This window comes from Ranitomeya variabilis, chromosome 2 (genome assembly GCF_051348905.1).
Source record: "Ranitomeya variabilis isolate aRanVar5 chromosome 2, aRanVar5.hap1, whole genome shotgun sequence".
In the NCBI taxonomy this organism is placed as follows: Eukaryota; Metazoa; Chordata; class Amphibia; order Anura; family Dendrobatidae; genus Ranitomeya; species Ranitomeya variabilis.
In genome coordinates, this window is record NC_135233.1 from 370140942 (window position 1) to 370213030 (window position 72089).

A 72089-nucleotide genomic window follows, 5' to 3' on the forward strand; every position below is an offset into this window, starting at 1 on the left:
GTTATGTTGCGTTTGCAGACCCCTAATGTACCTAAACAGTAGAAACCCCCAACAAGTGACCCCATTTTGGAAAACAGACCCCCCAAGGAACTTATCTAGATATGTGGTGAGAACTTTGAATGCCCAAGTGCTTCACAGAAGTTTATAATGCAGAGTAGTGAAAATAAAAAATATATTTTTTTCCCACAAAAAAGATTTTTTAGCCCCCTAATTTTTATTTTCACAAGGGTAACAAGAGAAATTGGATGCCAATATTTGTTCTTCAATTTGTCCTGAGTATGCTCGTACCCCATATGTGGGGGTAAACCACTGTTTGGGCGCACGGCAGAGCTCGGAAGGGAAGGAGCGCCATTTTGGAATGCAGGCTTTGATAGAATGGTCTGCGGGCGTTATGTTGCGTTTGCAGAGCCACTGATGTACCTAAACAGTAGAAACCCCCCACAAGTGACCCCATTTTGGAAACTAGACCCCCCAAGGAACTTATCTAGATATGTGGTGAGAACTTTAAATGCTCAAGTGCTTCACAGAAGTTTATAATGCAGAGTAGTGAAAATAAAAAAATATTTTTTTTCCCACAAAAAAGATTTTTAGCCCCCAAGTTTTTATTTTCACAAGGGTAACAGGAGAAATTGGACCCCAAAAGTTGTTGTCCAATTTATCCCGAGTATGCTGATGCCCCATATGTGGGGGTAAACCACTGTTTGGGCGCACGGCAGAGCTCAGAAGGGAGGGAGCACCATTTGACTTTTTTAGCGCAAAATTGGCTGTCGTGTTTGGAGACCCACTGATGTACCTAAACAGTGGAAACCCCCCAATTCTGACTCCAACCCTAACTCCAACGCACCCCTAACCCTAATCTCAACCCGATGCATAATCCTAATCACAACCCTAACGATAATCACAACCCTAACACCAAAACAGCCCTAATCTCAACCCTAACCATAACCCTAATCAAAACCCTAAATCCAACACACCCCTAACCCTAATCTCAACCCTAACCTCAAACCTAACACTAATCCCAATACACCCCTAACCCTAATCCCAACCCTAACCTTAACCCTAATCCCAACCCTAACCCTAATCCCAACCCTAATCCCAAACGTAACCCTAATCCCAACCCTAATCCCAAACATAACCCTAATACCAACCCTAATTCAAACCCTAACCCTAATCCCAACTCTAACCCTAACTTTAGCCCCGACCCTAACCCTAACCCTAATTTTAGCCCCAACCCTAGCCCTAACCCTAACTTTAGCCCCAATCCTAACCCTAAATTTAACCCTAACCCTAGCCCTAACTTTAGCCCCAACCCTAACCCTAAGGCTACTTTCACACTTGCGTCGTGTGGCATCCGTCACAATCCGTCATTTTGGACAAAAAACGGATCCTGCAAATGTGCCCACAGGATGCCTTTTTTGCCCATAGACTTGTATTACCGACGGATGGCCACACGTCGCGTCCATCGTGCACTGGATCCGTTGTGTTTTGGCGGACCGTCGTCACAAAAAAAGTTCAATGTAACCTTTTTTTTGTACGTCGCGTCCGCCATTTCCGCGCATGCGTGGCCGTAACTCTGCCCCCTCCTCCCCAGGACATAGACTGGGCAGCGGATGCGTTGAAAAACTGCATCCACTGCCCACGTTGTGCACAATTTTCACAACGTACGTCGGTACGTCGGGCTGACGCATTGCGACTGCCCCGTACCGACGCAAGTGTGAAAGAAGCCTAAGGCTACTTTCACACTAGCGTCGTACTCGGCCCATCGCAGTGTGTCGGGCCGACGTACCGACGGTAGCGTTGTAAGCGCCGCACAACGGGTGCAGCGGATGCTGTTTTTTCAACGCATCCGCTGCCCCATTGTGAGGTGCGGGGAGGCGGGGGCGGAGTTCCGGCCGCCCATGCGCGGTCGGAAATAGTGGACACGTCGCACAAAAAAAGTTACATGTAGCGTTTTCTTGTGTCGACGGTCTGCCAAAGCATGACGCATCCGTCGCACGACAGATGCGACGTGTGGCAATCCGTCGCAATGTGTCGCTAATGCAAGTCAATGGAGAAAAAACGCATCCTGCAAGCACTTTTGCAGGATGTGTTTTTTCTCCAACGACGCCTTGCGACGGAAGCCAAAAAACGCTAGTGTGAAAGTAGCCTAACCCTAACCCTAACCCTAAATTTAGCCCCAACCCTAGCCCTAACCCTAGCCCTAACCCTAACCCTAGCCCTAACCCTAGCCCTAACCCTAACCCTAATTTTAGCCCCAACTCGTCTCTCCTGCCGGCCGGCAGATGGCAGCAGATGGCGGGCGCACTGCGCATGCGCCCGCCATTTTCTTTCCCGAGGAAGAGGCAAGAGGAGACGCAGGAGGACCCAGGGACACCGGGTGAGTATGATAGGGTCCCCGAATCCCCTAAACCCTTCATCCAATTTTAATGTGGATACCCTCAAATGAAAGCTGAAAGTCTGAACTTCAACTGCATCTGAATTGTTTTGTTTAAAATTCATTGTGGTAATGTCTATAACCAAAATTAGAAAAATGTTGTCTCTGTCCAAATATATATGGACCTAACTGTATATATATATATATAGAGAGAGAGAGAGAGAGAGAGAGAGAGAGAGAGAGAGAGATTCAAAAAAGAGGCAGCACTCCATAGTAAGGTGAAAACATGTGGTTGGTTTAATCGACCCACATAGCCGGGCGACGTTTCAGCTCCATCTGAGCCTTTCTCAAGCCTATATATATATATATATACACACACACACACACAGTGGGTATGGAAACTAGAACTAGTCAGACCCCTTTGCATTTTTCACTCTTTATTTCATTGCAGCCATTTGGTAAATTCAAAAAAGTTCATTTTTTTCACATTAATGTACACTCTGAACCCCATCTTGACAGAGAAAAACAGAAATGTAGACATTTTTGCAAATTTATTAAAAAAAGAATATATATAAATATGTGATGTACTCAGGGGCGGCATTAGGAGCAGGCAGACCAGGTAGCTGCCTAGGGCCTCCACTCCTCCAGGGGCCCCCAGCCAGTGGAGTGCCGCTAATAGCGGCACACCACATGGCAGTTATGGGGCCCGTAAGAGGGACCCTGCGCCACCCCCCATTGCGCATTCAACTTATCGGCATCATAGATGCTGATACAGATGAAAGCACTGATGGAGGAGAGTGTGTCAGCTGACCCTTCCTCTCACATCGCTCTTGCTCTGCTTATGACTATGGCTTATGATGTCACATCATCTTGCACCATGCTATGCCAGGAGCGGAGCTGCTGAGACAGGAACTGAGCCTGCAGCAGCGCGGGGAACAAGGAAAGGGGGGAATTGTGTGTGTGTCTCTTTATGTGTGTACTGTGTGTGCTTCACTACACTGTGTGTGTCTCTGCATTATACTATGTGTGTGTGTGGGCTGCATCATACAGTGAGTGGGGGGGGCTGCATTATACTGTGTGTGTGTAGGGGGGGCTGCTGCACTATTCTGTGTGCGGGGGTTGCTCTACACTGCGTGTATGTGTGCGGGGGAGCTGCACTATACTGTGTGTGTGTGTGTGTGCGTGGTGCAGCTGCACTATACTGTATATCTGGGGGGCTGCATTATACTCCGTGTGTGGGAAGGGCTGCATTATACTCTATGAGGAGGCTACATTATACTCTGTGTGTGTGTCTGCAGTATACTGTGAAGGAGGGCTGCATTATACTTTTAGGGGCTGCATTATACTCTGAGGGGGGCTGCATTATACTCCGAGGGTGGGCTATGTTATAGTCTGAAGGGGCTGTATTATACTCTGAGGGAAGACTGCATTATACTCTGAGGGCAGCTGCATTATACTCTGATAGGGCTGCATTATACTTTGAGGGGGCTGTATTATACTGTGTGTGTGGGGTTGCATTATACTCTGAGGAGGGCTGCATTGTACTCTATCAAGAACCATGGGGAGTGCATTATACTATAGGTACTATGTGGGACCTGCATTATACTGTATTGAGGACTATCTGTCCCCATCATTCTTCCTCAGCCGGTGAAAAGAAATTCGGGAACAAGCATCAAATGAATTCAATATTTTCAATCCCACTTGTTTAGCGGCCTGAACTCAGAGCATGTCAATACAACTGAAACTTTTTTGTGTGATGGCTTAATATGTGAGCATTTGGGGCCCCACTTTGTCTAAAACCGGCCCTGGATGTACTCATGTGTGCATGTCTATGTATGTATACTCCTGTTTGTGCTGTAAGTATGAATGTGTCTGCCTAGTTATATGTATATATATTCGAACATACGTGTGTATATGTATATATATATATATATATATATATATATCTATAATATAACGCTGGGAGCGTCACTCTGTCCGAAGCCTCTATAGACTGCGCAAGCGCACGCGCCGGCGCAGTCTAGGCCCCACAGAGCGACGCTCCCAGGAGATCGCGGTATGCGTAAACACTGAACGCTCACCGCGATCTCCAACGGAGAAGCAGGGACCGCCAGGAGGGTAAGTATGATATATTTACCTGTCCCGTTCCTCCGTTGCGCGCTGCCCCTCCGTCCTCCGGTCCACATCCTCTGCCTGTGACGTTCACAGTTCAGAGGGCGCGATGACGCGCTTAATGCGCGCCGCCCTCTGACTGAACAGTCACAGGCAGAGGACCCGGAAGACAGACCGGCGCGCAGCGCTGGATCAGGGCCAGGTAACTATAGCAAGTGCCGGGGGCCTGAGCTAGCGGCGACTCCGGCACCTGACCCCCACAGCGCGCCGGTGTCCCCGCCTGCTCAGGCCCCCAGCACCGCCGCGCACAGCCTGAGCCACCGCACCCAGCACGGCCTGAGCCACCGCACCCAGCACGGCCTGAGCCACCGCACCCAGCACGGCCTGAGCCACCGCAGCCAGCACCGCCTGAGCCACCGCAGCCAGCACCGCCTGAGCCACCGCAGCCAGCACCGCCTGAGCCACCGCACCCAGCACGGCCTGAGCCACCGCACCCAGCACGGCCTGAGCCACCGCACCCAGCACGGCCTGAGCCACCGCAGCCAGCACCGCCTGAGCCACCGCACCCAGCACCGCCTGAGCCACCGCACCCAGCACCGCCTGAGCCACCGCAGCCAGCACCGCCTGAGCCACCGCAGCCAGCACCGCCTGAGCCACCGCAGCCAGCACCGCCTGAGCCACCGCAGCCAGCACGGCCTGAGCCACCGCACCCAGCACGGCCTGAGCCACCGCACCCAGCACGGCCTGAGCCACCGCACCCAGCACGGCCTGAGCCACCGCAGCCAGCACGGCCTGAGCCACCGCAGCCAGCACCGCCTGAGCCACCGCAGCCAGCACCGCCTGAGCCACCGCACCCAGCACGGCCTGAGCCACCGCACCCAGCACGGCCTGAGCCACCGCACCCAGCACAGCCACGCACAGCCGCCTGCACTCAGCACCGCCACGCACAGCTGCCCGCGCTCAGCTCCGCCACGCAAAGCCACCCACGCACAGCACAGCCACATACAGCCGCCCGCACTCAGCACAGCCGCCTGCACTTAGCACAGCCGCCCGCACTGATGGGGGCGCAGGATGGAGCAGCACATGATAGGGTGGAGCAGCACATGACAGGATGGGGGCGCAGGATGGAGCAGCACAGCCACCGCACCCAGCACAGCCACCGCACCCAGCACAGCCGCCCGCACCCAGCACAGCCTGAGCCACCGCACCCAGCACAGCCACGCACAGCTGCCGCACCCAGCACAGCCACCGCACCCAGCACAGCCACGCCCACCCAGCACGGCCACGCACAGCCGCCTGCACTCAGCACAGCCACGCACAGCCGCCTGCACTCAGCATAGCCACGCACAGCCGCCTGCACTCAGCACCGCCACGCACAGCCGCCCGCACTCAGCACCGCCACGCACAGCCGCCCGCACTCAGCACCGCCACGCACAGCCGCCCGCACTCAGCACCGCCACGCACAGCCGCCCGCACTCAGCACCGCCACGCACAGCCGCCCACGCACAGCATAGCCACGCACAGCCGCCGCACCCAGCATAGCCACGCACAGCCGCCGCACCCAGCACCGCCACGCACAGCCGCCGCACCCAGCACCGCCACAAACAGCCGCCGCACCCAGCACAGCCACGCACAGCCGCCCACACCCAGCACAGCCACGCACAGCCGGCCACACCCAGCACAGCCGCCCGCACCCAGCACAGCCTGAGCCGCCGCACCCAGCACAGCCGCCGCACACAGCACAGCCGCCGCACCCAGCACAGCCACGCCCACCCAGCACAGCCACGCACAGCCGCCCGCACCCAGCACAGCCGCCCGCACTCAGCACCGCCACGCACAGCCGCCCGCACTCAGCACCGCCACGCACAGCCGCCCATGCACAGCACAGCCACATACAGCCGCCGCACCCAGCATAGCCACGCACAGCCGCCCGCACCCAGCACCGCCACGCACAGCCGCCGCACCCAGCACAGCCACGCACAGCCGCCCGCACCCAGCACAGCTGCCCGCACCCAGCACAGCCGCCTGCACTCAGCACAGCCACGCACAGCCGCCCACAGCCACGCACAGCCGCCTGCACTCAGCACCGCCACTCACAGCTGCCCGCACTCAGCACCGCCACGCACAGCCGCCCACGCATAGCACAGCCACATACAGCCGCCCGCACTTAGCACAGCCGCCCGCACTGATGGGGTGCAGGATGGAGCAGCACATGATAGGGTGGAGCAGCACATGACAGGATGGGGGCGCAGGATGGAGCAGCACAGCCACCGCACCCAGCACAGCCACCGCACCCAGCACAGCCACCGCACCCAGCACAGCCACCGCACCCAGCACAGCCACCGCACCCAGCACAGCCACCGCACCCAGCACAGCCACGCACAGCCGCCCGCACCCAGCACAGCCACGCACAGCCGCCCGCACTCAGTACCGCCACGCACAGCCGCCCGCACCCAGCACAGCCACCTGCACCCAGCACAGCCACGCCCAGCCGCCCGCACCCAGCACAGCCACGCCCAGCCGCCAACGCACAGCACAGCCACATACAGCCGCCCGCACTCAGCACAGCTGCCCGCACTCAGCACAGCCGCCCGCACTGATGGGGGCGCAGGATGGGAGCACATGACAGGATGGGGATGCAGGATGGAGTAGCACATACCAGGATGGAGACCATATACCAATATAAATGCTCGCCACCCGGGCGTAGAACGGGTTCAATAGCTAGTATATATATATACACCGATGCACTACAATATATATATATATATATATATATACATATATATATATATATATATATATATATATATATATTGTAGTGCAGCGGTGTTCACACCGTGCAGTAATGAGGCAGTGACCCAGTAAAATTCAAAGAAGATGTAAAGGCAAAACAGTACCCTCCAGATCACAGCTGGGGCTTCAAGACAGTCCATGTCGAGACCAATTGCTGTGGATGACTGCACCACAGTGTCACGCTGAGGGGTGGTGTTCGCTTCCCTTGGCTCTGTGTTAGCTGCACATATAAGCTGGATGTTGCAGAGCCACCTGCTCTGCAGCTTGCAAACCCACACTAACAAACAAAAACCTTTGCTGCAGGGTTTTAAATGGGAATCTGTGACCATGGGCCACTTGTAAGACCCGGCTGGAGGGAGTGAACTGCATAACTACCATCCTGTAGTTCACTACAAAAATAAAGACACTTAATGGGCTTTCCTAAAAATTGCCTTGGCCAAATATCTTGACCAGATCCACACTTACTTTTATTCTGCACTGCAACCATAGCTATGCCTGTGACTGCACTGCACTCCAGCAGCCTCAATACGTTTCTATGCGCATCCTGGAGGACAAATACCGACCCTTGCATATAATTCATGCATATAATTCAACTCACTGCCTCACATATCCTCCCCCTCTGTTCAACCTTGTGGGGTTGAACATTTGCCACCATACAGGGTGCCCGTGACAGGGCATCTGGATTTCCCTACTACTTCCCCGCTTGTCTCCTGAAGAACCAAAGAGTTGAGTGATAAAACAGCCTGATCCTTATTTTCCCCAACATCATCTGTCAGGAGTTTTGGATGACCTTAGTCTAGTGTGTATGGAGTCATGAAAGGGGTAATCTGAGCCTTTTTTTCACATATGGGAATGAGCATTTGTCAGCAGGTGGCTACTAGCTATTTATTCATTTTTTATGTTAATTTTTAAAAGTTTATCAAACAATGTGATTATTGTAGATGTTCTTCATTATTTTTTAGTAATTTTCTATGAAAAAAAAATGATTTGCCTTTTATTTTACCCCTAATATATGGGTATACATATACAGAACTACATTCCTATATAGCAGTATGTCTGTGAATAAAAAGAATACCGTTTAGGTCTTTACCCATATTTTAGCAGTAGTCTGTGGCTCACCGCTAAAGTTCAATATGACTGTGCCCCAGTGCAGCTGCACATGCGGTAAGTCTATACCCTGGGATTCAATGCTCTGGAAGGGTTAATCCTTGCTTCCCTGGTGGCTTACCATAATGGAAGGCTTAATGTCCATTTCCCAGGTGTCAAGGTGTAAATACCAGCATTCAGAGACAGCTGAAGGGCTGAAAACAGTGGCCTATGGGCCGCACTATGCCCTCCACCGCATCCTCAGATAGCGGTGATCACATTGGTAGAGGACGGAGCCACTGGCTCTATCTTCCACCAATCAACATATGTGATTGAGACAGCAGTTACTACATCGTTACTACATCGTGTCTGTTGTGCCGAGAATCAGTGCACCGGAGCAGAGCGTCTGGGAAAACTGGATCGAGGTGAGTGTGTGTCAGAGGTGGATTTTGGTTTTCCAGCTCGCAGGGCAAGAATTCAGTTTGGTGCACCTCCCCACTCAAGTAGTCTGAGTAGCCGTAATATAACCATTTATATGCAGTTTGCTTACTTACGGTCACGTTTTGACTAATTGCTCTTCCCCATTCTCTTAATGTTCAGTGAAAAACTACAGTTCTTTCTTCATTGAGAGAAGCAGGTAGAGAAGCTAGTTGTCACATGACTGTAAGTATGAAAATCACATATGAGTGGTCATGTGATCACTGTTGGCACCAGCAAGCAGAACCGAATCCTGACAGTGAGTATATTGCATGCTGTTAGGATTTGGCATACTACAGTTTTTTATGTATAAAAATAACAAACTTGTGGTTTCATGACGTCCCTCTTTCACCACCAGCACCAGAGTATCGCTGTGAGAATTCAGAAGTTTCATCACAAACTTGAACAACACCTTTAATGCTCCTAACATAAATAACAACGCAGCAACCCTTAACTTGTCAGACAGCACAGCACTTCTTTAACATAGCCATGTATCACGTAATCAAGTTCTACATGCGTACAGGATCAAAACCAATAATAGCACAAGAATACATCACCAGAATCACCAGTAGCACAGAAACACCGCATCACAACCCATCAACAGTGCAGAAATACATCACCAGAACACCAGCAGCACAGAAATACATCGCTAGAGTCATCAGCAGTACAGGAATACTTCACTAGAAACCCCATTAGTACAAAAACATTTCATTACACCCCTTATCAGTACAGAACTACATCAACAGAACCACCAGCAGTACAGAAATACATTACCAAAGCCACCATCAGTACAGAAATACAGAACTAGAATCTCTATCAGTACAGATATACATCACTAGAATCTCTATCAGTACAGAAATACATCACTAGAATCTCCATCAGTACATCAATACATCAGCAGAACCTCCATCAGTACATGGCTACATCAACAGTACCACCATTTGCACATAAATTCAGCACCAGAACCATCATCAGTGCATGGCACATCAATTGCAATGTCAGGTCAGTCCCATATACATTTGTCTCACATGAACATACAACTGCTGATATGTTCTTAACAATGGTAAGGAGATGTTGTTATCAGTCATCATCAGACTGTGGACCATACAGGAGCCACAGCACTGATGAGAACTAATCACTATCACAAATAAACTTTTTAATCCAGATTCCTTAAAGATGTTATCTTCTCTGACTTGAGACATCTCTTTCATTTCTTCTTCATCTTGTCCAGATGCAATGATGAATTTTCACAGCCACATCTCGTCTCTGCAGACTTCCATCTTCTAGGCTCTTCTTCAGTACATGCCGACATGTCCTTAAAAATAGGAATGTAATTATAATGCTTCTGAATAAAAATATCCACTGTACTCTGTGCCCTTGAAGAGATAATCGCTGTGCTCCCTGCACAAAATATGACCTACACGCTGTCAATATATGGCACAAGCCCTCCATAATGTCCTCTCCTTTCCATACTGGGCCCCTCATCACACTGTTCACTCACACTGTCTCCCCCTATGCTCCCAAATCTCTATGCTGTGCCCCATCACACTCCCTCAGCATACTGTCCTCTCCTTGCTGTTCCCTCATCATACAGTCTCCTCACACTTCCCCCCTCCATACTGTTCCAACACAAATTACTCCCCCAGCTCCTCATACCATTTACTCACACATTCCATACTCCCTCCCCATACTATCTCCTCACACATTCCCCCTGCTCATCATACTGTCCCCTCAGACCTATGTGAAAGGTCACTGGTTCGCTTCAAGGAGCAGCCATTAAGAAGATTTCCCAAGAAAGGCGAAATAGCATCATCCAGATCATTGATAGCTGTCTCTTGGCAAAGAAAATTGTGAAATTGCATCATGTGAGCACCATGACAGTTGTAAGAATATGAAATGAAGTCCGTCCATCCATTCAAAAACCAAGAGGTGGACGTCCAGGCAAAATATTGGAGTCAACAAGTCGGCTCATCACAAGGTCTATCAGTTCTGGCGTGACAAACACAGCAGTGAAGGTGGCTCATATGCTTCGTACTAGTGAGATCACAGAGGTCCATGTAAGCAAGGTGAAGAAGATTCAACTTCAATATCATCATAAGAAACATCAGCTCGAGTTTGCAAAAAAGTACAAAAAGTGGACAGTAGAATATTGGAAATAGGCGATTTGGATCGATGAGACAAAGGTATACTAGGCATTGGTGGGTGCAAATGAGTCTGGAAGAAACAAGTGAAAAGGGGCTAATGGTTCAAGAAATTGAAGAAACTGTTAAGTTTGGGGAAGGAACCCTGATGTTATGCTTTTTTTTTCACTGCCACAGCGTTGGATACTTGACCAGCATTGATGGTGTTCTCATTGCTGAAATATGCGAAAATCCTACTTGACAAGTTACTTCGTACACTCAAGTACTATGGGTAGGAAAAGAAAGATATAGTGTTCCAGCAGGACAATGACCTGAAGCAGACGTCAAGATTGGCGAAGAAATGGTTCAATGACAATGAAGTAGAGGTACTGGATTGGCCCCCACAGTCCACAGACCTCAACCCAATCCAACACTTGTGGGTAGAGCTGGAGAAAAAACTGTATACTGTACATACCCAAGTGAGTTGACCAGTATGTACCAACATTGTGAACGTGTAGAAGAGACATGGGATCATATTTCGGTCTAGACGTTCTTGAATCTGATCGAGAGCTGCCCAAAAGGATTCAGGCAGTAGTGAAAGCCAAAGGTGGATTTACAAAATACTAACAAAATAATAAAAATGTTAATTTAGATTTTTAGGAACAAAACAGTAACCATGCAGTGACATGCCAAGAATCTGCATAACTAATCATATGCTAAACAGCTGCAAGTCAAATTTATGTATGAGATAACCAAGATGATTGTCTATAAATGATGGTAGTTTCACGTTAAAAGCAGAAGTGGACGGTGAGATATGGAGCCTGAAAGTCAAAATGTCAAAACGTTGTTACCCTTTTGTCAGAGTATATGGTGGCTATGTTGGAGCTCATATGGTATATAGTGGGATGTCAGCATACTTAATTGTGCTCAATATTAAGTTATACAATTAATATAAAATAATAATTATAATAATTCATATGTTAATATTAATTTTGAGCAACAATAATTTCAGCTTATTGGTTCGGACTCCACAACAGTCACCATCTCTCATGTGGCACCTCGGGAAAATGAATTGCCCGCCCCTGGTCTAGGACACTAGTAGTAGAGTTAAGGTCATCATCCTCGATGATCTAAAGTAGTGAAGGGGTTAATGGCTGAATTAAAGTTTGATTGAAGAAGGGTTATGGTTCTTAAAGCAGAAGGGTTAATCTCTGGTGATCTGGTGCAGAGAAAGTGTTGAAGGGTGAGTGCACATTTCCCTGGTGTTAATAATTTGTGAGACATCTCCCTGGCTCCAGCTGTGTTGGGAGCTTTTCAGCTTTCTATACTTGTCCTGTACTTATCATGGAGATCTACGCCAGGCATTTTATGCCAGTTTAGTCTGTGTACTTTTTTTTCTTTTGTTTTGAATGCTGTAAGTCAAACCACATTGGTTGAATAAATTGAATACTAAAGTGATATCATTTTATATAGCAAATGCTTAAAAAATGCCAAAGAAAAGAAGATATGCTAAAATGATATGGTTGTCCTGCATGTGGACATCTTGTTTCGGAATCTGCAAAGTTTGTTGTGGAGGTGAATCTGGATGGTGCAGTTTCACAGCAGCTGGAAAACCCTATGTTTATGTCGTTCTCACTCTCGTTATCTCTGTACCGAAAACTGCTAAACAGGTGTGGCCGCTAGTCATCCAGTAACGTGATCCAACTCCTCCTTCTAACAGGACGAGGTATAAAGGGGTTTTATGTATCCGAAAGCTCTTCAGAGTCAAGGGGACGACAGGAGAAGACAGTCACAGTGACGAGTTGGTAATTCCACCGAGCTTTATTTATTTCATTACCGTTCTTTTTGGATATAGTTGTAACCTTCTTTAAAATAATTATTCTCCTCCGTTACACTGCATCAATTTCCTAAACTTTGGGACTGAAGCTGTTTCGCTTGGAGCATTTACCTTGTAATCATCAGTTTCCTGCATCTACTTCCCAGCTCTGCCTCTCTCACTATTTCTTCTCATTTTCTCACCATCCTCTTCTGCTCTCTAAACTCTTGGAGCTGCTGAAAACTTCCCATCCTTCCAGGATCTAAAAGTAATCTGCAGTCTGTTTTCTTCTCCTCGTAGAACATTTTCTGAACGTGAGGACCATGAAGACACTCTTCTGTATCAGTTTTGCTCTTGGGCTGATTGCTATCGGTAAGTGTCATGATTTTTATTATAGGGTCTTTTTGCATTTAAGAAATTGTTCAAAAACTAACAAAATAACGACCCAAAATTTGGCTATAATCAAATGGGCTGAGGGTATGTAATACTCCATAACCTGTATTTTTTCTTTTGGGTGGACTTACCTAGCAGACAGAGATGACATGTGTCAGATAGTTCTTCTCAGAATTTTGTCTACTTTACAGAACTTTTGACTAGAAGCATATAATGAACATTCTTGATTATTATGTATCCCCATCTGTACCTTATGAGTTAAATCTCTAACTAAAATACATGAAGAAGGGTGTGCCGATACGCATTACATAGAAGGGGCTTTTAGTCAAACTCAAGTTCACAGCCCATACTAGGTTTACCTGTTGGCGTCCAAGTCCAGGTGTGTTTGACTTCAGTTTTTGCTAAAAAAAAATTCAGGCATTTACATGTTTCTCGCAGGCATTGAGAAATTTGAAGTTCTAATGCCCCACCTTGTCCTCAGGCCACTTAGAGATGAGAACTAGAAATACATGAGACACAGGGCGTAGACCTCTACATTTCGACTGGTTTTCTGAACATTGAAACTGTCCAGATTCTTTTTTTTTCAGTGACACCAAAAAACTCAGTGCTAGCTCCGTGAAGCAAATTTTTCCACAAGTGGAAATGTCCGTACATGATTGGAATGTCATACAGGGCTGTAGTTATTGTAACAGGGAAACTGGGACACAACTTCACAGGGCAGTCAGTGAGTGCAATAAGCAGAAAGAATTGTTTCCACAAAATAATTTTGTGTTATTTTGTACTGTTTTGGGGTAATAAATTATATGTTGGTGATAATATTTTAAATAAAGTTGAGATTGTTCTGTAGTTCCACCCGGGAAACACATCATGGACTTCTTTAGTCCAAAATGGACTATATGCCATTCTTTTTAGACTAAAAGGATGGTTTTGAGACATTTTTAGAATAATTACTATGTAGAAGGTAAAGCTAAAACTTTCTTTAAATACCTTTGAATGATCCCTTCTTTCCATATGTTGAAGATCTTATTGATATTCTAACATATGGAGAGAGAATATTCCTGTATAATGTGGAGAGGCCTCGCCTTTTAATGTTTTAAATATGTTTGAATAAAGAATCCATTTTACCCCTGGATGGTTGAGCCGGAATCTTTCCCCATTTTTCGTCATACTTTAACATCAGCATTATTCAATGCTCTAGGGTGGGGTGAGGTCGATGACTGAAGTTCTAGCCTTAAATATTAACTGCGACTTCCTGCATGACAGCCTGTTACGGTAATGGATGATTGAACCTACAGCCAAAACAATATATCAGACTGTGAAAGACAAGTTCATAATGGACTCTTAAGAAGTATAGGACAACATCTCCATGCCCATTTTCGTTGACATGAATAAGCAGCTGAAGGTCAAATTTGTTGGAAATGGCCTTAAAAATAGTTGGCCAACATTGTCAAGACATGTGTTGGTTTATGTTGGTCATCTCAAGCAGTCACAATAGTTTGACCTTTTGGAATTTATGGTCAATATTCAATGGAGATTTGTACGATGAGTTAGAGGATTGGCGAGAAGAACATTTACTGGCTGAGAAAAAGCTATGAGATATGATATGATATGATAAGAATGTCTTCCTATAATTAGTATTGTGATTTTTTTTGTAAATTGTTCTGTAAATTGGTCTTGGTTTTGGTTATTACATTACTATGAAATTTATAAAATGCCATTTCAGAAGGTAGTCATATAATGACTTCTTATATAGGCTTTTCAGATGTTAGAGGTCTTCTTATTTCATCCCTTTCACCTTGTCGAAAAAGTGAAATAATTTTTTAGCGTCTACTTCTACCTTGACCTTATTAGATAAATATTTGATATGTCAACATATCAAATCTTGTTTTAAGATAATGTTAATGGTTGCACAAACGAAATGTCAAAAGGGAGGGATAACATTGAACAAAAGAAATTATGATCTGGGGAGGACTCGTAGTAAAATGTTCAGAGGCTGCCAAACAGGTGGGGCAGGGTCTGAGAAAGGGGAACAAATTACACATTGTTATCGAACAAAGTGATGCGTAGTGAAACCAGGGAATCATCCTTCCCTCTATGGTAACACGATTTCATCAACTCTTGCCTATAGATGGCAGTAGCCAACGTTAATGCCAGAATACATAGAATGCAAGGTTACACCCTAGTGTTAAACAACAGAGATCTGACAGATAGGACACAGTAACTAATTCTCATGAAAGTCAACCATGACCTTAAAATGAGCACAAACACTTGTGGTTGGATTCAGTCAAGTTTCATTCTTTTAGGCTTCACATCTGATTTGTCCACCCTTTTAAGGTTTACGTAGAGGTTATTGTATACTGCAAGAGTTGGTTCACCAAAACTCCGATATTGCTACCTACTAGAATGCCAAAATATGATAGTAAATCCAATATTTTGACTTTACATGTAATGTATATCCTAACAAACAACAAGAAGGTGGATGGTTTAAGCTACAGGAAATTAGGTCATAAACGGATGGATCTTACCAAGAAAAAGAAGCTTATTTCCACTAAAATACATATACTCCTTGAAAAATGTATCCCCGGGGCAACATACTTCAAAAATTGTTCTGTTTGAGATCAATAATGAGACCACACCCGAGGTTTAAACGTGGATCACAATATAATTCTACGGCGATCATCTAAGCTAGGTTCAGTAGGACCATGGGAGATGCATCTCTGGAGGCTATCTATAATAAGGGTGTTTTAGCCCTGATCATGGTCTACTTTTGAGCAGGCACATATTGTGGTCATACTTCTTTGATAGCACTCTAATGGTCTGGTGTATCAGTTTAGCAATTTGGTGTTATAAACCATGCTTCTTAAATTATCGTGCCTCCCAATATAGATATATAGTTATAAAAGGCGTAGAGGTATTTGTCGCTGTTGAGTCCTGAAGGCTCCGGCCACACAAGAATATGCCATTATTATTAATGACAAATGAGGATAGGTGCCCTCTTACAAACCTTGCATTGGGGCCATGGGGCTTGACGTGAACTCCCAGGACACAGGCTGCAGAAGTTACTTAATGCCGAGATTACTGTCTGTTTATGTTAAGGCCTCCAGAAGAGGAAAAATAAAGAATAATTCAATCCTTTGCCTATTCATGACAAGGAAATCCACCTTGTTTGCTTAAGGCTGAATGCAAATTTAGATTCTGTGTCCTAGTCTGTACACTGTAACTTTTCTATGTTTACCTGTTCTTTACCTGCAGCCTCGGCCTTAACGTGTAAGAGCTGCAAATTCCAGGCACTGTCTTTCTGCATCACCCAATCTTCACAAGTAGACTGCAGTGGGAACTGTTCCCTTACTAAAGTGTACCTAGGTAAGTATTAATAAAATGTAAAGTGCCAGCCATAAAGTCTTTTTTTTTCTTTTTGTTTTAGCTCCTTAAAAACCGGAGTCTTTCAGTCCTAAGTGACCGGACACTTTTAGTGATTAGCTTAATTACCCTCTTTTTTTTCTTGTGAAACCAAGATGGCGTTTGCACTGTTCTTTCCGTGACACATAGTTTTTTGTTTTTTTTCTAAATACCGGTTTATTAAAATTAAAATGCCGTTTCACAAAAAGGCTAAGCTCGCTTTTTTATTTAATTTATAGTTTACTTTTCTCTAAATTTGCAAATTTACTTCAATAAAGAGTTTTACAATGGGTTCTATTTGTGGGGGGTCTTGTTGATTAATGATATGTGTTGTCTCCGGACTGGGTTTTGGCCATTGTTTGTTATAGTGTTCTGTTTTTATGGGCTTTTTTAAACTTTTTTCTGTTTCTAGCTTTAGGATAGACAATGACATTATAGATGTTGGGACAATGTATCTATCGGGTACCACATCTTGGGCTCTAGCTCGGAGTATACAAAATTATGAGTTGTTGGGATATTGACTATTGGTTCTATATTAAAGAGGTCATCTGGGACTTTGCTTTTTTATCACTATGTGGCTAAGAACTTACTGGTAAGTAGTCCCTAACTACCTACATATTCTGCCTAGCATGAATCTCTCCCAGCTCAAAGTGGTCACGCATCAAGCCTACCAGTAATTTGCCGGCTTCTTGCAAAGTCACGTTGACAAGGAAACTGCTTCTCTTCTGCTCTGCTCTGTCGAAAGGGCATCACTGCTGATATCCTGCTGTTTTATAGCCGGTACCCCATCTGCCTAACTGCAGGGAGCCAAATGTCAACCAGCATAAAGCCAGCAGTGATGCCCTGTCTACAGAGCAGAGCAGAAGAGGAAGAACTGTTTTGTTGACGTGAGGTGAAAGAATGCCACAGAATCGACATTGAGCCAGAAGAGATCATTGCTGGTCAGAGCAAGCATGTAGTTAGCATAGTCCCAGATAACCCCTTGAAAGTACACTTTGATGTTGGGGCACTGTATCTAAGCTATAGTATATTGTGACATTATGAGATGTTGGGGCACTGACACCTGGGTACATGATCATAGTACTTTGTATGGACACTTAATCCTGATGTATAGGTCAGAGTACACTTTGACATTATGAGATGTTGGGGCACTGAATTTAATCTATAGTATATCGTGACATTATGAGATGTTGAGGCACTGACTTCTGGGAACATGAACATTATACTTTGTAGGGACACTTAGCCTTGGTGTCTAGGTCAGAGAATACACTTTGACAACATGTGATGTTGGGGCACTGAATCTAGGTTATAGGATATCGTGACATTATAAGATGTTGGGTCACTTATTTCTATGTTCATGATCATTGTACTTTGTAGGGACACTTAATCTTGGTGTATAGGTCAGAGTACACTTTGACATTATGAGATGTTGAAGCACTGTCTCTTGGGTTCTATCACTTGGAAATATGAGACGGTAAGAAATTGAATGTTGGGATCTAGGTCAGATATAGTTTAAGTTAATGAATGTTGGTTGACTGTGTCCCACGTTCTATCCCACAATGCACTTTGAAGTTATGGCCCTGTGTTTTGGGTTGTACGTCACCATGCACCACTATGACATTGATGGGGAACCAGAGCTTGACATTTCTATGACCTACTAAGTGTTTTTTTTTTCTAGGTTCTCTCAACTTGTTCGATAAACAGGCTTGTACAGCCAATTGCCAAAGTGGAAAAAACCAGTCTGACTCTACCTTTGGATTTCAGTATGACAATACATGTTGTAATACAAGCCTGTGTAACAGTGGAACCTCTGCAAAGATGTCAGTCTTCCTCGGGCTGGGCATGGGGCTTATGTGGCTTCTGAATGCAGTATGAGGCTCTTCTACCATGGGCACTGCAGACATAACACTATGGACTGCCTCGAAGCAAGGCTCAATGAGCAGATGCAGATGCCACCATATATAACAACAAAGCTGGACCGGTGGGCTCTGTTACTTGGTATATGAGTCACAACCTATGACTTGGCTTATTCCTACAAAATTAGCTAGCCCTTTTTGGCTTTCATACTTTCTTCCCCCATTTTTTACCATTTATGGATCAGAGCTCAGAGTAACTCTACAATTGTAATCTGTGAATATGAAGTCTTCCAATCGGACTGACTCACGTCTATGGGTTTACCTCTGCTGCTCTTACTTAATCAGGTTTCCTTGCTTAATGAAATGTCATTTTGATTTGTAAACTCAGTACTAAAATGTATTGTATAGGTAACTAAATATAAAATATTAAATCTTATTTGTGATAAATTTGTGTTACTGGTGTTTCTTGATGATCACATGACTATACGTATGGAATTTAAGTTGAAGAGTATCTGTCTCTAATGCACATATCATTCTAATATGTCCAAAGACTATCCCAATTCTTATGTTGTGCAGCTTACCATCCATTTTCTGTGAGTGTTTGATTACGCTTCATCAGCATTCTACCAGCACCACAGGATCTGTACCTTGCTTCTCCCATTATCCAATTTCTTGCCAGCCTTGAACTGAAATCCCATATCTCAAGTATACTTGAATGCCTTTTGATAGATAAGAGAGCAGCAGCCAAGAAAAAAGACCAACCTCCACTTCCCATAGAGCGACAAAAACCCAAACATACATTTTGTAGACCAACAGAGACCCATCTCCACTTCAATGCTCCGCCCATGCAGAACCTGCACTACACATAATAGAGGTCTGCTTTTTCAAGAATGTTCCTTTAAGTAAAATAAAGTCAATAACCAATATACCTGCAATAGGGTATTGGTCACCTTCAACTTTTGTACTTTAGTGTATTTTAGGATAGGTGTCAGTGAGCGTTTAGAATTGGGAAGATCTCTAGTGTTAAGAACTCACCTGGTGAAGTGGATTCTGAAGGCATAGGTCAGTATGAGCAGCAGAGACTAGAGGCAGTGGTGATGTGGAGCAGGCCTTACCAGATGGCACATGGATCAGCAAATATTGGGACAACGGATTTTACAGAATGGAAACCAGAAAAGCAGAGAAGTAAGAGCCAGAAGAAGCAGAGCCAGGGGTATGAATACAAAAATGAACAGTAGATATATAGGAGATCTGGTAACTTGCTTGCAGAGATGTGGTTACACAAGGAGCATTAACTGTATAGGCTATCCAGTAACTTGTGACAGAGATGTGGTTACACACTGGAACACTAGATGTGTGGACAATCTGGAACTTGCAGCAGGCAAATGGTTAATAGCAGAGATATATGCAATTAGGAACTTATAGTAGGGATTTGTTTAATCATATGATGAGTTATTGCTAAACTAGTAACTTGCTTGCATATACACTGGGGGGAACAGCACCAGTATTAGCAGAGAGGAGTCTGATATCAGGTACCTATAGTAGCAGAATTGAAAGTGCAGTAACAGCAGGATTCACAGGACTAAGCTAGGAGATAGTTGCAGATGTTTGGATAGCAGGCAGGAGTTTGCTACCGACATGATATACACCTGGCTTAGGCTGAGTGAAGTGGATAATGTGGTAAACACATGTAAAACATGTGGTAGCTAAAAGCCACTCTTGTTGAATACTCAGACAGTCCATAGCTCACAAGCTAACCTTAAAAGACCTTTGGGTTGATGTCTGAGGTGTTTACTCGATTATCACGGTTACTAGAATGGAAGGAGCTTGCCATAGGAGAAAGAAGCAAGGTCCTGAGCCGGGACACGTAATTAACATCTACAATTGTTGCCAATCAACAAAGGAACGTTATCACTCCAGAGAGTTCAGCCAGAGGCCTACTGTAATTAATAAAAGGACGAATAGCCACTCATCTGTGATTAGTAACATAGTAACATAGTTATTAAGGTTGAAGGAAGACTTTAAGTCCATCTAGTTCAACCCATAGCCTAACCTAACATGCCCTAACATGTTGATCCAGAGGAAGGCAAAAAAAAACCATGTGGCAAAGAGTAAGCTCCACACTGGGGAAAAAAATTCCTTCCCGACTCCACATACGACAATCAGACTAGTTCCCTGGATCAACACCCTAACAAGGAATCTAGTGTATATCCCCTGTAACATTATACTTTTCCAGAAAGGTATCCAGTCCCCTCTTAAATTTAATGAATCACTCATTACAACATCATACGGCAGAGAGTTCCATAGTCTCACTGCTCTTACAGTAAAGAATCCGCTTCTGGTATTATGCTTAAACCTTCTTTCCTCCACACGTAGAGGATGCCCCCTTGTCCCTGTCTCAGGTCTATGATTAAAAAGATCATCAGAAAGGTCTTTGTACTGTCCCCTAATATATTTATACATTAAAATAAGATCACCCCTTGGTCTTCGTTTTTCTAAACTAGATAGCCCCAAGTGTAATAACCTATCTTGGTATTGCAGACCCCCAGTCCTCTAATAACCTTGGTTGCTCTTCTCTGCACCCGCTCCAGTTCAGCTATGTCTTTCTTATTCACCGGAGACCAGAACTGTACACAGTATTCTAAGTGTGGTCGAACTAGTGACTTGTATAGAGGTAAAATTATGTTCTCCTCATGAGCATCTATGCTTCTTTTAATGCATCCCATTATTTTATTTGCCTTTGTAGCAGCTGCCTGACACTGACCACTAAATGTGAGTTTGTCATCCACCCATACACCCACGTCTTTTTCATTGACGGTTTTGCCCAGAGTTTTTTAATTAAGCACATAGTTATACATCTTACTACTTCTACCCAAGTGCATGACCTTACATTTATCCCCATTAAAGCTCATTTGCCATTTATCAGCCCAAGCTTCTAGTTTACATAAATCATCCTGTAATATAAAATTGTCCTCCTCTGTATTGATTACCCTGCAGAGTTTAATATCATCTGCAAATATTGAAATTCTGCTCTGAATGCCCCCTACAAGGTCATTAATATGTTAAAAAGAAGAGGGCCCAATACTGACCCCTGTGGTACCCCACTGCTAACCGCTACCCAGTCTGAGTGTGTTCCATTAATAACCACCCTTTGTTTCCTATCCCTAAGCCAGCTCTCAATCCACTTACACATATTTTCCCCTATCCCCATTATTCTCATTTTATGTATCAACCTTTTGTGTGGCACCGTATCAAAAGCTTTTGAAAAGTCCATATACACTACATCTACTGGGTTCCCTTGGTCCAGTCTGGAACTTACCTCTTCATAGAAGCTGATCAAATTAGTCTGACATGAACGGTCCCTAGTAAACCCATGTTAGTATTGGGTCATGAGGTTATTCCTCTTCAGATACCCCCTGACGAAGGAAGAGATTCTGAAACGCGTGTCGGGGTGTGCGGTGACGGGACTTAGTGACCCCTGGAAGGTATATCGCAGATACTATTGTCTTTCGTATATGGTGTTAGTATATCGCTATTTTTTCATTGTGCATACTGCACTTTATCAGCACTGTTTTCACAGGTCTTAAATGGTATATCGCAGACATTATCGGCACCTATTGAAGATGTTTATTATTCTGTTATATTGCACTTTGCACTTTATATGTGTTATCACTGCGGTTGCCTGTGTTGATTTTTTACTTCTGTTTCACATGCACATTGATTATCTTTTGCACATTTTTTATAGTTGCATCTTGTTGTGGCCTTTTTTTAATGAGTATATCTGCTTTTACACTATATAATGTTATATATATATATATATATATATATATATATATATATATATATATAATAATAAAAAATGAAGGCAGCACTCCAGAGTTTTCAGGTGAAAAAAAGGTGAAGTTCTAATCGACCCACATCACTGCGCGACGTTTCGGCTCCCTGAGCCTTTTTCAAGCAGTGGGTGTTACCAACAGTTGTGCTTTTATAAGGACAATTTGAATTAGTTTGCATATTACAATTGCCATTAATAAATAAATAAACAAATAATTGTACATTATATCAAAAACATGCATATTGTATATTTAGTGCAATCTCTGTGTTTTTTTAAAGTGCTATGTGCTCTATTGCTTATAAAATATAATAATCTCCCACTTTCTCCTCTATTCCATAGATAATCCTAATAAAGTATATTACATTTATGTTAATCTTATATTGTAACCCTCACCTTGCCGCAATTCGGTAACACCACATGGAGGACTCTGCTTTCGCCGTTACCGGCGTTCATCTAGGTCTATTGCGCATGTCTGGGAATCTAGTTACTGTGTCACAGAGTGTCAGCCAATGGGAGTTCCAATTCACTTTCATTTTGGTGACGCATGCGCACTATCGCTGTGTCAGTGCCGCAGCGCCATCTTTAGTGTGGCAAAGCATTATATTCTACAGCTACTACACCGATAGTATAACAGCGCACACAAAGACATCCTTTTCATTTGTGCATAACAGACACTCGTAAGTACATTTAAGCTGTATATCCACAGGGTGGGAATATATATATTCCTTAGTTAGATACTAAATGGCTAAACCGATATGGGTTTCACTCTGACACAACGGATGAAAGCCTTACTCAGGCTATCTCCATTTATCTATGTTTCTCCAAGTTGATGCACAGCCTCTCCAGGCCATGACATCACCCTTTAGAAAGAACAATAAGTGAGCATATTAAGTTACCATGTACCTAAATATGAGGCTGACAGCTGTTACTGCTTTTTTATGCAGAGATTTTTTATTATAGACAAGGAACCATTACCATTGGTCGACATTTGTGACAGATAATTTAGATCAAAAAACCAAATAGAACTTTTTCAAAGAAAAATAAAAAAGTAATATAAATGAAAACAAAAATATTTTTTCATTCCTCCATATGGGTACTCCATCAAGCGGCTGGTAAGGGAATACACAAGACCCACTGGTCAAAGGATATCTATAAAACAACAAAAAAGACAAAAACAAAACATTAAAATCAGCGCACTCTGCAAAGTGCCTATGCATAGTGCTACAAATCTTAAAAGCAAGGAGCCTGTATACATCTAATTCAAGGGTCTATCATTGGGGGTTTTCTTCACATACCCGACTGGATTTTAAATTCTGCATTGAGTCCTTTAGGTTTTAAAGTATTCAACTCATAAATCCATCTAAGTTCTTTAGAAGGCATATTCTATCCCCTCCTCTTCTCTGTATGGGGACCCTATCTATTATTCTAAATTTGAGATCTTTTTCCGTATATTTGAATTCTGTAAAATGTTTGGAGACCGGGAGATCTAGTCGCTTCTTTCTAATCGAATGCCGGTGATTATTTATGCGTGTTTTCAGCTCACAGGTCGTTTCTCCTACATACCACAATTTGCAGGGGCATTCAAGTAAGTAAATTACATGGTCAGAGTTACATGTCAAAAATTGTTTAATAGTATACACCTTATTGGTGTCTGGATGTTTGAATGTGGGACCTTTTAATATGTATGAGCAATTTACGCAAGACAGGCATTGGAAAGCAACCTTTTTGGATCTTACCTGTGATTGTGGTCTGACTAGGATTTTTTAGGGGACCAATATCTGCTTTAACAACATAATCTTTGATATTCTTACTCCTACGATATGAAAACAGTGGGGGCTCCCTTAGTTCTTTGATCCCTGGTAAACAGTTACCTAACATCCCCCAATGCTTCCTGATAATATTCGCTATGGTTCCACTTTCCTCAGAATATGTCATCACACAGGGTACCCTGGTTAATATTTTTTTACCTTGGTCATTTTTTCCCAAAAGGTCTTTTCGATCTTTTTTAATGACCTTACACTTTGCAATATTAATCACTTCCTGTGGATATTTTCTGTCTAGAAATTTTTTAACCAGGGTATCCATAACTCCCTCCATCTCTTTATCCTCTTTGACAATCCTACGCACTCTCAAGAGTTGGCTAAGGGGTATGTTGTGAACTATACTTTTTGGCTCCCTCTTGTGGTCACTAGCGGTATGGCACTTGGATATTCTTTCCCCAGGTTTGTAGTCACCTGGTTCGTTAGACCCTGGGTGTTCCTATTTAAACTTCCTGGATTCTTAGTCCAGTGCCTGGCATCAATGTAATCAGTCCTTGTCTGGTTGCTCCTGTCTACTGGTCCTGGTTTTTGCAAGATAAGCTAAGTCCTGCTTTCTTATTTTTGTTTATTTGTATTGTTCTGTTTTTTGTCCAGCTTGTTCATAATGTGATTCCTGATTTTGCTGGAAGCTCTAAAGGGGCTGATATTCTCCCCCCACACCGTTAGTCGGTGCGGGGGTTCTTGGATATTCAGCGTGGATATTTTTGTAGGGTTTTTTGTTGACCGCATAAGTCCGCTTTCTATATTTCTGCTATTATATAGTGGGCCTCTCTTTGCTCAATCTAGTTCATGCTTACGTTTGTCCTTTCTTCTTACCTCACCGTTATTATTTGTTGGGGGCCTGTCTTTACTTTGGGGTACCTTTCTCTTGAGGCAAGTGAGGTCTGATTTTCTCTGAAAGGGTTAGTTAGTTCTCCGGCTGGCGCGAGACGTCTAGAACCAACGTAGGTACGTTCCCCGGCTGCTATTAGTTGTGGGCTAGGATCAGGTATGCGGTCAGCTCAGTTACCACCTCCCTATGAGCTGTTTTTTTATGTTTGCAGACTTCTGCTGAAAACCCTGAGATCCTCTACCATTGGGATCATAACAGAATGCCAGGCCGAGTGAATAGTTAATGCATTGCAGAAGTGGGATTAAAAGAAAAGAAGTTCTGAGTTTTGTTTTGTTTTTTTGTTTTTTTCTTCTTCCCCTTTATCTCTGAGTGGCTTGAAGCTCTGCTGCAGACATGAATGTTCAGACTCTGATTACTAGTGTGGATCAGCTTGCTGCTCGTGTGCAGGACATTCAGGATTTTGTTATTAGCAGTCCTATGTCAGAGCCTAAGATACCTATTCCTGAGCTGTTCTCAGGAGATCGATTTAAATTTAGGAATTTTAGGAATAATTGTAAATTGTTTCTATCTTTGAGACCTCGTTCGTCTGGAGACTCAGCTCAGCAAGTTAAAATTGTTATCTCCTTCTTGCGGGGCGACCCTCAGGATTGGGCTTTCTCATTGGCGCCAGGAGATCCGGCATTGGCAAATATTGATGCGTTTTTTCTGGCGCTCGGATTGCTTTATGAGGAGCCCAATCTTGAAATTCAGGCAGAGAAGGCTTTGCTGGCTATCTCTCAGGGCCAGGATGAAGCTGAAGTGTATTGCCAAAAATTTCGGAAATGGTCCGTGCTTACTCAGTGGAATGAGTGCGCTCTGGCCGCAAATTTCAGAAATGGCCTTTCTGAAACCATTAAGAATGTGATGGTGGGCTTCCCCATTCCTACAAGTCTGAATGATTCTATGACGCTGGCCATTCAGATTGATCGGCGTTTGCGGGAGAGCAAATCCGCTAATCCTCTGGCGGTGTTGTCTGAACAGACACCTGACTTAATGCAATGTGATAGAATTCAGACTAGAATTGAACGGCAAAAGCATAGACGTCAGAATGGGTTGTGTTTTTACTGTGGTGATTCTACACATGTTATATCAGCATGCTCTAAACGCCTAACAAAGTTTGTTAGTCCTGTCGCCATTGGTAACTTGCAGCCTAAATTTATTTTGTCTGTGACTTTAATTTGTTCATTGTCTTCCTACCCTGTTATGGCGTTTGTGGATTCAGGTGCTGCCCTGAGTCTTATGGACTTGTCGTTTGCCAAGCGCTGTGGTTTTGTCCTGGAGCCTTTAGAAAATCCTATTCCTCTTAGAGGAATTGATGCTACGCCATTGGCGGAGAATAAAACGCAGTATTGGACACAAGTGACCATGTGCATGACTCCTGAACATCGGGAGGTGATTCGTTTTCTTGTTCTGCATAAGATGCATGATTTGGTCGTTTTGGGTCTGCCATGGTTACAGGCCCATAATCCAGTTTTAGATTGGAGGGCTATGTCTGTGTCAAGTTGGGGTTGTCAGGGAATTCATTGCGATTCCCCGTCGGTGTCTATTGCTTCCTCCACTCCTTCAGAAGTTCCTGAGTATTTGTTTGACTATCAGGATGTATTCAGTGAGTCCAGGTCCAGTGCTCTTCCTCCTCATAGGGACTGTGACTGCGCTATAGATTTGATTCCTGGTAGTAAGTTTCCTAAGGGACGATTATTTAATCTGTCGGTACCTGAGCATGCCGCGATGCGTTCTTATATAAAGGAGTCTTTGGAGAAAGGACATATTCGTCCATCCTCTTCCCCTCTTGGTGCGGGATTCTTTTTTGTGGCCAAGAAAGACGGATCTTTGAGACCTTGTATAGACTATCGGCTTCTGAATAAAATCACGGTTAAATTTCAATATCCTTTGCCACTATTGTCGGACTTGTTTGCTCGGATTAAGGGTGCCTGTTGGTTCACCAAGATAGATCTTCGTGGTGCGTACAACCTTGTGCGCATTAAGCAGGGAGATGAATGGAAAACTGCATTTAATACGCCCGAAGGTCATTTTGAGTACTTGGTGATGCCTTTTGGGCTCTCTAATGCCCCTTCAGTGTTTCAGTCCTTTATGCATGACATCTTCCGGAAGTATCTAGATAAATTTGTGATTGTTTATCTGGATGACATTTTAGTTTTTTCTGATGATTGGGATTCTCATGTAAAGCAGGTCAGGATGGTGTTTCAGGTTTTGCGCGATAATGCTTTATTTGTGAAGGGCTCAAAGTGTCTCTTTGGAGTGCAGAAGGTTTCCTTTTTGGGTTTTATTTTTTCCCCTTCTGCTGTGGAGATGGACCCAGTCAAGGTCCGAGCTATTCATGATTGGACTCAACCCACGTCTGTTAAGAGTCTTCAGAAGTTTTTGGGTTTTGCTAATTTCTACCGTCGTTTTATTGCTAACTTTTCTAGCGTTGTTAAACCTCTGACGGATATGACCAAGAAAGGTTCTGATGTTGCTAATTGGGCTCCTGCGGCCATGGAGGCCTTCCAGGAGCTGAAGCGCCGGTTTACTTCGGCGCCTGTTTTGTGCCAGCCTGATGTCTCACTTCCCTTTCAGGTTGAAGTGGATGCTTCTGAGATCGGTGCAGGAGCTGTTTTGTCGCAGAGAGGCTCTTGTTGCTCTGTGATGAGACCATGTGCTTTCTTTTCCAGGAAGTTTTCGCCTGCTGAGCGGAACTATGATGTTGGTAATCGGGAGTTGTTGGCCATGAAGTGGGCATTTGAGGAGTGGGGTCATTGGCTCGAGGGAGCTAAGCATCGTGTGGTGGTCTTGACTGATCACAAAAATCTGATGTATCTCGAGTCTGCTAAACGCCTGAATCCTAGACAGGCTCGTTGGTCATTGTTTTTCTCCCGTTTTGACTTTGTGGTCTCATACCTGCCTGGTTCGAAAAATGTGAAGGCTGATGCTCTCTCTAGGAGCTTTGTGCCTGACTCTCCTGGAGTCTCAGAGCCGGCTGGTATTCTTAAAGAGGGAGTAATCTTGTCGGCCATTTCTCCTGATTTGCGACGTGTGTTGCAGAGATTTCAGGCTGGTACACCTGACCCTTGTCCACCTGACAGACTGTTTGTTCCTGATAAATGGACCAGCAGAGTTATTTCCGAGGTTCATTCCTCGGTGTTGGCAGGGCATCCTGGGATTTTTGGTACCAGAGATTTGGTGGCTAGGTCCTTTTGGTGGCCTTCCTTGTCACGGGATGTGCGTTCTTTTGTGCAGTCCTGTGGGACTTGTGCTCGGGCTAAGCCTTGCTGTTCTCGTGCCAGCGGGTTGCTTTTGCCCTTGCCCGTCCCGAAGAGGCCTTGGACACACATTTCCATGGATTTCATTTCAGATCTTCCGGTGTCTCAGGGAATGTCTGTCATCTGGGTGGTGTGTGATCGTTTTTCCAAGATGGTCCATTTGGTGCCCTTGCCTAAGTTGCCTTCCTCTTCCGATCTGGTTCCTTTGTTTTTTCAGAATGTGGTTCGTTTGCACGGCATTCCTGAGAATATCGTGTCTGACAGAGGATCCCAGTTTGTGTCCAGATTCTGGCGATCTTTCTGTGCTAAGATGGGCATTGATCTGTCGTTCTCGTCTGCCTTTCATCCTCAGACTAATGGCCAAACGGAGCGAACTAATCAGACACTGGAGGCTTATTTGAGATGTTTTGTTTCTGCGGATCAGGATGATTGGGTGACCTTCTTGCCATTGGCTGAGTTTGCCCTCAATAATCGGGCTAGTTCCGCTACTTTGGTTTTGCCATTTTTCTGCAACTCTGGTTTTCATCCTCGTTTCTCCTCGGGTCATGTTGAGCCTTCTGACTGTCCTGGGGTGGATTCCGTGGTTGATAGGTTGCAGCGGACTTGGAATCATGTGGTGGACAACTTGAAGTTGTCACAGGAGAAGGCTCAGCGTTTTGCCAACCGCCGCCGCGGTGTGGGTCCCCGACTTCGTGTTGGGGATTTGGTTTGGTTGTCTTCTCGGTATGTCCCTCTGAAGGTTTCCTCTCCTAAGTTTAAGCCTCGCTTTATTGGTCCTTATAGAATTTTGGAGGTCCTTAATCCGGTGTCTTTTCGTTTGGATCTTCCTGTGTCGTTTGCCATTCACAATGTGTTCCATAGGTCTTTGTTGCGGCGGTACATTGTGCCTGTGGTTCCTGCTGTTGACCCTCCTGCTCCGGTCTTGGTTGAGGGCGAGTTGGAGTACGTGGTGGAGAAGATCTTAGATTCTTGTCTCTCTAGACGGAGGCTTCAGTATCTGGTCAAATGGAAGGGCTATGGTCAGGAGGATAATTCCTGGGTGGTCGCCTCTGATGTTCATGCGGCCGATTTGGTTCGTGCCTTTCACGCTGCCCATCCTGATCACCCTGGTGGTCGTAGTGAGGGTTCAGTGACCCCTCCTTAAAGGGGGGGTACTGTTGTGAACTATACTTTTTGGCTCCCTCTTGTGGTCACTAGCAGTATGGCACTTGGATATTCTTTCCCCAGGTTTGTAGTCACCTGGTTCGTTAGACACTGGGTGTTCCTATTTAAACTTCCTGGATTCTTAGTCCAGTGCCTGGCATCAATGTAATCAGTCCTTGTCTGGTTGCTCCTGTCTACTGGTCCTGGTTTTTGCAAGATAAGCTAAGTCCTGCTTTCTTATTTTTGTTTATTTGTATTGTTCTGTTTTTTGTCCAGCTTGTTCATAATGTGATTCCTGATTTTGCTGGAAGCTCTAAGGGGGCTGATATTCTCCCCCCACACCGTTAGTCGGTGCGGGGGTTCTTGGATATTCAGCGTGGATATTTTTGTAGGGTTTTTTGTTGACCGCATAAGTCCGCTTTCTATATTTCTGCTATTATATAGTGGGCCTCTCTTTGCTCAATCTAGTTCATGCTTACGTTTGTCTTTTCTTCTTACCTCACCGTTATTATTTGTTGGGGGCCTGTCTTTACTTTGGGGTACCTTTCTCTTGAGGCAAGTGAGGTCTGATTTTCTCTGAAAGGGTTAGTTAGTTCTCCGGCTGGCGCGAGACGTCTAGAACCAACGTAGGTACGTTCCCCGGCTGCTATTAGTTGTGGGCTAGGATCAGGTATGCGGTCAGCTCAGTTACCACCTCCCTATGAGCTGTTTTTTATGTTTGCAGACTTTGCTGAAAACCCTGAGATCCTCTACCATTGGGATCATAACAGGGGTATTGACCTTACCATGCTGCGCGGATGTTGGCTGTCATATGTTAGGAGGTTATTCTTATCGTTCTCTTTGACATATAGTGTAGTTGTTAATTGTCCCTCGTTCTGTATCACTAATACATCTAAAAATTGTATTTTTGACCTGGAGAAATTTAAAGTAAACTTAATGGTCTCATCTATTCCATTAAGGAACTGATGAAAGTTATTCAGTTCTTCTTCTGTGCCTTTCCATAGGAGGAAGACTGTTGTGAATTCTGTTTTTGGGCTCCCTCTGGTGGTTACAACTGGTACTGGGTGATTTTGGTGGGTTGCGGTCTCTGGTTTCCACCTGTCCATCTGAGGCTGGGTGTTTCCTATTTAACCTGGCTTTCCTGTCATTCCCTTGCCGGCTATCAATGTATCAGTGTGTCTCTGTTACCTTTGCTACCTGCTTCTAAAGCCTTCAAGACAAGCTAAGTCTGGATTTCCCTGTTTCATGTTTGCTTTCATGTTTTTAGTCCAGCTTGCAGATATGTAATTCTCTGCTGCTGGTTGCTCTAGTGGGCTGAAATTACCACTCATATACCATGAGTTGGCACATGAGTTCAAGTAATTTCAGGATGGTGTTTTGAAGGGTTTTAAGCTGACCGCGCAGTTCACCTTTTGTATCCTCTGCTATATAGCTTTAGCGGGCCTCATTTTTGCTGAATCTGTTTTCATAACTACGTTTGTGCCTTCCTCTCATTTCACCGTCATTATATGTGGGGGGCTGCTATTTCTGTGGGAATATTTCTCTGGAGGCAAGAGAGGTCTTTGATTCTTCTGATAGGGGAAGCTAGATCTCCGGCTGACGCGAGGCGTCTAGTGTCCCCCCAGGAACGCTCCCCGGCTACTGTTAGTTGTGTGTTGAGGTTCAGGATCGCGGTCAGCTCAGGTTCCATCACCCTAGAGCTCGTCCTGTTTTTGCCCATGTTCTGTTGCTAAATTCCCTGCCATTGGGAACATGACAGTATAGCCGGCCCACAAAGTGTTAATTGTTTGGGCTAAGCAGGAGAAAAAGAAGTGTGGAGGGGAACCTTTTTTTTTTTTTTTCCCCTCAGAGTTTTGCTGCCTAGCCCTCAATTGCTGTCTAGCTGCTTCTTACCTCCTCTTAACCCTTGAATGGCTCTGACCTTAGCTGTTTAATCATGGATGTCCAGAGTTTGGCTTCCAGCCTGAATAATCTCGCTGCTAAAGTTCAAAACATACAGGATTTTGTTGTTCACACTCCTATGTCTGAACCTAGAATTCCTATTCCAGAGTTTTTTTCTGGAGATAGATCTACCTTCCTGAATTTCAGGAACAATTGCAAATTGTTTCTTTCTTTGAAATCTCGCTGCGGTTTTAGTCTGGAGCCTCTGGAAGTTCCTATTCCTTTGAAGGGAATTGACTCTACACCATTGGCGATGAATAAACCGCAGTACTGGACACAAGTGACCATGCGCATGACTCCCGTTCATCAGGAGGTGATTCGCTTCCTTGTACTGTATAATTTACATGATGTACTTGTGCTTGGTCTGCCATGGTTACAAACTCATAATCCAGTCCTGGATTGGAAAACAATGTCTGTGTTAAGCTGGGGATGTCAGGGGGTTCATGATGATGCACCTCTGATTTCAATTGCTTCATCTACTCCTTCTGAGGTCCCTGCGTTTTTGTCTGACTATCAGGATGTTTTTGAGGAGCCTAAGCTCAATTCGCTCCCTCCTCATAGGGATTGTGACTGTGCTATAGAGTTGATTCCTGGCAGTAAGTTCCCTAAGGGTCGTTTATTTAATCTGTCAGTGCCAGAGCATACTGCTATGCGGAATTATATTAAGGAGTCCTTGGAAAAGGGACATATTCGTCCATCTTCGTCCCCTCTGGGAGCAGGTTTTTTTTTCGTGGCTAAAAAAGATGGTTCCCTGAGGTCTTGTATAGATTATCGCCTTCTGAATAAGATTACAGTCAAATATCAATATCCATTGCCATTATTGACTGACTTGTTTGCTCGCATTAAGGGGGCTAGGTGGTTCACTAAGATAGATCTTCGCGGTGCGTATAATCTTGTGCGGATAAAGCAGGGTGATGAGTGGAAAACCGCATTTAATACGCCTGAGGGCCATTTTGGACTTTCTAATGCTCCTTCAGTCTTTCAGTCCTTTATGCACAATATTTTCCGTGAATATCTGGATAAGTTTATGATTGTGTACTTGGATGATATTTTGGTGTTTTCTGATGACTGGGAGTCTCATGTTCTACAGGTCAGGAAGGTGTTTCAAGTTCTGCGGGCCAATTCTCTGTTTGTGAAGGGCTCAAAATGTCTCTTCGGAGTCCAGAAGATTTCTTTCTTGGGGTACATTTTTTCTCCTTCTACTATTGAGATGGATCCCGTCAAGGTTCAGGCTATTTGTGACTGGACACAGCCTACATCTGTTAAGAGTCTTCAGAAGTTCTTGGGTTTTGCTAATTTTTATCGTCGGTTCATTACTAATTTTTCCAGTGTTGTTAAACCTTTGACTGATTTGACTAAAAAGGGTGCTGATGTTGCTAATTGGTCTCCTATGGCTGTGGAGGCCTTTCAGGAACTTAAGCGCCGGTTTTCTTCTGCTCCTGTGTTATGTCAACCAGATGTTTCACGTCCTTTTCAGGTTGAGGTTGATGCTTCCGAGATTGGAGCGGGGGCGGTTTTGTCACAGAGAAGTTCCGATGGCTCGGTGATGAAGCCATGTGCGTTCTTTTCTAGAAAATTCTCGCCCGCCGAGCGCAATTATGATGTGGGTAATCGGGAGCTTTTGGCCATGAAGTGGGCATTTGAGGAGTGGCGTCATTGGCTTGAGGGTGCTAGACATCGTGTGGTGGTCTTGACTGATCACAAAAATTTGATTTACCTTGAGTCTGCCAGGCGTCTGAATCCTAGACAGGCCCGTTGGTCGTTGTTTTTTTCTCGTTTCAATTTTGTGGTTTCATACCTGCCAGGTTCAAAGAATGTGAAGGCAGATGCTCTTTCCAGGAGTTTTGTGCCTGACTCTCCTGGAGACTCTGGGCCTACTGGTATCCTTAGGGATGGGGTAATATTGTCCGCCGTCTCTCCAGATTTGCGACGTGCATTGCAGGAGTTTCAGGCGGATAAACCTGATCGTTGTCCACCAGAAAGACTGTTTGTTCCGGATGATTGGACCAGTAGAGTCATCTCCGAGGTCCATTCTTCTGTGTTGGCTGGTCATCCTGGAATATTTGGTACTAGAGACTTGGTGGCCAGGTCTTTTTGGTGGCCTTCTTTGTCAAGGGATGTGCGTACCTTTGTGCAGTCTTGTGAAGTGTGTGCTCGGGCTAAGCCTTGCTGTTCTCGGGCCAGTGGGTTGTTGTTGTCCTTGCCTATCCCGAAGAGGCCTTGGACGCACATTTCCATGGATTTTATTTCAGATCTCCCTGTCTCACAGAAAATGTCCGTTATCTGGGTTGTGTGTGACCGCTTTTCTAAGATGGTTCATTTGGTACCCTTACCTAAGTTGCCTTCCTCCTCTGAGTTGGTCCCTTTGTTTTTTCAGAACGTGGTTCGTTTGCATGGGATTCCGGAGAATATCGTTTCTGACAGGAGATCCCAGTTTGTGTCTAGATTTTGGCGGACGTTTTGTGCTAAGATGGGCATTGATTTGTCTTTCTCGTCTGCATTCCATCCTCAGACGAATGGCCAGACGGAGCGAACTAATCAGACCTTGGAGACTTATTTGAGGTGTTTTGTTTCTGCTGATCAAGATGACTGGGTTGCCTTTTTGCCACTGGCCGAATTTGCTCTTAATAATCGGGCTAGTTCTGCTACTTTGGTTTCTCCTTTCTTTTGTAATTCGGGGTTTCATCCTCGTTTTTCCTCTGGTCAGGTGGAGCCTTCGGATTGTCCTGGAGTGGACGTGGTGGTGGACAGGCTACATCAGATTTGGAATCAGGTGGTGGACAATTTGAAGTTGTCTCAGGAGAAGGTTCAGCAGTTTGCTAACCGCCGTCGCCGCGTGGGTCCCCGACTTCGTGTTGGGGACTTGGTGTGGTTGTCTTCTCGTTTTGTCCCTATGAAGGTCTCTTCTCCTAAGTTCAAGCCTCGGTTCATCGGTCCTTATAAGATCTTGGAGATTCTTAACCCTGTGTCTTTTCGTTTGGATCTCCCAGCATCGTTTGCTATTCATAATGTGTTCCATCGGTCATTATTGCGGAGGTATGAGGTGCCCGTTGTTCCTTCGGTTGAGCCTCCTGCTCCGGTGCTGGTGGAGGGAGAATTGGAGTATGTTGTTGAGAAGATCTTGGATTCTCGTGTTTCCAGACGTAGACTCCAGTATTTGGTTAAGTGGAAGGGTTATGGTCAGGAGGATAATTCCTGGGTGGTCGCCTCTGACGTTCATGCGACTGATTTGGTCCGCGCCTTCCATAGAGCTCATCCTGATCGCCCTGGGGGTTCTCGTGAGGGTTCGGTGACCCCTCCTCAAGGGGGGGGTACTGTTGTGAATTCTGTTTTTGGGCTCCCTCTGGTGGTTACAACTGGTACTGGGTGATTTTGGTGGGTTGCGGTCTCTGGTTTCCACCTGTCCATCTGAGGCTGGGTGTTTCCTATTTAACATGGCTTTCCTGTCATTCCCTTGCCGGCTATCAATGTATCAGTGTGTCTCTGTTACCTTTGCTACCTGCTTCTAAAGCCTTCAAGACAAGTTAAGTCTGGATTTCCCTGTTTCATGTTTGCTTTCATGTTTTTAGTCCAGCTTGCAGATATGTAATTCTCTGCTGCTGGTTGCTCTAGTGGGCTGAAATTACCACTCATGTACCATGAGTTGGCACATGAGTTCAAGTAATTTCAGGATGGTATTTTGAAGGGTTTTAAGCTGACCGCGCAGTTCACCTTTTGTATCCTCTGCTATATAGCTTTAGCGGGCCTCATTTTTGCTGAATCTGTTTTCATAACTACGTTTGTGCCTTCCTCTCATTTCACCGTCATTATATGTGGGGGGCTGCTATTTCTGTGGGAATATTTCTCTGGAGGCAAGAGAGGTCTTTGATTCTTCTGATAGGGGAAGCTAGATCTCCGGCTGGCGCGAGGCATCTAGTGTCCCCCCAGGAACGCTCCCCGGCTACTGTTAGTTGTGTGTTGAGGTTCAGGATCGCGGTCAGCTCAGGTTCCATCACCCTAGAGCTCGTCCTGTTTTTGCCCATGTTCTGTTGCTAAATTCCCTGCCATTGGGAACATGACAGAAGACATCATCTATGTATCTCCACCACACCAGTACATGCCGGAAGTGGTGTGATACATAGACGAGGTCCTCCTCCAAGGCACTCATTACAAGGTTTGCATATGCGGGGGCCATATTGGCCCCCATAGCAGTACCTCTTTGTTGCGCATAAAAGGTATCCCCAAACAGGAAGTAGCTCCGCCTCAAAATTATTTCCAACAATTTGATTATGAATATTTTACCTTCAGGGGCTATCCCAGTTGTATTTAACTTCTTATCGACTGCTCTTACTCCCGAGTTGTGGTCTATTGAGGTGTAGAATGAAATCACGTCGAATGAGGCCAAGATAACATTACACTCCAATTTTATAGATTCCAATTTGTTTAGGAAATCCGTGGTATCTTTAATATAAGATTTTGAATTTTTTGCAATTGGATTAAGGACTTTATCTAGGAAGGTTCCTATTCTACTAAATACTGAATCCACACCAGCCACCCCGGAGGGTCGACCAATGACTTGTGGATTTTGGGAGTTATGTACAGTACCGGGGTTCTTGGAAATTCTATGGACAAATAATCCATGGAACTAGGAGTCTTTAAATATACACCTGAGGAGGAGGAGCGAATCCTTGGGGGCATTCAGGGTGAAGCTTGTTTTCTTAAGACACCGTCCGTATTGGAATTGAAACGCAAGTATGAAAGTGATGTTAAACGTAACATAAATCTACAACTACATACAAAAAGATCTTAAATTCAGAATAATAGATAGGGTCCCCATACAGAGGAGAGGGGGGATAGAGTATCTCTCCTGAAAAAACAAGAATTGAAATGGATTTACGAATTAAACACCTTAAAACTGAAAGGACTCAATGTGGAATTTAAGATTAACCCTAATATGTATTAGCCCCAGCAAGATACACCTAGGAATTGGGTGTATATGGATTCCTAGTTGAATGATTGGAATGTGTTGTAGAAGTATAGTATATAACGTCATTCTAATTTCTAATTTTTAATGTAATTTTAATTGTCTTTTAGATATACCCTCATGTCTATGAAATATACAGTATGGACAACCTGACGGCACATGGAGCATTACCATATGGAGGCTGAGATTTATTATTTTTGTATTGAGTTCTTTTTATTACTTTTTTCTTGTTTCGTTTAAAATTATGCTTAGTTTTTTTATGTCATCACTGTTGGCCACCAACAAAGCTTTATATAAACAATAAAGAAAACGCATTATAAAATACAGTGGAGTTGTGCATAAAGCCTGTTTGTATATAGACATTTGGCAATAGAAAAGCGATTTTATGTATCCCTATACGGTGTCTTATGGCCGATATGGGCTATGAGACTAGTTGTAGGGGCATTGGTAAGTGGAGACAACCTGAATAAGGTGTCGTCCGCTGTACCAGAGTGCATAGTTTAAATATGAAGCCATGGAGTGTCTATAAGTTAAAAAAGTTTAGCGGGGTTAATACCGCTGCATATACAGGCTAGATCTATTATACATGACGAGTGAGCCACAACCAAGATGGCGTCGCGCTAAGGATAGAGACCGAATGCGCAGGCGCGAGTGGTAGTCACTGCAGAACGCTCTGGATTGGCTAACAGTCTAGGACTGAATGATATGACGCTGAGACATGCGCAATAGCAACAGGAGAACGCCGTGAACGGCGTGTAGTGTCCTCCATGTGGTGCGCTCTGTGGGCGGCAGGGTAAGGAAGCACAATAAATATAAAATATTAATAATAGATGACGGACATACAAATAGAAGTAACAGTAATATGTACATAAGAAGATAGATAGTGAAATGGATATGAGGATATATAATTATAGTAGCACATGAGCACAATGCACTTTAATGATGTCACAAACAACATATATGTACACAATGTAATTTATATTAAAGTTTTAGGCAATTATATGTAAACATGTATGAACAATTATGCAAATGATTGTAGATTATGCATATAAAAGCACAATTGTTGGTACCATTCACTGCTTGAAAAAGGCTCAGTGTGAGCCGAAACGTTGCACAGAGATGTGGGCTGAATAAATCTCACTTTTTTTCAGTTTAAGAAGATTTGGAGTGCTGCCTTCTTTTTCCCTTTTTTGTATATATATATATATATATATATATATATATATATATATATATATTTATTTAACAATATAATAATTTTTAATTTTTGGTGTTTCTGTGTTTTAAAAACGTAAAACTCTTCAGATACCCCAGTATAGCATCCCTTAGAATGCCCTCCAGGATTTTACCCACAGTAGAGGTTAAGCTTACTAGCCTATAATTTACGAGTTCAGTTTTTGTCCCCTTTTTGAATATTGGCACCACATTTGCTGTACGCCAGTCCTGTGGTACAGACCCTGTTATTATGGAGTCTTTAAAGAATAAAAATAATGGTCTATCAATGACTGTACTTAATTCCTGCAGTACTCGGGGGTGTATCCCATCCGGGCCCGGAGATTTGTCAATTTTTGTGATTTTTAGACGCCGCCGTACTTCCTGCTGGGTTAAGTAGGTGACATTTAATGGGGAATTTTTGTTATCACTGATCATATCGTCTGCCTCGGGATTTTCTTGTGTAAATACTGATGAAAAAATGTCATTTAGCAGATTGGCTTTTTCCTCATCCTCATCCACCATTTCCCCCAGACTATTTTTAAGGGGGCCAACACTATCATTTTTTAGTTTCTTACTCTTTACGTAGTTAAAGAATATTTTGGGATTATTTTTGCTCTCTCTGGCAATGAGTCTCTCTGTCTCAATCTTTGCTGCCTTGATTTGCTTTTTACAGGATTTATTTAATTTTTTGTATTTATTTAATCCTCCTCACTACCTACTTCCTTTAATTCTCTAAATGCTTTCTTTTTGTCACTTATTGCGCCCCTTACAGCTCTATTTAGCCATATTGGTTTCCTCCTATTTCTAGTATGTTTATTCCCATACGGTATATACTGTGCACAGGTCCTATCCAGGATGCTAATAACCGTCTCCCATTTTCTTTGTGTATTTTTATGTCTCAGGATATCATCCCAGTTAAAGGGACTCTGTCACCTGAATTTGGAGGGAACAATTTTCAGCCATAGGGGCGGGGTTTTCGGGTCCCTTTAATTGCACCAAGATCGTCTCTCATCCGTTGGAAATTTGCCCTCCTGAAGTTTAGTGCACTTGGGTAGAAGTAATAAGATGTATAAATATGTGCTTAATTCTAAAACTCTGGGCAAAACCGTCAATGAAAAAGACCTGGGTGTATGGGTGGATGACAAACTCATATTCAGTGGCCAGTGTCAGGCAGCTGCTACAAAGGCAAATAAAATAATGGGATGTATTAAAAGAGGCATAGATGCTCATGAGGAGAACATAATTTTACCTCTATACAAGTCACTAGTTCGACCACACTTAGAATACTGTGCACAGTTCTGGTCTCCGGTGTATAAGGCCTCTTTCACACGTCAGTGTCTCCGGTACGTGTAGTGACAGTTTTCTCACGTACCGGAGACACTGACACACGTAGACCCATTCAAATGAATGGGTCTATGCACATGTCTCCGTGTTTTCACGGACCGTGTGTCCGTGTGCAAAACACAGAGACATATCCGTGTTTCTCCGGCAGCACGTACAGCAATACATCCGGCACACGTGCACATGGAAAACAGAGTGCACTCTCCTCCGTGTGCACATACCGCCCGCAGGAGAGACAGCGCTACAGTAAGTGCTGTCCCCCCTGCGTGTGGTGCTGAAGGCGCCATTCATCTCTTCTCCCCCACATTCTCCTCTCTCCTCTCAGCGCCGGCAGCCTGTCCTGTGTGAGCGGTCACGTGGGACCGCTCATTACAGTGAGGAATATGCGCATATTCCTCACTGTAATGAGCGGTCCCATGTGACCGCTCACACAGGACAGGCTGCCGGCGCTGAGAGGAGAGAGGAGACATCGCGGGAGCTTGGCGAGTATTTCTTCTGCAAGGGGCCGGGCAGCGCACTGGGGATGGGAGGCAGGAGGTCCCAGCAACTTTATTTTTAACAAAAAAAAACAGAAAATTGATCATTCATCTCTTCTCTCCTTCGGGGAGAACAGATGAATGCGCCTTCAGCACCACAGCGGGGGGGACAGCGCTTAGTGTAGCGCTGTCTCTCCTGCACAGTCCGTGTGGTCCTCAGGTGGCACACGGGCGGCACACGGATGCCGCACGTGTGCCACGTGAGCACACGGACACACGTACACGGATAACTCCGGTACCGATTTCTCCGGTACCGGAATTATCTGGACGTGTGAAAGAGGCCTAAGAAAGACATAGCTGAACTAGAGCGGGTGCAGAAAAGAGCGACTAAGGTTATTAGAGGACTGGGGGGTCTGCAATACCAAGATAGGTTATTACACTTGGGGCTGTTTAGTTTGGAAAAACGAAGGCTAAGGGGTGATCTTATGTTAATGTATAAATATATGAGGGGACAGTACAAAGACCTTTCTGATGATCTTTTTAATCATAGACCTGAGACAGGGACAAGGGGGCATCCTCTATGTCTGGAGGAAAGAAGGTTTAAGCATAATAACAGACGCGGATTCTTTACTGTAAGAGCAGTGAGACTATGGAACTCTCTGCCATATGATGTTGTAATGAGTGATTCATTACTAAAATTTAAGAGGGGACTGGATGCCTTTCTTGAAAAGTTTAATGTTACAGGTTATATATACTAGATTCCTTGATAGGGTGTTGATCCAGGGAACTAGTCTGACTGCCGTATGTGGAGTCGGGAAGGAATTTTTTTCCCCAATGTGGAGCTTACTCTTTGCCACATGGTTTTTTTTTTGCCTTCCTCTGGATCAACATGTTAGGGCATGTTAGGTTAGGCTATGGGTTGAACTAGATGGACTTAAAGTCTTCGTTCAACCTTAATAACTATGTAACTATGTAACTATACCATAAAGAGCCTAAATAATACAATCATGCAGTGCTCAAACAACATTGCCATGAAACCCCAAAAATAACACTGCCGTATAGTTGCCTAAAAGTTGTCTGATGCTGTAGCATCCTGTGCAGTTGCCTTTTAATAGATTTGGACACCAAGTTTGATACTGATAGTGCAAGTATTGGGTATGAAACCATTAGGGTTAGTGGCGTCCTGTTCAGCAGTAATAGGGATGGGCCCCTTTTAAGTTCACCAGTTGAACAGCCCTAAAGTCATCCCTTTAGCTACTGTAAAGATGAAAATTCATGAATAAATATGTGTGAGGGTATCTACTCTCGATGCCTTTTTCAGGCACGTTTATAAGCTTTCTGTGACTCTCAAACAGTCACCTTCATATTTGGTCTCCTGCAATGGTGACTACCCCGCAGTTCTCCTATTATTTTGCCATTGAATGTTATAAAGCCAACCGCAGTGTCCTTCAGAGTCAAAAGTATCCTTCTTGTACTAATAAATGGCAGTAAGCCCCCAAAAAGCTTGCCAAGAAATTGGCTTCCATTTCACGATCATGGCCTTTTTGCCTTGGTCGCATCCTTGTAGGTGTCTTAATGAAGGTCTTTAATTTTAATAATTGATTTCCATGCCACATGGAAAAGTTTCCCTCGTAGGGTATGAGGCTATGGTGACCTTTATCGTAGGTTTCATCTTCACAAATAACATCTACATATTGAGTTAAACTTCATTCTTCAATTCTTATGGACGTCAAGACTTCAACACAATTGTTTTCGAAGGTGTAAACAAGTCTTGTGTAGATACGTGAGTCACCTGCTCACTGACAATCATATGATCAGCAAACACAATTCAATCTATTGTGTGTGACTATACAAGACTACAGAAGATGGTATTAGGTAATAATGGGAGTAACTACAGCATACCTGCCAACTGTCCCCAAATGTTCAGGAGACTTTCGGAAAAAGAGGCGAGCTCTCTCACTCTTGTAAAAATTGTGAAGTACAGTGTACACAACAACAACCTTCCGGAGAAAAGCATGGCCAAACATTTCCTCTGTCCTGGGTCTGTGACAAAGTCTCATGAGACACAGCCCTATGTCCTAACAGACTAGACTCTCTATTGGAAGAGGCTGTGTAAGGCAGGGGTACTTCTCTAATCCTACATACTATAAATAGATGAATCAATTTGATGTGAATCAAATTTGTGCAAAATTTTGAGAATTAGAATAATTTGCTATTCAATTTGTCATGACTCTGTATGGGCTGGTTCTGGCTCCGTCCTGGTCAAGTCTGGGTTACATTAGTCCGCCTCTCTTTGGTTCTGGGGCGGCTATTTAATGCTGGTGGTTCCTGGGTTCTGAGTCGGTTATACTTCCGTTTTACTCAGCTTGTGGTTGCTGACCCAGGTTACTCTCTGTAATCGCTGTGCCTCAGTGCTTTGCTGTGTATGACCGGGTTCTGTCCCTTGACTCATGCCTCTGTCTGTCTTGGCTTTCTGACCCCTTGGCTTGTCTCTGACTAATCTGCTGTTTTGCCTCTTGGTACCTCGCTCCCATCTGGCTCCCGACCCTTGGCTTGTCCTTTGACCACGTCTCTGTCTTTGTACTCTGTGTCCTGTGTTTCTTGCAGACCCCCCATTCTTGCTCGGTAGCTCCACCCTCATTATCCCTGCAGTGATCACGTGACCAGACTAGTTCAGGTCCTGTGTGTACTGTGTTCCTCATTCCTCCCTCTCCCTGCACTCCCACTAACACCCCTCAAGCTGTCTTTCTGTTACACCAGGCAGCGTCATTACACCACCATTTCACACATTACAGAAGATTGCATCAGCCAGAGAAGGCTAACATGAGTTTAGGCACAGCTGGGCAGGCTTCCCATAATGCCTTGTAGCTATCACATCACATGATATAATACAGCCAATCAGGAGGGACTATTAAAGCCTGTATAAAAGCCAAGACAATGAATGCAGCAACGGTTACCATCTATTTACTCAAAGCCAAATATGCTAAGGTCAGTATGAGGTTGCGAAAGATGTGTTTATGTTTAAGAGCTTGAAATTAGTTGGATACAGTCCTAAAAGACACGAGAGTGTTATACACATCTCATCACGGCAATTAGAGGCGTTGCCCTACTCATGATTTTTGGCAAAAAGCTGCAAACTTTGGTGAATTTGCATTTCAAAGGATTTACTCATCTCTATTACATACAAATAGTCGAAATTTTCTTTGGTAAGAGTGGTTTATGTGTCTAGTGGAGGGCACAAAGAGTGGGAGAGAGGTCCACAGGTCCAGGAAACAGGTCTTTTGGCTGCTAGTGTTCATAGGGCAGGGAGTTATATTTGCATCCTTCTACAATGTTGAACATCGTTCCTGTATTTTTGAGGAACTATTGGCAGGAACGTTTCTAGGGCTGTGATGAGGAAAACCTGATTGTTGTTTTGGGCAACTGCTGCACTTTCACATAGCTTGTGGGTTTTGTACACGACACCCATGTAGTGGTGGCTGTGGACAATTTTCAAGCTAGATTTTATGTACGGTACTTCTTTATGATACTTGGGGTAACAGACAAAGGACCTGGGGCACTTCCCTCCGGTGCTTGAGACACTAGTAATGTCACTGCCTGGCATCCTGACAATATCTGTCCAGGTAGGGAGGGCATTATATCACATAGACGATCATCTTAACCACAACATTCTTGTAGACAATGCACGGTATTAATGTCTCTCTTTCAGTGATACTATTGCACGTTCGGGCACAATAAACACCTTATCATCATCTATAAACCATCCATAGTATCACCTATCATTTCCCACATTATTCTCGTGATAGAAGAGATTGGTTACCTTAGCGAACGGCATGATCCTATCTAAAACAAACACCAGAAGACTGTGCCTGGATAGATGTTCACTTGAGGACAAGAGTTTCTTTTTGGCTGATATGTTAAGTCGGGCAACCTGGGCAGTTGCCTAAAGTTTCACTACCAAGGAGTTCCACCATATATACAGGGAATCGCATATTTGGGTTGCATGCCCCTGATTTTGTGTAATTAAGGGTAAAATGATCAAGGACGGGTTCAATCCTATAATAACGTCCAGGTCGAGGGAGCATTGGCAGAAGTCACACTTGAACAACATGGCTACTGGCAGAAGATTGAGTTCACACAGGAATGGTCCCAAACCGAGCTGAACTGCCCACTTTACATAAACCCCAGCCCTTCTCAACTCAAGGCAGTCCCAAATGTGCCAGGATTGTATGCCAAAAAGTCCTGGCAAATACAAGGGACTTTTGGCAACCCTGCCTGAACACCAGGGAGGCTAAGGAGGCCCAAAGGCCCCTTTGGTACATGGTCAGGTGGAGGCCAGCTAAAGATTTTGCAGATGTTGTATCGGAAGTTTCATGAAACATCTCTGGTCTATTCATTGGTAATCTTTAACAGAAAACTCTGCAATTTCCAAGTTTTTATCAGTTAAAATCTGTAAAAAATAATCAAGAAATTAATCAAAACCAGGTCAAGATAAAAGTGGAGCAGTTCCTGTAGCAACCAATCAGATCCCAGCACTCAATGGTAATAGACATTCTTACAAGCAATATTCTGATTGGTTTCTATGAAAACAACTCCTCTTTTCTGGTTTTGAAATAATTCCCTCAGGGTTTTACTTCACCTCCCAACTTTGAAAAATAAGAAATGAAGAACACAAACTGTGATGCTGCAGCAATTGTTATTCTTCACTTTGCCATTTCCTGAACTTCACCTAGTCATTTACAAGCATCCACACAAATATATTCTCCTAATGAAGCCCATTCATGTTCCCACACAGCATGGTACCCTCATCATGGCTCACACAGTGCCCCCTATACAGTATGACGCCCCCAAACACAGACCCACCACACAGTATAATGTCCACCATACAGTATTATGTCCACCACACAGTATTATGTCCACCACACAGTAAACGTACATATGCACACACAGACCTTCTACATTAGCACACACATCTCTAGTACATCAAAACACATACTCAACTCTGTTATATAGACACACACACTTACCTCTGCAATATATACACACAAACACACTCAGCTGTGCTATATACACACACTCTCAGTTGGGCTAAAATACACACACACTCAGCTGTGCTATATACACACACTCTCAGTTGTGCTATATGCAAACACTCTTGGTTGTGCTATATACACACACTCAGCTGTGCTATATACACACACACTCACTTGTGTTGTATACAGATGTGATGCCCACCAGGGCCGTGGGGTACTCGGAACCAGGTCGGACAGTTCTTTGGGGAAGTCACAGGGCCGTGACCCAACTCTGTGGCCCTGGGCGTGCAATAAAAAATGCAAGGGGAAAAATTATATGGGATTGATTCGTGATGCCACCCGTGGTGTTCAGCAATAGATGGCGAACGCTGCGGTTCAGGTCTACTGGGGCCGATGGTGACGCAGCCAAGATGGTACAGCTCCTCACGGGTAGAGCGGGGCCCCAGGGCAGATATGAGGTTAATTTGATGATGGTAACTTTTGTAGTACAGGGCAGGTGACCTTGTAAATAATTCTGAGGACACAGCGGGGTGCAGTCTTCACACTTTACTCACAGTTTTTAAGTTATTGTGCTGTGTCCTCCGGGTCGGTGGTCCAGCCAACTCTCAGGTAGTTTGGGTGCACTTTTCCGGGACCCCCTTCTTGTGTACCTTTCCAGGTCATCTCTCTGTGCTGGCTCTCACCCTCCTGCCACAGCACCTTACACACAGTGTCCCAAGCCAGCAGCCTCAGGTCTTGTCGGCGACGTCCTCCTGGTCCCCTTGACCCTATGTGGCTGCCTTTTTAGCGATTGTGTGTAGATTTGGCTGTCGCACATTCAGATACTACAGCCTCCGATTCGCTAGCTGAGTCCTGCAGTCTCTCCACTAGTCTGTGGCCAGTCCCCACTGCGACCTGGTCACTCCACCCGACTACAGTCAGCGTGGATTCGGGCGCCACAGGTGGATTCTTCACTTCTGTGGCCCCCAGGACCCCTTCTCTCTCCCTCGAGATCCTCCCACTCTCTTCTCTCCTCACACTCCTCTTCCTAACCCCACCTCACTCCCCGTTTCCATAACAACTCTACAACTCCCCCAACTGTCAATCTACCAAAAGGTCTCTTACCCTTATCTCCTTCCTACACCCACACCCTCTACCTAGTTTCCCCTCCAGCCTGAGATGGGACCCTCCCTAAATAGTTTCCGCCCAGATCCCCTGGCCTGGAGTTGTGTGGTGTTGGATGCTAGTGTGCGGGTACCGGGTAGTGCCCCCTCCTTACCCGTGAGTGGGGTACTACACCTCTGACTGAGATGCAGTACCTCTGTGGTAACTGGACCCTCAGGGGTGCCACACACACACACACACACACACACACTCAGTTGTGCTATATACACACACTCAGCTGTGCTATATACACACACACTCAGCTGTGCTATATACACACACTCAGCTGTGCTATATACACACTCAGTTGTGTTATATACACACACTCAGTTGTGCTATATAAACACACACTCATTTGTGCTATATGCACACACACAGCTGTGCTATATACACATACACTCAGCTGTGCTATATACAGACACTCAGCTGTGTTATATACGCATACACTCAGTTGTGCTATATACACATACATTAGCGCTGATATATATATATATATATATATATATATGGAGCGCCCCCACACCGCCGCAGGGCCGAGGGGTACCCGGAGCCGGGCCTCTAGGTCTCAGTCCTGGGGTTGTCACGGTGGCTAGACCCGGTCCGTGGCCCTGTCTGTCAGTGGGGGACGTCCGGTGCAATAAGTGGTGTAGTAACGGTGTAGCGGTGCAGTTGTGGGGTGCAGGTCGCGGTAAATAACGAGGACACCAGGTTGCAGTCTCTTTACCTCTTTACTGAAGCTCTCTGGGTCCTCAGTCCAGAATACGGCTCACCAGGCTGCGCAAGTCCGGCCGGTCCAATGGCACTTCCAGAGCTCTCCTTGCAGGTGGAAATCGGTGCCTTCCTTCTAGCGCTATGTGTTGCAGTCCTTCCCTGCTGTGCTTACGGAAAGTACCCCACAACTGTTGTGTCTGTTTCTCGTGTTCCCTCACAACAACTTAATTCGCAATGATCTTCCTCGTCCCTCCAGATACTATGGTAGGAACGCACCCGTATGACGGGGAGGCTCGGAGATCTTCCGGGACTCTATCTGCGCCCCTCTCCTGTTGGTACCCCCCTTTGCCTTCCTGGGTGATGCGTGAGACAGTCCGCCTAAAGCTAACTGCCCTGCCGTAGGTCTGAGGTATGGCTTGAAACTCTTTACCTCCTCGGCGTTCCGGCCACCGGTAGTGCGCCTCAGTAAGGTGCTGCCTCTTTCAGCACAACCCTCACTGGTATCTCCTTTCGCTTGACTTCGTTTCTCACTCAGCACAATCTATCTCGCTTCTAGTCCTTTCTTGAGTCCCGCCGCTTCCAGGAGCCTGCGCGGACCCGTTACGTTCTTTCAATGCCAAGCCTCTGCCAGGATCCCACCCCTGGCAGAGACCCTACAGTCTCTCCCTTCACAACACCCCCTGCCACAGGGTGTTGCTCCGTTCAATCCCGTCAGCGTTCTCTCTAACTTCCTGCCTGACCCCCAGTTTACCCACTATGGTGGGGAGTGGCCTAATGAATAGCACCCTTAGCTCCCCCCGGAGGCCCAGCTGTGAAATGTCTTGGTGACTGTGATACCTGCTCAGAGAACCCCTTCAGTGCCATCGAACGCACCATGGCCCCCCTTAGTGGCTGAGCCATGATACTGCAACGACCAGGACTCTGGGGCGCTGCACTCCCCCCTGGTTAAACACAGTACTCCGGGACTGGGAAGAAAAACAACAATACAGGTTAGCAAAAAGACATACAATTTTGTTGAGCGCAAATAACAGTAAGTATACTTAAGTAGGCTTCCCTTTATGGGAGGTGAGGACACTTTTAACGTTACAAACATAATCAACATTATAAATTACAGAGCATAAATAACTTCTGTTACCCAACCGGGTATTCTACTTAGTGCAATTTTTAGAACAATAACTTAACATTGCCTTTAAGAAACTCACACTCTTAGTCTATCAAAGGCCTTCCTATAATCACATTATAAGGCATTTCAACTTTACATTCTCCTTCTTGTGAACCTGCAGGACCGCCTGTCCCTACGGCACCAGACCTACTGCCTCTCCTTTCTTTTACAGGACCGCCCTGTTCAGCCAGGGCCTTCTGCCTTTCGCTACTATACACAGTATAGACATAACATTCCTTTCATTTAAAGAACTCTGAGCCCGCTCTACTCGGCTCCTTTAAGGACTCACTCTCTAACCCCTACGGGTTCACTCTCTGTCCTTAGTAACAAAGTAACTTTTCAATGGGGACGCGGGGTTTACCTTCTATCCTCACCTTCATTATTACTTCTTTTACTTTCAACTATGCAGGCTTCTACATCTACCCCTACGGGCTCTCTGCATCTTTCCTTTCTACAAAACATTATTCAGATTTCACATTTCAACAACTTCAACACATATAACTTAGCATGTAAAACAGTTACATTTCTTTTCAAGGCATCATTATGGCATTACTGTTCTGCAACAGTATCTCTCTCAAGTTCAGTTTCTCACATCCCCTTTAAGAGGAGACCAAGTCTTTCTAAGGTAGCTCGTCTCCTCAGCCTACCGGCCCATGCAAAGGTTCCGGCATGGTATCTTCGCAAAGTGTCTTTAACTAGAACCGGTAGGAAAGGTATCTTCGCAAAGTGTCTTTCAAACAAATAGGGCAAATATCTTCGCAAAGTGTCTTTGGCTAAAACCAGTAGGGAGCACCTTTAAGAAGGTGCAAACTATTTACAAGGGAAGTTCGAATCATGCACAGTCCATGATTTCTGCAGTTCTTTAAACTTGTGCAAAAATTTTAGGAAAGGAAAACAAACAAAGAGGATCCCGGGTGAACAGAGGGATCCATTAACCCTGGGCGGGTTTAGCAGCAACTTAAAGGAATAAAAGACAAACTGTAACTATTTACATTTTCATAAAGTGACTCTTCTCTCAGAAGTTTCCATGAGGCGCCTCCTGGCGGGCGGACCCCTGCAATCCAGGTTTCAGGTCCACTCCCGCTGCCAGATACACCCCATGGGTTCGGGTCTGTTGCACGACCAGGTCGTGCGCGGCGATCAAGGTCTGTGTTCCCATTTCTCTCTGTGCTGGCACATCAGGGACATTGATCGCCCGCAGAGGAACTTCTTTAGCCACTACGGTGGTTGCGGCGATCGGGCGGCAGATCGCTAGTTCGGTGGTTGGGCAGGTGGAGGCGACCAGGGTGGTTACAGGTCGGTCACACGGCGGCACTTTGGCTACAGGGGCTGGTTTCTCTTTCTTGTAGACGTTCAGGGCGAACCACCCCTTTTCCCCAAAATGCCGGGTGTAAGTAACACTGTCTCCCGGATAGAGGTCTCGATCGGGGTGTCCCTCTCTAAGGTGTGACTCAACATCCCGTCGATTAACAAAGACCTCCGCGTATAGCCCCGGTTCTTTAATGAAGCCCCAGCCTCCTTGGAGTTTAAAGACAGTGACGATACCCTGCCTACGCGGGGCCTGGTGAGTGGTGGGGTCCTTACGGGCCCGGTCCTTGACCGCCAAATCTTTTTGATGGTAGGCCTCCCGTTTAGCCTGATGTGCTTTCTCTTCCTCTCGCCACCGCTGTTCTAGCTGGATCTGGTATTCCTCCCAGCTTAGGGCCTGTACCATTTCTCCCTTCTGGGTCTCCACCCCGGGGAACCCCATGAGATTGGATCCAGGGTTCACCCAGCGGCACACCGTGCGCTCCGCGCTGACCTCACACGGCAAGGGAGTAGGGGTGATTGGGGCTCGCATACGGTGTTCCATGCCCGTGGCTTCCTCCCATGGTAACAGGCGCTGAAGTCTATGGGTCCCCGGGAGAGGTGGTGCTGCTACGGGACCCACTAACACACCCTCTGCTAGTGGGGTAGGATCGGCGGACTCACCCACTGGTACGATTCCACCTTCTGCGACAGGTCCCGTTGGTTCTTCCAATGTCCGGGAATCCACTGCCGGTCCTACCTGATGCGGGGCCTGGACTCTCACATGCAGTTGGAGGAGCTGGTTATATAAATCCTCCATCTCGGCTCTCAGGAATTTGGTGTTATCCACGGAGGACAAGCTGCTGGGCTCAGCCGGGTAGTCAGGGGAGACTTCCACTTCAACCCCGCTGTCGGGTTCGGAGCTGCTAGCCATAGCGTCCTCCACGTGGGTCGCTTCCTGGTCTTTTTCCCGCTCTCTCCTGCGTGAGCAGTTTCGTTTTCTCTGCCTCCGCCCCCCATTAAGGATTAGGAGGCGGATCTCTGCTGCTGACGGACACGTCCTCACTGCACAGAAATATTTAGACTGGGCGGCCATTACTGTTCGCGCTCTCCAGCTCGGCTACGCCCACTCCACGCCCCTCTTCTCTTCCTGCGCTCTCCTCAGTGCTGCAATGGCGGCAGATTTTGGCGGCAAATGGCACAGCACACAGTCTTGCAATAAAGTACAGTCCAAGCACAGTAAATCACAGTCTCTAGGCACACATGACCTGATTCTTCAGGCTTAAGTAGATCCTGTTCGTGACGCCAAGTTTGGAGCGCCCCCACACCGCCGCAGGGCCGAGGGGTACCCGGAGCCGGGCCTCTAGGTCTCAGTCCTGGGGTTGTCACGGTGGCTAGACCCGGTCCGTGGCCCTGTCTGTCAGTGGGGGACGTCCGGTGCAATAAGTGGTGTAGTAACGGTGTAGCGGTGCAGTTGTGGGGTGCAGGTCGCGGTAAATAACGAGGACACCAGGTTGCAGTCTCTTTACCTCTTTACTGAAGCTCTCTGGGTCCTCAGTCCAGAATACGGCTCACCAGGCTGCGCAAGTCCGGCCGGTCCAATGGCACTTCCAGAGCTCTCCTTGCAGGTGGAAATCGGTGCCTTCCTTCTAGCGCTATGTGTTGCAGTCCTTCCCTGCTGTGCTTACGGAAAGTACCCCACAACTGTTGTGTCTGTTTCTCGTGTTCCCTCACAACAACTTAATTCGCAATGATCTTCCTCGTCCCTCCAGATACTATGGTAGGAACGCACCCGTATGACGGGGAGGCTCGGAGATCTTCCGGGACTCTATCTGCGCCCCTCTCCTGTTGGTACCCCCCTTTGCCTTCCTGGGTGATGCGTGAGACAGTCCGCCTAAAGCTAACTGCCCTGCCGTAGGTCTGAGGTATGGCTTGAAACTCTTTACCTCCTCGGCGTTCCGGCCACCGGTAGTGCGCCTCAGTAAGGTGCTGCCTCTTTCAGCACAACCCTCACTGGTATCTCCTTTCGCTTGACTTCGTTTCTCACTCAGCACAATCTATCTCGCTTCTAGTCCTTTCTTGAGTCCCGCCGCTTCCAGGAGCCTGCGCGGACCCGTTACGTTCTTTCAATGCCAAGCCTCTGCCAGGATCCCACCCCTGGCAGAGACCCTACAGTCTCTCCCTTCACAACACCCCCTGCCACAGGGTGTTGCTCCGTTCAATCCCGTCAGCGTTCTCTCTAACTTCCTGCCTGACCCCCAGTTTACCCACTATGGTGGGGAGTGGCCTAATGAATAGCACCCTTAGCTCCCCCCGGAGGCCCAGCTGTGAAATGTCTTGGTGACTGTGATACCTGCTCAGAGAACCCCTTCAGTGCCATCGAACGCACCATGGCCCCCCTTAGTGGCTGAGCCATGATACTGCAACGACCAGGACTCTGGGGCGCTGCATATATATATATATATATATATATATATATATATATATATATATATATACAGTGGGGCAAAAAAGTATTTAGTCAGTCAGCAATAGTGCAAGTTCCACCACTTAAAAAGATGAGAGGCGTCTGTAATTTACATCATAGGTAGACCTCAACTATGGGAGACAAACTGAGAAAAAAAAATCCAGAAAATCACATTGTCTGTTTTTTTATCATTTTATTTGCATTTTATGGTGGAAAATAAGTATTTGGTCAGAAACAAACAATCAAGATTTCTGGCTCTCACAGACCTGTAACTTCTTCTTTAAGAGTCTCCTCTTTCCTCCACTCATTACCTGTAGTAATGGCACCTGTTTAAACTTGTTATCAGTATAAAAAGACACCTGTGCACACCCTCAAACAGTCTGACTCCAAACTCCACTATGGTGAAGACCAAAGAGCTGTCAAAGGACAACAGAAACAAAATTGTAGCCCTGCACCAGGCTGGGAAGACTGAATCTGCAATAGCCAACCAGCTTGGAGTGAAGAAATCAACAGTGGGAGCAATAATTAGAAAATGGAAGACATACAAGACCACTGATAATCTCCCTCGATCTGGGGCTCCACGCAAAATCCCACCCCGTGGGGTCAGAATGATCACAAGAACTGTGAGCAAAAATCCCAGAACCACGCGGGGGGACCTAGTGAATGAACTGCAGAGAGCTGGGACCAATGTAACAAGGCCTACCATAAGTAACACACTACGCCACCATGGACTCAGATCCTGCAGTGCCAGACGTGTCCCACTGCTTAAGCCAGTACATGTCCGGGCCCGTCTGAAGTTTGCTAGAGAGCATTTGGATGATCCAGAGGAGTTTTGGGAGAATGTCCTATGGTCTGATGAAACCAAACTGGAACTGTTTGGCAGAAACACAACTTGTCGTGTTTGGAGGAAAAAGAATACTGAGTTGCATCCATCAAACACCATACCTACTGTAAAGCATGGCGGTGAAAACATCATGCTTTGGGGCTGTTTCTCTGCAAAGGGGCCAGGACGACTGATCCGGGTACATGACAGAATGAATGGGGCCATGTATCGTGAGATTTTGAGTGCAAACCTCCTTCCATCAGCAAGGGCATTGAAGTTGAAACGTGGCTGGGTCTTTCAACATGGCAATGATCCAAAGCACACCGCCAGGGCAATGAAGGAGTGGCTTCGTAAGAAGCATTTCAAGGTCCTGGAGTGGCCTAGCCAGTCTCTAGATCTCAACCCTATAGAAAACCTTTGGAGGGAGTTGAAAGTCAGTGTTGCCAAGCGAAAAGCCAAAAACATCACTGCTCTAGAGGAGATCTGCATGGAGGAATGGGCCAAAATACCAACAACAGTGTGTGGCAACCTTGTGAAGACTTACAGAAAACGTTTGACCTCTGTCATTGCCAACAAAGGATATATTACAAATTATTGAGATGAAATTTTATTTCTGACCAAATACTTATTTTCCACCATAAAATGCAAATAAAATGATAAAAAAACAGACAATGTGATTTTCTGGATTTTTTTTCTCAGTTTGTCTCCCATAGTTGAGGTCTACCTATGATGTAAATTACAGACGCCTCTCATCTTTTTAAGTGGTGGAACTTGCACTATTGCTGACTGACTAAATACTTTTTTGCCCCACTGTATATATATATGCAGCGCCCCAGGGTCCTGGTCATTGCAGTAATATCATTCTCCTCTAGGGGGGAGTGATGTTATGTTTGGAGGCAATGAAGGAGATCTCTTTACCAGGTATCACAAACATACAACACATTTCATACTACAGTCCACCAGGGGGAGCTATGCTCCTATTTATTAGGGCACTCTTCACACTTAGGTAAAACTGGTGGCCTGGAGAGGTAGTTGGTCCCTGACAGGGGTGGGAGCCTGTCAGAGGCCTAGACAGAAGGACATGGAGCTGCGCCAGTTCCTAAGAACAGACACGAAAGCGAACTGTATTGTAGAGAGGGTGAGAAGAAGTCATAGCAAAAGGAGTGGATACCAGAATCAGTCCTGCCCCACACAGGCTACCTCCTTCTGAGGCGCAGGATCCCGGTAGCCGGAACACCGAGGGAGCAACAGTCCTTTATGCCTTGCTCCAGAGACCGGCAGGACAGCTAATTTCACGTTACTGATCCGCCCCATACCCAGGAGGCAAGGTGGCACCCATGAGAGGCTGGGGCATGATAGAATCCCTGTAAAAAGCCTCAAGCCACCGGTCATACGGGTTTGTCCTATCCATCTGGGGGACAGAGAGAGAGAGACACAACATCTACAACATCTGTGAGGATCTTATGAGACGCTTAGCAATAAGATACTACAACACCAAGGCACTAGAGGAAGGCTACTGATTTCCACCTGGATAAGGGGGCTCTGGCTTTGCCTCCAAACCAGCTGGACTCTGCCTAACCTGTGATCTGGTGCTCTGGACTGTGGATGCTGAAGACTTCAGTTAAAGGTAAAGAGACTGCAACCTTGTGTCCTCGTTCTTCACTGAGCTTTTCACCATTCACCAACTACACACTGGGAAGCCCTGGGGATACACTTCACCTGTGGGAAGGTATACCATCTAGCTGCAATAACATCACCCCAGCGGACCCCTTAAAACAGCGTCGGTCACCCTGACCGAATACCACAGGTGGCGTCACAAACATTTCCCCTTTAAAGACCTTTCCCCTTTTACACGGATGTCCCTAGGGCCACTGACCGGGTCAGCCACCGTGACATCCCCCTTGAGAACCAAAGGACCCGGTACCGAGTACCCCATGGCCCCATGGGGGCGCTCCATCTTTTGGCGTCACGAACAGGATCTACTTAAGCCTGAAAAATCGAGTCATGTGCGCCTAAGAACTGTGCCAGAATTGTACTTGAACTGTTTTGTGCTGAAAGACTGTGTATTGCCATTTGCCGCGAAAATTCATGCCAAAACCGCCGCCATTTGAGCGCCACGGGGAGCGCAGGAGAAGAAGAAGGGCATGCCAGCGTGGGCGTGAACTGACTGAGAGCACGAAAAATAATGGCTGCCCAGTCCAAATACCTCTGTACCTTGAGGACGTGTCCGTCAGCAGCCGAGATCTGCCTCCTGATCCTCAATGGAGGGAGGAGACCAAGAAAAAGAAACCACCCCCGGAGGAGAGAGCGGGAAAAGGACAAGGAAGGAGCAAGCCACGAGGAGGATGCCATGGCCAGCTGCGTAGAATGTGGGGTGGAAGCAGAGGACCACCTGTTGGCCCTGACTTCCTGCAGGCTGGGGTGGAGGAGCTCATGGACCAGCTCCTGTGGGTGCAGCTGGGCGCTAAGGCCACGTGTCGGACGGCGCCTACGAAAGATCCACCAGTACTGCTTCCACCACCGCTCCCAGTACTGCTTCCAGAACCGCTGCCAGCACCGCTGCAGACTCCGCCACCAACAGAGCCGACCGGCACCAGAGGGACCGCATCTGAAGCAGGTATGAGGAACAACCCTGCCACGGTGACCGACCCCACCCCAGCGACTGCTCGTGTCACAGCTATTGACACTGAAGCCACCGACTGTGCCACACTGCAGATCGTCGAATCACTGGTAGGCCCGCTCCCAGCACCATCAGCTTCCCAACCTGATTGGGGCCGTTACAGTGTTCCCTGGGACCAGGGATCCAATATGGAGAAGCACATGAGAGCACTGCTAAAACTCACAGGCACACCACTGGAGGTGAGCACAGAGGAGGACATGATCATGCTCCAAGGCGAAATCCCCATGATAACCTGGCAAGAGCACTGTAAATGTCAGGAGAAGCAGGGAAGGCAACCATCCCTGGCCAGACAAGCATAAGAGAAAATAAAAAGAAAGAATGTGATTGTAAATAGTTAACTGTTTGCTGCAAGTTCCTGAATTGACTGTAGCTGTTTTCAAGTTTATTAAAACCTGACCAGGTTTCCAATTAAAGGGGTCCCTCATTTAAAGGGATCCTCTGTTTACAGAGTTTCGTTTTGCTTCAAGGACATTTGGATCATGGACAGTGAATGGTCAACAAATTTTCCATTGCACATAGTTCGCACCCACAAGGTGCACCTTGGTTCTGCCTACTTGCCGGCCTGGGTAGGGCCGTACTTGCTTGTAAATAGTTTGTACCTTCTTAAAGGTGCCTCTACTAGTTTTACAACGGAAGCTTTTCCAGAGACTGCCTCCAACGGAGACTGCTATTAATCTAGTTGTGAGAACTGCTTTGTTTTTCAGGACCTGAAGAAAAAACTGTTGGTGTGGCAGAATTCCGGGTCTGGATACATGTCTTGTAGCCCGCCAAGACCAACGTTGGGGGTTCGTAACGGGTCTCTCGCATCCCATCACTCATGTTGCCAAACTGACTTGAATCTTGATGTGATTGATATTGTACTTCCTCACTGAGTTATCTGAACCCATAAAGGGTTCAATGTTTAATTGTTGCACTTTGCCAGAAAGTTAATATATTACAGAGTGAATATAGCAGATAAGGTTAAAAATTTGAATTTAGATAGAACTGTAGTTTTGCATAAGCAGATATGGAGTTAATGCACTTTTGAATAAAATAAAGAGAATTGCTAAAAGAGGAGCTTGTGGTGGAACATCAGATAAGGCGGAGCTGGTACGATAGGCGAACAGCTGAGCACACGTGGGGGTCTGTAGCTCCTGGTAGAAAGAAGGAACTGAGAATTAATTTGAAGCTGAAGTTTGTTGTACTTGTGAATAAAATGAAGAGTAAACCCGTGGGTTTGGTTGAAACTTTGCACTGTGAATTAAATAAAGAAAAATGTTGATTTGCACTTTGAAGCCTAAATAGATAGTATACCCGGATGGGTAAACGCATTTCATAGTTAGTTAATGTACTGTTTTACTAAATTGTTCCCACAATGGAAATATGTTTTTGTATGCAACGTTCAAGCGTCCTCACCTCCCATAAAGGGAAGCATGGTTAAATTATCTTGTTTTATAGCATTTTAAAAATTGCATGTCTTTTGTTAATATATTGTTGTTTTTTTTTCCCAGTCCCGGAGTATTGGATTTAACGGGGGGGTGCAGCACCCCAGGGTCCTGGTCATTGCAGTAATAACATTCTCCTCTAGGGGTAGTGATGTTACGTTTGGGGGCAATGAAGGAGATCTCTTTACCAGGTATCACAAACATACAACACATTTCATACTACAGTCCACCAGGGGGAGCTATGCTCCTATTTATTAGGGCACTCTTCACACTTAGGTAAAACTGGTGGCCTGGAGAGGAAGTTAGGCAGTTGCTGTCTGAGCTTTGCTCAGGTAGTTGGTCCCTGACAGGGGTGGGAGCCTGTCAGAGCCTAGACAGAAGGACAGGGAGCTGCGCCTGCCCTAAGTGCGGCAGTTCCTAAGAACGGACACGAAAGCGAACTGTATTGTAGAGAGGGTGAGAAGTCATAGCAAAAGGAGTGGTTATCAGAAGGAGTTCTGCCCTGCACAGGCTGCCTCCTTCTGAGGCGCAGGATCCCGGTAGCCGGAACACCGAGGGAGCAACAGTCCTTTATGCCTTGCTCCAGAGAACGACAGGACAGCTAATTTCACGTTACTGATCCGCCCCATACCATACCATAACATAGGAGGCAAGGTGGCACCCACGAGAGGCCGGGGTGTGCTAGAGTCCCTGTAAAAAGCCTCAAGCCACCGGTCATACTGGTTTGTCCTATCCATCTGGGGGACAGAGAGAGAGAGACACAACATCTACAACATCTGTGAGGATCTTATGAGACTCTTAGCAATAAGATACTACAACACCAAGGCGCTAGAGGAAGGCTACTGATTTCCACCTGGATAAGGGGACTCTGGCTTTGCCTTCAAACCGGCCGGACTCTGCCTAACCTGTGATCTGGTGCTCTGGACTGTGGATGCTGAAGCCTTCAGTTAAAGGTAAAGAGACTGCAACCTTGTGTCCTCGTTCTTCACTGCGCCTCACACCATGCACTATCTACACACTGGGAAGCCCTGGGGATATACTTCACCTGTGGGAAGGTATACCATCTAGCTGCCATAATATCACCCCAGCGGACCCCTTAACCCCTTCCCGACCCATGACGCCACGTAGGCGTCATGAAAACCCGTGCCAATCCGACCCATGACGCCTATGTGGCGTCATGGAATGATCGCGTCCCTGCAGATCGGGTGAAGGGGTTAACTCCTATTTTACCCGATCTGCAGGGAGAGGGGGAGTGGTACTTCAGCCCAGGGGGGGTGGCTTCACCCCCCCGTGGCTACGATCGCTCTGATTGGCTGTTGAAAGTGAAACTGCCAATCAGAGCGATTTGTAATATTTCACCTAAAAAAATGGTGAAATATTACAATCCAGCCATGGCCGATGCTGCAATATCATCGGCCATGGCTGGAAATACTGAAGTACCCCCCCCCACGCCCACCGATCGCCCCCCCCGTCCTCTGTTATGGGGTCCGGTCCCCTCCGTCCGCCTGCCGGCTCCCCCGTCCTCCTGTCCGCTCCCTCCTTGCCCAGACCCACCCCCCCTGTGCTCCGTTCCCCCCCCCCGTGCTCCGATCCACCCCCCCACCACCCCTTCATACTTACCGATCCTCCCGGTGTCCGTCCGTCTCCTCGCTGGGCGCCGCCATGTTGGAAAATGGCGGGCGCATGCTCAGTGCGCCCGCCGAATCTGCCAGTCGGCAGATTCCTTACAGGTACATTTTGATCGCTGTGGTAGGTTCTATCACAGCGATCAAAATAAAAAAATAATAAATAACCCCCCCCCCCCTTTATCACCCCCATAGGGACAATAATAAAATAAAGAATTTTTTTTTTTTTTTTTTTTTCCTCTAGGGTTAGGATTAGAACTAGGGTTAGAACTAGGGGTAGGGTTAGGGTTACGGGTAGGGTAATTAGGGGTAGGGTTATGGCATGTGCACACAGAGCGGATCGGCCGTGGATCCGCAGCGGATCGGCCGCGGATCCGCAGCGGATCGGCAGCGGATCGGACGCGGATCGGACGCGGATCCGCAGCGGATCGGCCGCGGATCCGCAGCGGATTGGCAGCGGATCCGCAGCGGATTGGCAGCGGATCCGCAGCGGATGGGCCGCGGATCGGCAGCGGATCCGCAGCGGATTGGCAGCGGATCCGCAGCGGATGGGCCGCGGATCGGCAGCGGATTGGCAGCGGATCCGCAGCGGATCGGCCGCGGATCCGCAGCGGATCGGCAGCGGATTGGCAGCGGATCCGCAGCGGATCGGCCGCGGATCCGCAGCGGATCCGCAGCGGATCCGCAGCGGATCCGCAGCGGATCGGCAGCGGATCCGCAGCGGATGGGCCGCGGATCGGCAGCGGATCCGCAGCGGATTGGCAGCGGATCCGCAGCGGATTGGCAGCGGATCCGCAGCGGATTGGCAGCGGATCCGCAGCGGATTGGCCGCGGATCCGCAGCGGATTGGCCGCGGATCCGCAGCGGATTGGCCGCTGCGAATTCGAAGCAGTTTTCCATCAGGTTTACAGTACCATGTACACCTAAGGAAAACCAAATCCGCTGTGCCCATGGTGCGGAAAATTCCGTGCAGAAACGCTGCGTTGTATTTTCCGCAGCATGTCAATTCTTTGTGCGGATTCCGCAACGTTTTACACCTGTTCCTCAATAGGAATCCGCAGGTGAAATCCGCACAAAAAAACACTGGAAATCTGCTGTAAATCCGCAGGTAAAACGCAGTGCCTTTTACCTGCAGATTTTTCAAAAATCGTGCGGAAAAATCTCACACGAATTCGCAACGTGGGCACATAGCCTTAGGGTTAGGGTTGGAATTAGAGTTAGGGTTGGAATTAGGGCTAGGGTTTGAAATAGGGTTAAGATTAGGCTTGTGGTTAGGGTTACGGATAGGGTTAGGGGTGTGTTGGGGTTACAGTTGTGGTTAGGGTTGGGATTAGGGCTACGGTTGGGATTAGGGTTAGGATTAGGGTTGGAATTAGGGTTACGGGTGTGTTGCGGTTAGGGTTGTGGTTAGGGGTGTGTTGGGGTTAGGTTTGTGATTAGGGTTATGGCTACAGTTGGGATTAGGATTAGGGGTGTGTTGGGGTTAGTGTTGAAGTTAGAATTGAGGGGTTTCCACTGTTTAGGCACATCAGGGGTCTCCAAACGCAACATGGCGCCACCATTGATTCCAGCCAATCTTGCATTCAAAAAGTCAAATGGTGCTCCCTCCCTTCCAAGCCCCGACGTGCGCCCAAACAGTGGTTTACCCCCACATTTGGGGTACCAGCGTACTCAGGACAAACTGGGCAACAACTGTTGGGGTCCAATTTCTCCTGTTACCCTTGCAAAAATAAAAAATTACTTGCTAAAACATAATTTTTGAGGAAAGAACAATTATTTTTTATTTTCACGGCTCTGCGTTATAAACTTCTGTGAAGCACTTGGGGGTTGAAAGTGCTCACCACACATCTAGATAAGTTCCTTCGGGGGTCTAGTTTCCAAAATGGGGTCACTTGTGGGGTGTTTCTACTGTTTAGGCACATCAGGGGCTCTGCAAATGCAATGTGACGCCCGCAGACCATTCCATCAAAGTCTGCATTTCAAATGTCACTACTTCCCTTCCGAGCCCTGACGTGCGCCCAAACAGTGGTTTACCCCCACATATGGGGTATCAGCATACTCACAACAAACTGGGCAACAAATATTGGGGTCCAAATTCTCCTGTTACCCTTGTGAAAATAAAAAATTGCTTGCTAAAACATCTTTTTTGAGGAAAGAAAAATGATTTTTTATTTTCACGGCTCTGCGTTGTAAACTTCTGTGAAGCACTTGGGGGTTGAACGTGCTCACCACACATCTAGATAAGTTCCTTCGGGGGTCTAGTTTCCAAAATGGGGTCACTTGTGGGGTGTTTCTACTGTTTAGGCACATCAGGGGCTCTGCAAATGCAATGTGACGCCCGCAGACCATTCCATCAAAGTCTGCATTTCAAATGTCACTACTTCCCTTCCGAGCCCTGACGTGCGCCCAAACAGTGGTTTACCCCCACATATGGGGTATCAGCATACTCACAACAAACTGGGCAACAAATATTGGGGTCCAAATTCTCCTGTTACCCTTGTGAAAATAAAAAATTGCTTGCTAAAACATCTTTTTTGAGGAAAGAAAAATGATTTTTTATTTTCACGGCTCTGCGTTGTAAACTTCTGTGAAGCACTTGGGGGTTGAACGTGCTCACCACACATCTAGATAAGTTCCTTGGGGCGTCTAGTTTCCAAAATGGGGTCACTTGTGGGGGGTTTCTACTGTTTAGGCACATCAGGGGCTCTGCAAACGCAACCTGATGCCCGCAGAGCATTCCATCAAAGTCTGCATTTCAAAACGTCACTACTTCCCTTCCGAACCCCGACGTGTGCCAAAACAGTGGTTTACCCCCACATATGGGGTATCAGCGTACTCAGGAGAAACTGGTCAACAACTTTTGGGGTCCAATTTCTCCTGTTACTCTTGCAAAAATAAAAAAATTCTGGGCTAAAAAATATTTTTGAGGAAAGGAAACACATTTTTTATTTTCACGGCTCTGCGTTATAAACTTCTGTGAAGCACTTGGGGGTTCAAAGTGCTCACCACACATCTAGATTAGTTCCTTGGGAGGTCTAGTTTCCAAAATGGGGTCACTTGTGCGGGAGCTCCAATGTTTAGGCACACAGGGGCTCTCCAAACGCGACATGGTGTCCGCTAATGATTGGAGCTAATTTTCCATTCAAAAAGCCAAATGGCGTGCCTTCCCTTCCGAGCCCTGCCGTGCGCCCAAACAGTGGTTTACCCCCACATATGGGGTATCACCGTACTCAGGACAAACTGGACAACAAAATTTGGGGTCCAATTTCTCCTATTACCCTTGGGAAAATAAAAAATTCTGGGCTAAAAATCATTTTTGAGGAAAGAAAAATTATTTTTTTATTTTCACGGCTCTGCGTTATAAACTTCTGTGAAGCACCTGGGGGTTCTAAGTGCTCACTATGCATCTAGATAAGTTCCTTGGGGGGTCTAGTTTCCAAAATGGGGTCACTTGTAGGGGAGCTCCAATGTTTAGGCACACAGGGGCTCTCCAAACGCGACATGGTGTCCGCTAACGATTGGAGCTAATTTTCCATTCAAAAAGTCAAATGGCACGCCTCCCCTTCCGAGCCTTGCCATGCACCCAAACAGTGGTTTACCCCCACATATGAGGTATCGGCATACTCAGGAGAAATTGCCCAACAAATTTTAGGATCCATTTTATCCTGTTGCCCATGTGAAAATGAAAGAATTGAGGCTAAAAGAAATTTTGTGTGAAAAAAAAGTACTTTTTCATTTTTGCGGATCAATTTGTGAAGCACCTGGGGGTTTAAAGTGCTCACTATGCCTCTAGATGAGTTCCTTGGGGGGTCTAGTTTCCAAAATGGGGTCACTTGTGGAGGAGCTCCAATGTTTAGGCACACAGGGGCTTTCCAAACGCGACATGGTGTCCGCTAACGATGGAGATAATTTTTCATTCAAAAAGTCAAATGGCGCTCCTTCCCTTCCGAGCCTTACCATGTGCCCAAACAGTGGTTTACCCCCACATGTGAGGTATTTGTGTACTCAGGAGAAATTGCCCAACAAAATTTAGGATCCATTTTATCCTGTTGCCCATGTGAAAATGAAAAAATTGAGGCTAAAATAATTTTTTTGTGAAAAAAAAGTACTTTTTCATTTTTACGGATCAATTTGTGAAGCACCTGGGGGTTTAAAGTGCTCACTATGCTTCTAGATAAGTTCCTTGGGGGGTCTAGTTTCCAAAATGGGGTCACTTGTGGGGGAGCTCCAATGTTTAGGCACACGGGGGCTCTCCAAACATGACATGGTGTCCGCTAAAGATTGGAGCCAATTTTTCATTCAAAAAGTCAAATGGCGCTCCTTCCCTTCCAAGCCCTGCCGTGCGCCCAAACAGTGGTTTACCCCCACATATGAGGTATCAGCGTACTCAGGACAAATTGGACAACAACGTTCGTGGTCCAGTTTCTCCTTTTACCGCTGGGAAAATAAAAAAATTGTTGCTAAAAGATCATTTTTGTGACTAAAAAGTTAAATGTTCATTTTTTACTTCCATGTTGCTTCTGCTGCTGTGAAACACCTGAAGGGTTAATAAACTTCTTGAATGTGGTTTTGAGCACCTTGAGGGGTGCAGTTTTTAGAATGGTGTCACTTTTGGGTATTTTCAGCCATATAGAACCCTCAAAATGACTTCAAATGTGAGGTGGTCCCTAAAAAAAATGGTTTTGTAAATTTTGTTGTAAAAATGAGAAATCACTGGTCAAATTTTAACCCTTATAACTTCCTAGCAAAAAAAAAAATTGTTTCCAAAATTGTGCTGATGTAAAGTAGACATGTGGGAAACGTTATTTATTAACTATTTTGTGTCACATAACTCTCTGGTTTAACAGAATAAAAATTCAAAATGTGAAAATTGCGAAATTTTCAAATTTTTTGCCAAATTTCCGTTTTTTTCACAAATAAACTCAGAAATTATCGACCTAAATTTACCACTAACATGAAGCCCAATATGTCACGAAAAAACAATCTCAGAATCGCTAGGATCCGTTGAAGCGTTCCTGAGTTATTACCTCATAAAGGGACACTGGTCAGAATTTCAAAAAACGGCAAGGTCATTAAGGCCAAAATAGGCTGGGTCATGAAGGGGTTAAAGCAGTGTCGGTCACCCTGACCGAATACCACAGGTGGCGTCACAAACATTTCCCCTTTAAAGACCTTTCCCCTTTTACACGGATGTCCCTAGGGCCACGGACCGGTGAGCCACCGTGACATCCCCCTTGAGAACCGAAGGACCCGGTACCGAGTACCCCGCGGCCTCATGGGGGCGCTCCATATATATATACTGTATGCTCAGCCTTAGAAACACATATGCACACCTTGCTTGTGTCCTCCTCCTCTTTCCTCATTTCCACTGACAGTCACATGACTTGAGACTGGTGGACAAAGGACCTGTCGGCTCCCTGCTCCACCATTAAAGTCAACTGTGTCTGTGTCCTGAGGAGACTGATGTAGCTGAAGTCCAGATACCATTCAGGCCGTTTTCAGTGACATACATACAAATGTTATAGCTGGCAGCATGGGCTCGTATATGTCCTGCCTCGTAATCCAGTGGGGGAACATCCTTGACCCACCCAGGATTACTGCAATCCTTAGATGCAATGGTTAATAGTGACTGGGTAGACCCACCATCTGAGAGCAGGGTGCAAATGGCGCTGTCATGGTAGTCGGGGTCTCGGGGGCCTAATGAAGTCCTCTCGGTCTGTAATGTTGGTGATCATTACAATTACAATATACTGCAGAGCTAAAGTATTTCTGTGTATTTTACAAGTAATGACAGGTCTAAGACCCCTGGGGGGATTGTGTAAAGAGATGAATATCATCAAAGTTCATTAAAAAAGGGTCTGAATTACTGTTGTTTTGTCACTTTACATTCCCTAAAAAATCCTATGGTATCTGTAAAAACTACAGCTAACCCTGCAAAAAAACAATATTGAATTTCTTGACGAGGAGATAAATTTTTATCAGATCCATTGCAAATTTTACACTTTGAAAATCATAAGTCGAAATTTGCTTTAAAACTGCATTAATCCTACCGGAAATCAGCGCAATCAGATTTTTCTGCTAATTAGGTGCAAAATTTACAGCTGATGTTTTTTTACTCAGTGTATATCTCCTGTGGATGCCCCCTAAAAAAAACAGTCCTGGTAATACTGAGACGCTGTGCTGGGCACTGAGATGGGATGGAGGAAGCGAAGCATGACACAGAGATTCCATGTTTTTCCTCTTGAACCCCGAGTCATGCACCACTCCAGATCCTAGAGCGCTGGGCACAAAATCAGGGACTGCTCCAGTGGAAAATGGAGTCACCAATTTACTTGTAGTTTTCAATGTTTTCTCCATTAAAGTCAATATGAAAAACTGACACTTGCACAGCCAGCTCTGTTCGGTCATAACTTGCCTGTACTGACAGCTTCTGGCCAATAATGAGAACTGCAAAAAAAATTAAAAACGTTGCTGGATAGAAATAACAAAACTAATATAGTAAATACATAATCATGCAGTGTAATGGCTTTATGGAAGCTGGGAAACAGGATTTGTCCTTTATTCCAGAGCAGCGATCAACAATCTATTGCTATCAAGTCATTGGAGACCTACAGCTCATATCATAGCATGTACCTGCTGGAAGGTGTAGTTATGCATCATGACTTTACTTTCGATTTTCACAAAACAGTGTCACAAATTCTTCATAGTTCAAAACACATCTATGTGATCTTTATAAATTAGGCTAAATGTAGTATATTTAAGGCTTGATCCATAGGATAAGTTATCACTTGGTGATCACTGGTGCTCCAATTGTTAGGATCCCCACTAAATTAGAGAACAGGGCTCTGAAATATCCCTTTAGTATGGAGAGGCAGCCATATCTGGCAGTGCAGAAGACAACAAATGGAACTGTGGTGCACATACGTGGAACGCCTGCCAGGGCCGTGGGGTACTCGTTACCGGGTCCGGTACTTAAAGGGATGTTTCACAGCGGTGGCGACCCGGTCCGTGGCCCTGGGTGCCCATGTTAAGGGAAAGGTCTTTAAAGGGGCTTGTGAAATAAAGTTTATTTGTGACGCCACCTGTGAATGGTTTGCAGTCTCTTTACCTGGTTTACTGGAGACTTCAGGTAGCCACAGTCAAGGGCACCAGATCACAGGTACAGGCAGGGTCCGGCCGGCTTGGAAGCGAGTTCAGAGTCCCCTTTACCAGGTGGAGTCGTAAGCCTTCCTTCTAGCGCTGTGGTGCAGTCAGTTGCTGCCTTTGGCCTCACACAAAGTCCTCACGCGTTCTCTCTGTCTACCTTTAGGTAGAACAATACCTGTATGATAGGTAACTCGAGCCTTTTTACAGGATCTCTATCACGACCTGGGCTCTATGTGTTACTGTGTCTTCAGGTATGTGGTGGACAGGTGACTTGTAATCTGCTGTCCCACCGGTTTCTGCAGTGAGATGTAGAATACTTCACAACCTCAGTCTTCCAGGTGCCGGTTTCATGCACTCTGCAGGGAGGTAGCTCAGTCGCAGCTATTCTCCCCAGGTCTTCCCTCTCCTGTGCTTCGCTCTTCTACACACTCACTACAATCTGTTATTCTTTCTGTGTTATCTCTGTCCAGGAGCTGCAGCACCCTCATGGCTGCACGGCCCCTCAGTCCTTTATCTCTCTTCTCTGCCTGCCAGGAGATGCAGTCTCCCACGTCTGCTCAGCTGCACTCCTCTCTTACCAACTCCGCCTAAGCTGATATTCCTCGACAAGCTCCCTTCTGGCGATCTCTCTCTAGCCCCCTCTGACAGGGAGCTCCTTCTTAGCACATCTTTCTGCTTCACTGTCCTCTCACAATCTGACTTTCCCTCCAGACTAGAATATATATATATATATATAGGGGAGCCACCCACAGTCTGGATCAGGGCTCCCCCTTCTGGCCTGATGTTTACCTGATGAAAGAGATCTTCCTTCACTTTCAAGCATGACATTACTCTCCCCATGAGGAAAGCAATGCCACTGTAACAACCAGGACCCTGGGGTGTTACAAAAGTCACCGCTCAATCCTAATGGGTCATTTCAGTGCCCTGTTCTCGGGATCAGTGCAGGTCTCCCAACACTCCCATACAATAATTTGTTTAGTTATTAGTGTTGAGCGATACCGTCCGATACTTGAAAGTATCGGTATCGGATAGTATCGGCCGATACCCGAAAAATATCGGATATCGCCGATACCGATACCCGATATCAATGCATTTCAATGGGACGCAAAGTATCGGAATGGTTCCCAGGGTCTGAAGGAGAGGAAACTCTCCTTCAGGCCCTGGGATCCATATTCATGTGTAAAATAAAGAATTAAAATAAAAAATATGGATATACTCACCTCTCCGGTGGCCCCTGGATCTTACCGCTGTAACCGGGAGCCTTTGTTCCTAAGAATGAGCGCGTGAAGGGCCTTCGATGACGTCGCGGCTTCTGATTGGTCGCGTGACCGCTCATGTGACCGCTCACGCGGCCTATCAGAACCCGCGACGTCAGCCGCGACGTCATCGAAGGTCCTTCACGGGCTCATTCTTAGGAACGGAGGCTCCCGGTTACAGCGGGAAGATCCAGGGGCCACCGGAGAGGTGAGTATATCCATATATATCCATATACTCACCTCTCCGGCGGCCCCTGGACTTTACCGCTGTAACCGGGAGCCTCCGTTCCTAAGAATGAGCCCGTGAAGGACCTTCGATGACGTCGCGGCTGACGTCGCGGCTTCTGATTGGTCGCGTGAGCGGTCACATGAGCGGTCACGCGACCAATCAGAAGCCGCGACGTCATCGAAGGCCCTTCACGCGCTCATTCTTAGGAACAAAGGCTCTCGGTTACAGCGGTAAGATCCAGGGGCCACCGGAGAGGTGAGTATATTCATATGTTTTATTTTAATTCTTTATTTTACACATGAATATGGTTCCGATACCGATTCCCGATACCACAAAAGTATCGGAACTCGGTATCGGTATTCCGATACCGCAAGTATCGGCCGATACCCGATACTTGCGGTATCGGAATGCTCAACACTAGGGTTGAGCGACCTTTAGTTTTTTAGGGTCGAGTCGGGTTTTGTGAAACCCGACTGTCTTAAAAGTCGAGTCGAGTGAAATCGGCCGACCACCGTGAAAAGTCGGGTTTCGGCCGAAACACGAAACCCAATGAAGGATTTTTTTTTTTTTCTCTCTCTCTCTCTCTCTCTCTCTCCCCCTCCGTCCCAGCACAGAAAATTTCGTTTTCCACATTCCAAATCCCTACTGCGCACAAGCGATAACATGACGATAGGCGTTCACTCCCCTAAGACCTATGTCATCACTCTGCCCACACTCATTCATTGGCTGTAAAAATGGCGCTAAACGCGTCATACGAAACGCGACTTTGGCGCCAAGATCGCGTACCGCATGGCCGACCCCGCACAGGGATCGGGTCGGGTTTCATGAGACGCTGACTTTGCAAAAAGTCGGCGACTTATGAAAATGAACGACCCGTTTCGCTCAACCCTACTCAACACTATTAGTTATGAAAAACCCTTTTAAGTAAAAAAAATAAGTACTCATTACATATTTAATCCCCAACCACTACAGCACTAATGCTGTAACACTCTTGTAGTCACCTCTGCTCTTATAGCAAAAACATGGTATCCATCTTTCACAGGACAGCTGAGGTCATCAGCCTTAATGGTCACGTGCCGTACATGTAAGCATCACTGCTGAGGCTGCAGTAAGTACAGGACCAATGTAAACTCCAAGACCAGCGTTACTTGTGTGTGGGAGGACTGAATAGGCGAGTAATGCTCACTGAAGTATTTTAAAACCATTAGACCATTTACACTTCACAGATATCACACAATCTTGAAGGCACAGTGCGATCGGTGGTGGCAAACACACATAGCGTCACAGTAAGCTTGATGGTTGCAAAATATGCTGAAAAGTGAAGAGTTTGGACTTTGCTAAGCTAAATATTACAGTTGCCTTCTTGGAGTGGTTCTTCACCAGAGCCCAGTACCATGTAATACTTGGCTGGTCCACCAAGGGTTGAGTTGCATCTGGACTATGTACAGGCTTTTGTCCATTGTGAGTACTTGAGAAGATTACACCCTTTCTTCAACCAAACCTATCAAGAAGTTATTCGCTGAGTTACTGCACTCACTGTTTTGTTCTTCACTCTTCACTCTGCACTGATCCGTGAACCCACAAGGTCTCTATGCATTTCAGCAATGCTCCAACCCACGCTTCGTATCCCACATGCAGACATGGAACTTATCTGTTCTCAGACCAAAACTTGGTGAAACTGTCAAAGTCCAAGTTTTAACTTGCAATGGACACTGCTTCTCACAATAAAAATAGTTCTTAGGGCTTAAATTGAAAAGCCACAGGGCAACCAACCTCTGTCTATTCGCTGGTCACAGTATCTTTCAAGGCTAAGTTCTCACACAGTGTTCTGTGACCCAGCTTCATCTCCCATCAGGGCTGAGGTCTTACATTGCCCACAGAATCTCAATGACCTAATTCTTTCAAGGGCTGAAGGGTCTCACACCAGACAGAGTCTCACAAAGCAGGTGGGTGTCCCACATGACTGAAGATCTCACGTAGTCCAACCCTACACAAGAGACGTTCATCAGCCATCATCCAGACTGTCCCACTGTCACGATATGTGCCACAATAATTACACCCACGTACAACAGCCCTGAGCACCTTCCTGATGCTGACATCTTCTCCTGTTAGTTGGCAAATAGAAAAGTTTCCCTTCTAGTGTCAACTACTATGGTGGCTTTGCTGCACATTGCAACCTACCCAGTCCACAAATCCCCAGAGTGTCACACCACAACATGCACACCACACATACAGCATTTATAAATGACAGCAGCAGCCTAGGAAGCTCTCATGTCTCAAGCGTAATTCTCTTCTCTTCAGTAGAAGTACACTTGTGCTCCCCTTAGGGCTTCAGCCACACATTGACTCACTTCCTGATACCATCTCTTCTATATAGCCTCCTCTTAGTCACTGCTTCAGCAGAGCCATCTGGTGGTTACAGATAATATTGCAGTTACACAATATACATTAATCTCACATACGAGAGATAGTGAGAAGACGCTACTTCTACTGCACCCATTCATACTGGCTGATCTGTACAATAGAAGAAATTACTCTACAGCCACATTGCAACCAGATCCCAGTGGTGGGGCCGAGTTACTGAGCATGTGTGACCACCTGCACTGGACACATTAGATGGACGTTCTGACCAGGTGCCATAAAAAGTATATAAGACTAATAAGTGCACACAGGAGCATATTTGTCACAATTCTGCCTATCGTGTCTGGAAGAAGTGAGTGCAGTTCAGTCGTCCCATCTAGGACCGGGGTATGCTGATCTGTCAGTGTGTCGCGTGACAGTTCAGCCATCCAATCAGTGCCAGGACATACCGGGGCTTCCTCCACATGTCTGTGAGGGAGGGCCAGGGCCATAATCGTGGCTGAGACTAATGGCTCGTGCACAACCCTGGTCTCCCGCCACATGACAACAATGTCCCCTTTGCAGCGTACCTTTGGCTACACCTTCAGGGTCTCTTCTGAGTTGCTGAAGGCCCCTCCATACGATTGTGCACAAACAGAGACACAGTCCAATTTCAACTGTAAACCAATAACTTTACTTCTTTCCTTTCGCAGCACGTCCATATCAGATACAGCATCAGTGTAGGGTTCCATGCAATTCACAACCTTCACTTTCCCTATACTCTTCCCTATGCTTTCCAGGGGGTGCCCGGATCCTACCGTTCCATCCGGTACTGCAGCATCCTCCCTGTTCAGCTTTACTACGTTCAGGTGTTCCCTCATCCGCTTAGACTCAGACAAGAGGGTATCTGCCCATGAAGTAAGCTGCCACATGTTGAGCGACCTGCATCCCTGTATTGCAGTGGCTTTGGCTACAGCTTCTGTTCCCACTGCTGTTGTCACTGCTGCCCTTCTGGCCCCCTGGCCCTGGATGGCTGGGCTTCTTACTTCGAATGTTGCGGGGCCCACTGTGTTGCCTCAGGCTCTAGGGCCCTATGGGACTGCCTGGGCTCTCTGGCCCTCCTGGCCTGTCTGGGCTCCCTGGCTCCACTGAACTCAAACAAAGAAATCCTATCTTATCCACAGCTGGCCCCTCCTACATTAACTAGTTACAGTGCTAAGCGCTACTATGTCCCTGTACAATGGTGATGTTTTTTTTTTAAAATCATAAACAGTGTTGATACAGTAACTGTGTTCAGCCACCAGAGGTCACCCTTGAGTAATAGACAGGATAATTACAATGTTGCAGCAGTAATTTTGTTCAGCCACCGGAGGTCCCCCATGAGTTAAATACAAGAAGATTCTGGAAACAGGACAGTTACCTCAGAGAGAGTTTCTGGGCGTTTGAGAAGAAGCAGCGCAGTGATGGAGAGTGGGGAATCCAGATCTTGAGGCATTCCTGTTTTGGGACTGTGTGATTTCAAGAAAGCAGCTCTTGTGAGTAAACAGAGAATTGTGACCGGTCACCGACTAGGGATAGCTAGATAGGAATCACAGCCTATTCAAGGACACTCTTGTATTAAGAATTGCCTGACAACTAATAGACACTGTGTGGATTCCTGCGCTTCACGATTCTGGCTGTGGGATATTCCTGGAATTATTTGTGAACTTTATCTGGATCTGCATCAGAAGATTTGGTGGCTCAAATATCTATTTAATCCGCTGCTGGACATCTGTATAACAAATTCAGTTATTTAACGTTAAAGCATATATTGTGAAAGAGTACACTCTGAGCGCTCAACAATAAGACAGTGCACTGCGTATACACTGAGTATATACTGTGAGATATATATATATATGTGGGGAAAAACCGGGTCCCCGTGATTCATTGTAAATTAGGCGGGTGTAAGATTGTATTCCTGAGAGGACCACGTGTCACAGGCACAGTATAACCCCGTGTAGGCCCGTTACAGGTAAGGGAGGGAGTGGTATAGTTGTGGGGTAGTCGGATTCCTATCTGTGAAGCTGGCACTTGGGGTCTCTCAGGCTGCATAACTTGTATTCTGTGAGTTGTGGCTGTTGTGGCCCATATTGTGTTGGGAGAGAAATTCTGACATTTTTTGCATAAGTTATAAAGAAAAGTTGGTTTAATATCATATTGTGCCCTGAGTCATTCATAGCAGTGCCATATTCTGTTCTCGAGCAGCGACCGGCATAACGGTCGTTACATTTTGGCGTAGTCAGCAGGATACGGTGCTCGCTATGGATGTTACTGATGGAACAGAAGGCGCTGTCACTCCTGCTGTAGTTATTCACCCCCCTTCCCCCATTGTTTCTGGTAGAGATCAAGTAGTGGGTTGCTCTGCCACGGGAGCGCTGCTTAATCACCTGGCCAAGTTTGATGGATACAATCTGCTGCTCAGTGATTGGGAAGGCAGGATAAAGAATGCCATTGCCTTGCTCGGTGTTAACCCCCGACTGCAGCCAGAAGTCGCGCTGAATGCTTTGGAGGGGGATGCCCGTAAAGTTGTCTTGTTGAAATCTGAAGATAAGCGAAGAACAGTTGATGACATCATTCGGATATTGAAAAAGGCATTTGATCACGTGGCAGCGGCAGAGCAACTGTGAGTACAGTTTTTCGCTCGGACCCAGGGAGACGGAAAAAGTCTGATCCAGTATGCTACAGCATTGGAGGAGCTGCATCAGGAGGTTAAAAGGAAGTCAACTGTGACTGTGGGTACTGAGGCCGAGGTTGACAGCATTCTTCAGAATCAGTTCATTGAGGGGATCCAAAGTGAGACACTAAGAAGTGAATTGTTACTGAAAGCACGAAGTATTCCTGGTATTACATATGCTGAAATTCAGGAAGAAGCAGTAGCACGGACCTTAGAAGTGAAGCCCGTTCTGCAGAGGAGTAACCTGCAAGTGGCTGATACACGAGGGCCGGGGCCAGATCCCATCCAGACACAGCTGGCAGCTTTACAGAAAACCCTGGAAAGCCTGGCAGAGCAGATGCAGCAGATGCAGGTTCGGGAAACACCTCCGATGTACCCGGCACCGCCTAACCCCTCTATTCCATTGTATGGGCGGTTACCCTATACCTCAAGGGAAATGTCGACTGCTATAAGACCCTGGCCATCCAAAGGTTGGGCAAGAAGACCGGTGCAATGCTGGCGATGCAGGGAATGTGGTCATTTGCAGCGTGACTGCCAGAGGAAGCTGGCAGATGAAGCTTCATCATCAGTAAAAGAGAGGCCCTCGCTGTAGTTGGGAATACGGCGGGGCAGGAACGAACATCAGTGCCCAATGTCTGTTCTGAGGATCTGATTGAGGACAGTCCCACTTTGGAGGTGCAGTTTGCAGGCAAGAAGGTGGCGTGCCTGGTGGATACCGGGTCGGAGGTGACTACGATGCCAATGAAGTTTTTTAAGGCG

General features: G+C 46.0%; 1 protein-coding gene across 1 annotated transcript; it reads left to right on the forward strand.

The window, feature by feature from the left end:
* The first annotated feature begins 12662 nt into the window (after nucleotides 1–12662).
* On the forward strand, nucleotides 12663–18873 carry LOC143806021 (uncharacterized). Its single transcript, XM_077285918.1, has 4 exons — nucleotides 12663–12767; nucleotides 13079–13150; nucleotides 16424–16534; nucleotides 18249–18873. The coding sequence occupies exons 2-4, from the start codon at nucleotides 13102–13104 to the stop codon at nucleotides 18443–18445; spliced, it is 357 nt and encodes a 118-aa protein (XP_077142033.1). The 5' UTR covers nucleotides 12663–12767; nucleotides 13079–13101; the 3' UTR covers nucleotides 18446–18873.
* Nucleotides 18874–72089: the final 53216 nt, after the last annotated feature.

Bases quoted from the DNA above. Each gene is read 5' to 3' on its own strand.
- LOC143806021 (XM_077285918.1), top strand. From the start codon at position 13,102: ATGAAGACACTCTTCTGTATCAGTTTTGCTCTTGGGCTGATTGCTATC. The intron at 13,151-16,423 runs GTAAGTGTCATG...CTTTACCTGCAG, and splicing joins TCTTGGGCTGATTGCTATCG to CCTCGGCCTTAACGTGTAAG. The intron at 16,535-18,248 runs GTAAGTATTAAT...TTTTTTTTCTAG, and splicing joins CCTTACTAAAGTGTACCTAG to GTTCTCTCAACTTGTTCGAT.